This window comes from Lytechinus variegatus, chromosome 6 (genome assembly GCF_018143015.1).
Source record: "Lytechinus variegatus isolate NC3 chromosome 6, Lvar_3.0, whole genome shotgun sequence".
NCBI lineage: Eukaryota > Metazoa > Echinodermata > Echinoidea > Temnopleuroida > Toxopneustidae > Lytechinus > Lytechinus variegatus.
The window spans coordinates 17,657,564-17,729,652 of record NC_054745.1 but is presented as its reverse complement, the minus strand read 5'-3'; the positions used below and the strand labels follow the sequence as shown (position 1 = coordinate 17,729,652).

Genomic DNA, 72,089 nt, shown 5'->3' with positions numbered 1-72,089 from the left:
TAGTTGCCAGAGGTATTGGTATATTATATAAACTCAAATATTGTCTTTCCCAAAGATCACTATTCATGTTGTGCAATTCTTTTATTTTATCACACATTTCATATAGCAATATATTGTGGGGTAACAGCAATAAAACAAAAATAGATTCAATTCTGCGCCTCCAAAAAAAGGCACTCCGTATTTGCTCCCACTCGCAATATTTAGCTCACTCTGATCCCATTTTTCGGAAACTCAAAACGTTGAAAATAAACGATATCCATACTTTACAATCTGCCATTTTTATGTACAAATTCTCAATCAATGCTATACCTACATCCTTTCAAAACATTTTTACTTACAATAGGGACATTCATTCATATCCTACACGTCACTCATCAGACTTTCATTTGACAAACCCGAAAATAATTTTAGCACAGAAAACAATTAGACACCACGGCCCAGATATATGGAACAACATACCCAATCATATCAAACTCACTGCATCTGTCTTTTCTTTTAAAGCTTTATTCAAAAAATACCTTTTATCCAGATATTCATAAATCTCCCAACTGCACTTGCACCCACTAGCACACACTAGCACACACTTCATTTTTCAATTTCTACTTTTTTTCCCTTGGTTTGATGATTCGTGACATTAATTTTTTTTACAGACACAATTAATTTCTTAGGTTTCCATGTAGCCCTTCCCTTTTTTGGCTGCTATGCTTCAAGCCTGTATTTGCTTTTATAGTTTGCCTCTGCATTTTTTACTCATTATATATATATATATTTTTAATGTATTCATGTCTTCAGTCACTACATATAAGATTGTCACTTGGTTATGTACTTTATGCTATATTATGATTATGTTTCAAGCATTGTTAATTTGTTATGTATATTATTTCAATAAATGCAGAAAATCCTGCAAAAAAAAAAGTAAATTGTGAGTAAGCAATTGGCAGTGTTAAGAAGAGTTGCTTTTCCGTAACGAAAGAAGGACGTCGATACTCAAATAGAGGGAAGGGGGCAGGCTGAAATAAACATAGCGAAGTATACTTGAACAAAGAATAAGATGAATAAAATGGTACTAAAAATAAGATCGTGAATAAGTAAAAATATTGGTATTGATATAAATAGCAGGACAAGCACTGCATATTGAGTGATGGCGCACTCTAATTCAAGCACGAGCTGGACTACTGCCATTAAGAATAAATTATTAGATGATAATTGTTACGATACTGCAACAAATAACAAGTAGATTTTAAAATATAAAGTTTAAATTTTCCTTTTTTTTATTACAGGAAATTGATCATGTACTTAAACAAAATAAAACCAAATAATCTTACATTAATCTCTTGAAGTGTCTGATGTACAATCCAGGGTTATAGTTCACTGTTATAGTCCAATATATATATTCCAGGTAGGCTGGGAAGATTCCTTACGATGGCGATGATGAAACTGATGTTGAAGTCCGATGAATAATAAAAGTCACTGTAACGAGTTGAAATGTCCGTGAAGACGATGTTGATGATGATTAACAGTCAATTTCAGCAATCCATGGGTTGAAGCGTGTTCATTGAACAGGTTGATGATGTTGATGATCTCGATGAGAACTGATAATTTCTCTCTCAAAATAACTGCAAACAGTTCATTGATGGTGGGCATAAACTGCTCTGATCTGATCTGGTGAAGTGATCTCATATGATGTGATGTGATCTCCTGCTCTCATATGATGTGATGATGATCTTGAAAAATCTGCAGCTTTATACTAATTACAAGTGTTCTAGATCATTCTCAAATTTCAACTAATCTACAAGCTTCTAGAATTCACTCTTCTGGAAGCTTCTTTATTTCTAAAACATTCTTGAATGACCTCATTGAAATCAACATGTGTAAACAAAATACCTAAGCCTATTCATTTCCACTACCAATACAATTCTATTGTTTGGCTTTTCCCTATTCAACAATAAAACTCCTTGGCCTTTAAATAGGCAAGGCCTGCATAATAAAAAGACATTCTGGAAAGTTCTTTACAAACATGCTGTGGAATGTACTTGATCATTCTAGGCTATTCTTAAAGAGGAAATAACTAATAGATTAATGTAACTGCTTTCACAATTCTTCTACAATTATTCTTATATATAACATAATAACACGCATTATACACTGCAAAAGAAAAGAACGAAGTGCCAACCCGGCATCCACAGCGCCTGCATAACGACTGCACCGCGAGCGCCGATCCGCCAGCTCAGAAATTTAAAGGGAAACCAAACCATTGGAACGAGCCGGCCCGTGCCGAAAAGGAGAAATCAGAGAACGAGAACCAGGAAAGTGCGAGAAAAAGCGGAGGAGGAAGACGAGTGAATAAAATTAGATGAGAGGAAGACATGGAAATAAGAAGAATCTTTCATGTCACTATATCAAATTTTCGCTCGCGCTTACATTGCCTGTAAGTGTTCCAGGGGCGGATCCAGCCTATTGTGTTTGTTTAGGCCTCCATGCATTGGCATATTGTCATCATTTCCCAGCAGCAGACTTTTCCCTGGGTTAGCACATTCCATCCATTACCCTATCTAATCTGTTCACATGGTTACCCTCACCACCCTGTAGAGAGTTATACCCTGGACCCTGCGTGGTACCACATGTTTCATATGTAGGAAAAAAACACTTGTTTCTTGACCAGCAGAGAGAGCAGTGCCAGTCATGTGTGCAACAGTGTTATAGTAATGAACGCAAAACAGCCTTCGCCAATAGGGGGGGGGGAATCATTTTTCAGTCATATTTTCCCCGATCGGCCGCTCGAAGACGATTTGTGGTTTCTGTGGAGAGGGAGTCTTCTTAGCTTTATTCTTATAAATCAACATAAATATATAATATCATAATCCTTGTTTATATAATGTGAGCGCGATACGCGAGCTCATTTTTTGGAAATTTTATGTATTTTTTCCTAAAATGTTAACATTCTTTGCAATGTTTGTTTTCCTAAAAAAGATGTGCATGCAATTAATTAGTACGAACGTGAAGTGCGAGCAGAAATGAAATATAATAATGGTATTTTATTCAAAGACTGTTCGCAGCAAGAGCTGAATTGTACAGAACTTTTACATAAAAAACAGCATTAAACATAACAGTATCAAAATAGAATTATAAAAATACACAAAGCATAAAAAATCTACTATCATTAATACTTTGGGGTTAATATGAATCAACAGAATATTTTCAAATATAAGTAACTGCAGAGGTTTCAAATTTTGCTTAAGATATAGTACATGTATACGAGAAAGCGGATTGGAAGGATTTATGATGTAAGTTAATTGGATTGGATAAAATTGACTTGAGGATATCGAGATTTTGAATTAGTGACGTATTCAGAGTAATAGGAGAAATGGAAGTGGGTAACAATGGGTAAATAATTAGAATAAAATTTTATATACAGAGAGTTTTGTATACTTATTTCGTTTTACTGAATCATTACAGATTATTCGAATTCTACTGAAACATTACAGATTATTCGAATTCAATAATAATAATAATTATAAATCACATTGCATGGTGAGAGAAAGAAATTGAGAGAATGATGGAGGAGGGAAAGAGAGAGAGAGAGAGAGAGAAAGATAAAGAGATGGATGGGGAGATAGAAAAGGAAGAAAGAGAGAGAGAGAGGAGATATTAAAAGAAAAAAAAATTAGGAAGAGGTCATAATACAGATCATAACATATTGTCTTCTTTATCTAGGATTCATTCAATAAGCTAATTAGATATGGGATTGGACTTAGTTTGTACCTTTGTGTTCTGCATTTAATCTGATCGTAGGCGGCAATTCTTCGGAGTGATTTTGTGTTTAGTCTAGGATTAGGCAACCAGGATCTGAAGGTGGGTGAGTTTTGTATTGACTTGGCAAATTTGATACACAGGTCCTGTCGTCTTAATTCTAGTGATTTCAGGTTTGTGATTTGTAGGGCATTCTCATAGGTTATGTACATTGGGCCAAGAATGATTCGGAGAGATCGTTTCTGTATTCTTTCGATTCGTGCTCGCTGTTGGGTAGTCAGGCCTGGGTGCCAAACTGGCACAGCATACTCCACCAAAGGCCTCACGTAACCAGTATAAATGGTCAGTAGATCACCCTGTTGGAGTTTAAAAGGTCTGAGCTGCCTCAACATGTAAATTCGCCTGTTAGCCTTAGCTATCATTGAACTAATGTGGTCATTCCATTTCAGGTCTGATTGGACAGAGATACCAAGTATTTTCATCACATTTACTTCGTTCAGGGTCTGGTTGCCTATTTCAACAATCAGTGGTGGGAGTGGATTTTTCCCAAAGTCCACTCTCATCACTTGACATTTACTGGCATTCAAGTTCATTTTATTTGTATTACACCATACATTTAGCTCATCAAGAGTGTCTTGTACCTCACTGGCTGCACCCCTCGTTTTCACTTCACCTAGTGTCATATCATCTACATATTTCCACAACTCCATTTTGGATGATGCTAGAGCATCGTTGATAAGAACTAGGAAGAGCACCGGGCCAAGCCGTGTACCTTGTGGTACACCTGCGCTCATAGGAGTAATGTCTGACATGACACCTTGGTAGCGGACGCACTGGGTACGACCAGTGAGGAAGTCTATGATCCATGGGATGATACATGGACGACAGCAGAGATATATAAGCTTCGAAATGACAATAGAATGGTCTACTCGGTCAAAAGCCTTTGAAAAGTCGGTTGTGACTAGTGTAACAGAAGTTGATAACTTATCGGTATGTTTGGCTAGGAAGTTCAAAATGTCAACAAGACAGTGGGTTGTTGATCTTCCTGGCCTACTTCCAAACTGTTTCACATCAAGGACTTGTGATATATCAGTCATTAGCCACTTCGTGATGAACAATTCTGCAACCTTCGCGAAGTGGTCGGTGAGAGCTATGGGTCTCAGCTTGTCGATTCTGGCAGGTTGTTCTTTAGGAACTGGCACTACTATTGCCTGTTTCCATCTAGCAGGCACTACACCCTCCGCATACGAACTGTTCAAGATGCTGCATAATGGAGAACTGAGTTCACAGGCAAACATCTTGATCAATCTTGCAGGAATGCCATCTGGACCTGACGACTTTCCTGGTTTGATACATTGTATGTTTAAGTTCACGATACACTTCCCACGGTTGGACAACAGGGGGCGCCGTTTGTGATGGGAGGAAGGTTGGTATTTTCGAAAGATCCAGTTGAGGAATGTCAGCAGCAACTTGGGAAAAGTGCCTGTTGATGGCGTTAGCTACCTTTACAGTTTCCAGCTGATTGATCCCTGGAGCTTGAATTGTTTGACTGGACTTTTGTTGGGAGGTCATGACCTTGATATGCCTATACCAAGAAGCAGGGTCATCGGTCTTAAGTTGTGCAATACGATCATGGTAGAAACGAGCCTTTGCTGCTTTGATGGATCTTATGACTCTGTTTCTGCAGGCTTTCCAGTCTTTCTCCGGGCCACTAGCAAAAAGGTGCTGACGTCTTGTTATGAGGGATTTGATCTCGGGTGTAACCCAAGGTTTATCCCTGACATGAATCTTTACCGTCTTTGAGGGCATGTAAGCATCCATGGCTGAAAAGAGAGATGAATAAAAGGCCTCACATTTTCCTGATGTTGTCAAGGCGTCTGTAACACTTGACCAGTCATTCGACGATATCCACTGGCCAAAAGATCTCAGATCGGAGTCACGCATCGGTCTGACAACACGTGTGGACATTTTGTTTGGCCTATATTCACTTGTTGACGATGGTGTCCACATGATAGAATTATGGTCGCTCATGCCAACAGGTGAGGTAATCACTGGTGAATCGTAGAACTTCGTCATATTCGTCAGTATCTTGTCGAGTATAGCTTCATCCCTCGTTGGTGAATTAACAACCTGGACAAGACTCGTGTTGGAGCAGATCACATCCGTATTAAGTCGGTTGAAATCGCCCATGATAGCAAAACCGGCATCTGGATGATGAGATGTCAACTCGTCAATAGTGCTGATGATGTGATCAACGAGCTCTTGCTCTTTGTCATTGTTGGGGGGTGAATATACAGCAGCGAGATACACTTCAGAAACATCTCTTGGAAGCCGAAGAGGGCGGATTTTACACCACACAACCTCTAAGTCTTCTGGGACGGGCATGGAAACAGTTCTCGGCTGCATGCCGTCACTAATGTACAGAGACACACCCCCTCCTTTGCGATTAGTACGGCATTTTGAGAAATGTAAGAATCCATCCACATTGAAAGAGTTTGCTGTATCCGCTGTGAACCATGTCTCGGTAATGGCGCACACTTCCAGTTTGTTTATTTTGATCAAGGTTTCAAATTCGTCAAACTTGTTCGATAGAGACCTGAGATTAGACATGAAAATACGGGGAAACTCATAGTTTTTATGTTTCTTCTCTTTCTCATTTGTCACATGTAAGGGTGAGATGGATATCAAGTTCGATCGATCGATAGATGATCTCTTTTGGAAGGGATCTCTTAATCCATCGTTTCGACAATTTACGCGCACGGGTATTTTCCGCAGTTTACGAGAGCCCCCTCTTTTTTTGCTCCGCCAATGGGGGGGGGGGGAGCGGGCCCCTCGTCCCCCCCTGGACCCGCCTATGCATATGGATAGCAGTGGACATCGTTCTGTCGTTTAAATGGTTTATTTTCAAGTGGTCTAATGCCAAGGTTATAGTTATGCCAAGTGTTAATTGGGCGAAATTAAGGAAAATAAAAGTGATATTAGACCAACTAGTTATGAGACGAAATGGTCAAAGACGAACTGGTGATAAGACGAAGTGATGACTGGACCAAATGGTTATTGGACCATGGTTGTTAGGCGAAAAGTTAATGGACAGACTTGAATTATACTAAATGAATGTAGACCCTGTTGTGAGTGGACGAATTACCAGCAGGCGAGTTGGTTTCAACCCGGCGGCATACCGCCCAGGCAAGCAAAACAAATTCACGACGAAAATGGCGACGAAATTCACGACGTCGTGAATAATTGGCGACGAGATTGGCGACGAAATTCACGACGAAATTGGCGACCTCGTGAATTTCGTCGTGAATATTCGCGATTTGGTCTATATGCGATGTCCCTTCAGATCCACCTTATTTACGGCCCGGCCTATCTCTACACACAGACTTCGCACAGTTCGGTCAAGGCGGTACGCGTATCATTAATTGCCAAATATACGGAAATTGTGAGGAGCGCTTTTCCTATGAAAGGAATTGATATGAATATCACAATTAGATGGTCATTTTAACTTTTTTGTACTCGGTTTTGGAAAAAGTGGAGTGGGACCGGAGGCCCTCTCACCCCCCCCCCCCCCCGGTTCCGCAGCAGCAGCCCTACAAATTATGGAACCATGTTCGTATGTAGGAATTATATGTACACTGAAGAGTGAAATTGACAAATCAAATACCATTTGAAAGATAATAAGCTACAAACAGGGCAAACGATGCTTTCAGGCTGAGTAATTAGCCTGAGAATAGCCCCGACAATAGGACCTTTATTATGCTTAACACCAGCCTTGACGTCATTATGTGATTCCATTATGTTTGCCAAAAATAATGGATGATTAATATTTTTTTGCTTCACCGATTGCGCTTTTGATGTACCTCACTTCTATAGCATACATAACAAATACTAGATGAAACCTATACACAGCTTTAGACTAGAAATGCTTTCCATGCTTTGTATCGGGGGGGGGGTGCACTTCCCTCTCTAAATTCGGGCGATTATAATTGTAATCAAATAGATTAACTTTTTAATCCAGCTAAGATTGTGTTCCTCATACTACACTCGTTCTACTATACAATTAATTAATATTGCCGCATATATCGTACAGCAATATAGTTTGGGCAACGTGTGCAAAAACTAAAATTAATACAATATACTTATTACAGAAAAAAGCAATTCGAATTTGTACTAATTCGCAATATTTATCACACACAAATCCATTATTCCATAAACTAAAGACTCTAACTATTTTTGACATAAATTCATTTCAAAGCTTACTGCTTATGTCCAAATACGTAAATAAAATGCTCCCACCTTCATTTCACAATTGTTATACTATGAACACATCTATCCATTCATACCCTACGCGGAACTCTTCTAATTTCCATTTAATCAACCCCAAATTGCTTAATGCGCAGAGATCCATAAGACACCATGGTCCTGATTTGTGGAACTCTCTATCAGAATCTATAAAATGATCCACGTCTCTTTACTCATTTAAGGCAAACGTTAATTATGTTGATATCAGAATATTTGAAGTAAAATTTCTGTGTCGATGTGTCATCATTAAAGCATCATCACCATCATCATCCTCTCCGTCGCCTTCATCTTCACCATTTCACCATCATCTTCAACCTTATCATCTCCATCTTCATTGCTCAAATTACATTACTGCTGTTTTTCATTAAATGTACTGTATATCGATTCTGCTGTATTAATGTATTATATTAATCAATGAGTTTTTACCTGGGGTTGTCATTTTTTCAAGCAATCTGTTTATGATGACAATCATTCTCCTGCAAATTGTAAATGTTAACTAATTTGGTATAAGATAAGTTTTGTTTGTAATGATAATTTTAGTACATTTAGTTATGATTCATGCCAAAAAAGTTCTCAATATACTATGTTTGTTATGTTATGGAAAATGTATTATATACGAAAGATGTTATTGCAGAAGTAAACAATAAAATAAAATAAAATCAAAATTATGATGAAATACTAGTAAGTTGCGGTAATAAATAAATAATGCACTTAATTAGTTGTCAATCCAATTGTTTTAGTTCTTGGTACACTGGTAAAACTACTGGTGTTAAAACTGACACCAATTGGTGTTAATAGAGGACCACACCCTGAGGTGTTAAAATTACACCCTTAAGATTGAACACAACACCAAAGAGTGTAAATGTAGCACTCAAAGGTGTTGTAATAACACCTATAGGTGTAAAACTAACACCACCAATTTAACACCGGTGTATTAAAAATAACTGGTGTGGTCATCTATGTACACCGGTTAACACCGCAGTTTTTGCTGTGTAGACAAAACAGTTGAATAAACCTAATTTCATAAAATAAATACAAAATATGACATCATCAGCCCATCTAATGAATAATCATGAAAACATGCCTAGAATTGTTTCACCGGAATGGTGCAAATCTTTAGAATTCAATAACTTCGTTATTTGTTATCCGATTTTGATCGATTTTCCAGCATTTTGCTCTGCGAATTTAACTCTATTTATTGAGTTTTTATATGTCTTTTATCACTAATACGCGGCCCTAAATACCATCGTCAAATTAAGGTACAAAGTATACTGTAATTTACATCAAACAAAGTTTAAAAAATAACATAAAAATTTCTTGCCAACAAGTGAATAGATAAAATATGGATAAATTGTTTGACACCGTACTGTATTCATCAAGCTTGCTGCATGAATCTTAATCTTCCATTATAATGCAGTGATCAACAAACGTTGTCTTACGCATTCCTATAGGCTTTAACGATTGTTTTTCTTTCATAAAAAATAAACATTGATAGGTTTATTTTACATCCTACTCATAGAATATGCAGTGTCATACAACGGTGAATATCATCTTCTTCCATGAGAGTGAGGGGGCAAATTAGCACTGAACTATACCCCTATACCACTACATTGTAATAGGTCCATGGTGCCAATTACCTGCAATTCGGCAAAGGCAAATGATCAAGGCAAACATTCGTGTTGAACCTGAATACAGCTGCATTTGAACATGTTCTGCAGATATCTTCGATGCGGACTTTTACATTGCGCGCCCAGCTGATAATGTAAACACACGTAGACTCTTCACTAGTCGCTTTTTTGCTATTTTTGCGTAGAATGCCTTCGCCAGAGTGTAAAACGGAAACGCGCCTACCTGCCATATAGGAACTCTCCAAATACCCCGGCCTAGATAGGGTTAATTATAGTCATGTGCATAGGCGGAGGAGCAGAGGATTATCTTTTGTGTTGGGGGGGGGGGGGAAGCAACAATAGCCGTCCCCCCAAAACACAAAAGATAATCCTCTGCTCTGCCGCCAATAGTCATGTGTACTCAAATTCATAAATTCCAGAAATAAAAGCCATTTAAACAAAAACTTTCAGATTGTTGTATCAGACCAACAGACACCGTGATTAAGTCTCTGCTGAACTTTGTTCAGTTGAGACAAAAAGAGCAAAATAAATATGAAAATGAACGTTTAACCTTAATCAGACTGGAGTATTTTAGAGGACGGAAATACTGCTGGGGGGGGGGGGTTAAATGCCCTAAAGGTCCCCGCCCAACTCTCGATTTTGTTGATCGCACAATTGCAACAAAAATAGTCATGCACGTCATCCATGACTTAATCTACAAAACTGTATAGTATTTGATTGTTCTAAAATTATTCACATTAATTTGTTATTAATCATCCTAATTTATGCATGAAATTAGAATTTTACTATTTTAAATTATAAGGCCCTTGCACCACTAATCTTTTGTTTAGAGACTCCCTGGGAGATTAGAGATTCTGACCAAATGCACATAAAGAAATAATCAGTATCAAAGATTTTTAAGTATTTAATTGTTTTTGAAATTTCATATGTATTTCTTTGTTTTAGACTTTTTTTTGGATGGAAATTGTCGGCAATAATTTTATGATCTTAAACAACATACAATTAATTGATTTTAATCAGTAAAAGTAAAGAGAACGGTATGAATTTTGCCTACAAACAGAATTTGCATTTTGAGCAATTTTGGGACTTTTGGCACTTACATAAATATGCATAATTTCGGACTGCATACCCAGGCGTCGTAAATTTGGTCTCAAAAGTTGCATGAGATTTACGGACACAGATTTATTGCAAAAAAAATCAAGGGGGGCCTTTCACCCTCCCCCTCCCCAGTCTATTTAGGGTTAAATTTGTCTTTATTTTATGTCTTAATGAAAGAACCTGTAAATTCTGCTTGATTCTTTACCGTATGACTCATGAATAATAAATCACTCTCAGCAGTGTAATATAAAACTATATATCACCTTGTCTTTTAGTTATTTTTGTGAAAAATGTGTCTGCACATCCTCACAAGCAGACCAATATATGTGCCAAATTTCATGAATATTGGTTGGAAACTGAAGTAGTTCGATCCGCAAGATTTTTACCAAATTTTATGCCAATACATGCCGTTACCCCGAAAACGCACAGTTTCCAACACTTAAGCAAAAAATGTGTCTTGCACATCCTCACAACAAGTCTAATCTATGTGCCAATTTTCACGAGTATTGGTTGAAAAATGAGGAAGAAATTCGACCCGCAAGATTTGCAACGGACCGCCCGCCCGACTATACACTGATTACTATATACCCCCTTCAAACTTCGTTTGGCGGGGGTATGATAAACATTTCTTTTTAACCCTTAGGCTCACACCACAAGTACTCAACAAACTCATTTTGTCAGATAACTCAGATAATTTCATACAAGGGCTCATTGTCTGGCATAAAATAACCACTAATTTAGCTTTCACTCCAACCACTACTATCCCGATCGCTTCATTAAAGCTTGAAATAACAACCTTGTACTACTTCTTTGCTCTGCATAATAAATTAGAACTTCTTTCATAAATGGTCTGCACACAAGACTAGCTATATGAACAACAATTTCTCACTCAAAGTATATTTATACCATTTGGAATCTGTACAAAACATCTCTTATTTTCATATTTTATTATTTTCAGATTTATGTACAAAATCCGAAATAACAGCCTTGGAGAAAATATTTTCAGTCATGTTCATATAGACAGCAAAAGTGCTTATGAATTACAAAGGTAAGGTGAGAAGCGTGTTCCCAAAAGTCGCTTGGTTTTGTTGTCCAAGCTACTGCTGGGTTAACTTTAAATTTCGGATCGATAACGTCATACTTATTACAGAGGCTTTGGTATCATATGCCTGCATGACCCTGTACACTTCAGATGCCATGAACTCCCAGAAATTTTGAATTACTTCGGCAAAATGGACTCCAAATACATGATGAAACTTAAAAGGCCTGTCAGTGGCTTCCACCACATTCTGTCCCGCTTCAATCACTACCTTGTCTGCAATCAAGAAGATATATCTTTGGAGTACTAAACTTTTTTATCACAATATATGCCAAGGCACTTCCTTTGATCTCCTCTATGCTCTATGCACCTTTTATATCCCCATCAGTTCCCATTGTTCTGTTCTTATATTCATGGAAGTAATCCCTTCCTATACATGAACCTACTTACTTTCACTGCCACATCCTCCTTCTTTTACCTCAACTCTATTCTTACTATTGTTTTCAATTTCTTTTTTTTAAATACATGTACATAAGTTGTTGTATCTTGTTCTTATCTTCATTCTTTCTCCTGACGACGAGCTGCGCAGTTCAGCTCGGAATGTGGCGTTTCCAACTCTTACATGGTTGAACCGCAAACACCTTCCGAATGGATTTATATTTTACTCTACTTTTTCAAATCATTTGAATTTCAGCCTAGAGTCATTAAAAATGAAAATTTACTCACTGTTGTCACCTTCCTCAAACTGTTGAATCGATTCTTTTACTGCTGGATACCCGCTCAAACCTAATTTTATGATACGGTCTCGGTAGAACGACTCCCACTTTGAAATAAAATTGTCAGAAAGGTGCCCATGTTCTGTTTCAAAGTCCATGTTGATCTTTAAAAGCAAATATATTTTACCTCATAATCAAATATATTTTTGTAAACCTAACTTTCATGCTTGTAAGAGTAGAACATTGGGTCCATGATTCAATGCGTACATTTTGCCTAGTTCATTAAACATGGACATAACCCACATAAGGATAATTAAAGGAAAAAGAAACCCTAGAAACCAGTTGAATTCATATCAAAGTGAAAAATCAAAGAAACATATTGTTGAAAGTTTGAGCCAGATTGGATGAATAATAAGAAAGTTATGAGTATCTGAATATTCAGATCACTAATGCCATGTAGATCCTCCCATTGGCAATGCGACCAAGATCTGTGATGTCACAGACTTACACCCCAATTACTTTAATACTTGCTTAAATTCTCTCTTTTATAGAGTCTATTGCAAGATGAGGTGTTGTTTTATGAGAGGACAAGCACAGAGGTTTCACAGCATTATATCACGGATAATTTGTTTGTCATATCATAAGAATGAGCAAAATGAGACATTTTGGGGTATATTTACAGTGTCCAAAGGGAAGAGTTGCATGTCTGTGACATCACAGATATTGGTCGCATTGCCAATGGCAATGTCTCCATAGCATTAGTGATCTTGAAATTCAAATGCTCATAACTTTCTTATTACTTGCACAATCTTACTCAAACTTTGGTTAATTTGCATGCTGATAGTGTGCGATGTAATCTACAAGGCTGTATGGTAAAATTTTCCAAAATAATTAGATTTTATTTTATATAAGTAATTATGCTGATTTTTGCATAAATCATACTTTTTGCTCTAATTCACTAAGTAAAGCTCCTAGAATGCTTATTTTTTGGTAAAAATATTCTTTGTAGCATTCTTAACAGCAATCGAAAAAAAAACTTTGGTTTGGAAATCAATTTCTTATGTATTTTATTGTTTTATGAATTTCTTATGTATTTCTTTGTTTTTCAACCTTTTGTTTTTCTCACTTTAGACTGTGGAATGGACAAGGAAAATGTCTCTAGTTTTTCATATCCGTGGGGCGGCAAATACAACCACGGTTCTTGGACATGATAATATGTAAAATATTATGAGTGAATACATGCACAATGTTGCCATCGGTAAATTCTGCTCCTGACCTCAAAATTAAAATAATAATATGCAAAATCGTACCATTGACTCGACTGGAAATTCCGCCATTCACCCCGTGTGTTAAGGACTTCCGTGAACGCGCGCAAGCGTGCACAATGCATGTAACCTCGTTCGCGTTTTAATTTTTTTTATTCGCTGTACATGATATACGCTATATACAGAATATACGATGGTGGATAAGATGTCGTCGTCTTCGTCGTGTTTTGACAGCGAAAATGACGATTTATCACTAGAAAATATGTGCTACATGCACGTCTTACCCAAGGAAAGAGGGCCAGTAAATTCCTTTCAAGTAAAGAGCTCGAACAAATTTAAGCCTTTGCTGCATTTGTTGATGTAGACTACCTGGGACTTCAGAATAAAAATAGCTATTTGTGCAGCAGAGAAGTTTGCGATTGACTTGCATGCAACACGGCCCACAGTGCAGGGGGGGGGGGCAAGCTATCCCCCCTGGCGGAGTTCACCGGGAACTTAAAGGGGAAAAAAGAAAAGGGGGAGAATGAAAGGGAAAGGGGAAAAAGAGGAACTGGAAAAGGAAAGAAAGAAGAACAGATAGATTGTCATGAAAAGGTGATTTTATTTTTTTTAAATAAGCATGCAAAATCATAAACAAAATCTTGTTAACCGTGGCGTACAGACCAAGAAAAAAAAAGGAAAAGGAAAGAGAGAAGGGTGAAAAATATGTTATCTTTTTTAACATCATGTCAAAATCTGAAATTGGATTTTTGTAATAAAAATGTATAATTTTTTGCTCACTCGCATTGTTTTTTTTACCCGATACACCATATCGCCCCTCTAAATGTTGCCTCATGACGCTATTGCCTGCCCCCCCCCTTTTGAGAAGCAAAATACTAAAATTTGTAATGTAAATATGCCATTAAAACAAAGGTGTGCCCCCTCTTTTGAAATTGAAGACCCTTTTTTTCGTGTACGAAATATACTTCATTTGTGGGTGAAAACCTTTATTTTTATTTTTTTTTGCTTGCCAATTGGTCGAAAAACTTTTTTTTTTTTTGGGGGGGGGGCTGGTCGAAACTTTCCTCTGAAAAATTAGCCCCCTGTTGGAAAATCATGGATCTGCCCCTGATAAGACCGGATATTTTTTGCTCTTGCCCCTCCTGCATGGCCGCCGACCCGTTACGCTCCTGCCCAGCCCGACCAGAATTGCAGCATGATCCGAATGGATCAAACTAACGTTATAGATGTAACGCGTTACATCTTGCTCAGAGCCAGGTCAAACATCGTTCGTATCACCAGCATTCCAGCAATCAAGCTATCGGAGGTGAAAAAGATACAGAGAATGATTTTGAGATGGTGATCCTTGTTATAGCGATCTTTGTCCATGCCAAAATTGTTTCACTTTGTGCTTTTGCATTTCATTCTCTGCAAAAGTGAAGCAGTACAAGCTTTGATGATTTTTGTATAGGTCTAGATTTCTTAATTAAATCGATACATAATGTGACTCATGTCATGACTTACTTCACCGCCACATTTACAAGCCTATGAATAGAAGACGAAGTAAGTCATGAGTCACATTATTCATCGACTCAATTAAGAAATCTAGATGTAGACCTATACAAAAATCATCAAAGTTTGCACCGCTTCACTTTTGCAGAGAGTGAAATGCAAGAGCACAAAGTGAAAACAAATTACCTTCGATCGCTTGATTGCTCAATGCTGGTGATACGAACGATGTTTGACCTGGCTCTGGGCAAGATGTAAACGCGGTAGGCCTACATCGAACATCTATATTTATTTTGATCCATTCGGATCTTGCTGAAATGCTGGTCGGACGTCGGGCTGGTCTCCCGGGGCCAGGCTGCATGCAACTTGCAAGTCAATCGCAAACTTCTCTGCTGCACGAATAGCTATTTTTATTCTGAAGTCCCAGGTAGTCTACATCAACGAATGCAGCAAAGGCTTAAATTTGTTCTAGCTCTTTACTTGAAAGGAATTTACTGGCCCTCTTTCCTTGGGTAAGACGTGCATGTAGCATATATTTGCTAGTGATAAATCGTCATTTTCGCTGTCAAAACACGACGAAGACGACGACATCTTATCCGCCATCGTACAATCTGTATTATAACGTATATCATGTACAGCGAATAAAAAAAATAAAACGAGAACGAGGTTACATGCATTGTGCATGCTTGCGCGCGTTCACGGAAGTCCTTAACACACGGGGTGAATGGCGGAATTTCAAGTCGAATCAATGGTACGATTTTGCATATTATTATTTTAATTTTAAGGTCAGGAGCAAAATTTACCGATGGCAACATTGTGCATGTATTCACTCATAATATTTTACATATTATCATGTCCAAGAACCGTGGTTGTATTTGCCGCCCCACGGAGTCACAATTTTTGCGACCATCCCACAGTCTACTTATTGCACAAACTTTTTAAAGAATAATTACGCTAAAATCAATTGATTACAGCTATTTAAAATAAAAATAATCATATCTTTATGAATAAGATGAGAAAACTAAATTTGCATTGACTTTGTACACAAAATCACGTTTTGGAGCAGTTTTTGGTCCGACATGCACTTACAAAATGTTGCGTAATTTCGGAACCACGTACCCGGCGTCGCAAATTTGGTCTCAAAAGATGCGCCAGACTTAAAAGTATAAACTCTGCGAGTGGCGCGGTCAAAAAATTTCGCGCTACGGAATGATCGCAGAAAATGTTGAGGGTTGATTCAACCCCCCCCCCCCCCCGCCGGCCGCGCGTTTCCGTTTTACACCCTGGCGAAGGCATTTTCCGAACAAGTAGCCAAAAAGCGACTAGTGAAGAGTCTACACACGTCGCTGGTTGCATGCAGCGTGTGACACAGGCGAGTCCACCACCGCATGAATTTGCACAGTTACTGATCAGAGCACAGAGTTCCTCGGCACTTCATTTACAGAGAGAGCGGCAGTCAGGAGTGAAATCAATATACATCTCTATGAGTGAAATCCGAACATGCTTTTGCAGTCGCGTTGTTTATGATAGTTTTTTTTTCTAAAAATAAATTACAATGAATAGAATGACAGACAAAATCAAAATAAACAGATACTTATAATGGAAAGACAAATTGAAGTTTGATGGATTGATACACTTAGAAGCTGCCGAAAGATAGATATAGAAGACTGATAAATAGATAGAGACAAGATAGCCAGATAGATAGATAGATAGAGAGAGAGAGAGAGAGAGAGAGGTGGATAGGTAGATAGAAAGAGAGAGAGAGTGAGAGAGAGAGGATGAGAGAGGGGAGAGGGGGGGGAGAGAGTATGTGTGAGAGGAGGGGGATAGTGAGAATAGAAGGGGGGGTAGTGAGAGAGATAGAGAAGGGGGGGGCTAGCGAGAGAGTGTGTGAGAGAGGGAGAGAGAGGGATAGTGTAATACAGAGAAGGGGATAGTGAGAGGAAGAGAGAGATGGATAGTGTGAGATAGAGAGGGAGAGCGAGAGAGAGGGACTGATATTTCCATCTAAACATGATCAAATAAATCCCCCCTCCCTTCCCCCACAAGAAAAAACACCACCACCACATTTTATGCAGGCCTATAAGTATCCAAAAGGAGGGGGCAAGGCCCCCTTTCTTAACTTTAAAGTCATTTCTGTTGATGTTTTTTATCCACTGGCGACGCATTCCTTCATCACGCGGCCTGGAAACCTACGAAGGGAATACGGCTTCACACACAAACAGGCTTCATGAGTCCAAGGCGAGTGAATTTCACATTCACTTTGCTTCCAATCCTGAAGCTTTCTCCAATTGTTGTGGCAATTGAACACAGCACAGCTGCGACCTGAACTTCTCCGATTACTGCTCATTGTGAATCTTACAAGAAATCTGCTCAGTTGGTCCAAAATAAAAAAAAAATCGAACGAATGTACCAAATACCCTATTGACTTGTGTACTATAAAAGTTGATTCGCCCACCGCAGCATGGCGACCAGTCTGCTGCCCTCTCACGTTGTGAAATTGGTCTATACATAATCGGGTGTAAGCGGAGGTCGTAATACTTCCAACTGGATGAGCGATTTGAATAATCGTTGAAGACTTCATTGAGAAGGAATTAGCAGATTTGATAGAACAATAAACTATAGGTCACGACCCAACAGGGTCGGCTAGTTCTCAATATCCAAATTATTTGGAAAGCGAGAACCAAGCGACCATGATGGGTCATGACCCATAGTGAATGTATGAAGTACTGTGCGTAATAGGTTGCAATGATGCGAGGGATCGTATGGAGGCTACCCTCTATTATAAGGAGGATTAGAGTCTTCTGCGCATTGGGCTCGAAATCAATTCCTCATGATAGGAGCGTTTAGAAAGAATAGTTTCAAAAGGAAGGATCATAAAATAACCAGTGAATGTGAAATGTAATGGTGTTAATCTCTTGGACCCGTCCCTAATATATTGTAAAAAAAAAATCCTGAACGAATTCCAGATTGGTATGAGCCTGAGGGCAAAATATGTGGAAAGGAAAGAAGAGTTGATACAAATAATGTGAATACAGCAATGATACTTACTAAGAAATGATTTTTGACAAAATGTTTATTTTCTCGATATTCAAAATGGCCGCCATAATGAGTTTAGACAATATGTTGCACTTTACTCTTAAACATAGGCAATTTCAAGAGTCAAAGTAAATTTGTTTTAAAATTTTCTGTCCCCAGTAACTAATACCTTGGGGCATTGGCGGTCATTTTGAATTTCAAAGTAAGGCATTTATCACCTTCTCGACCAATATGACATGTATTTATTTAGAAATCACATTCAAGACTATATTTTACTTATACATTACAGTTACGTGCATTTTGGGTTCTCATTCTTGTGAAAATTAATTTACCTATCCGCTTAGTAGTCCATAATTTAGTTAGGGCTTGTAGCGGCCATTTTGAAAGTCAACGTGGGAGAGGAAATGATATATTTCATTAAAAAATCACGTTTTCAAATAATATTGGCATACAACAGAATTATATGGAGTCCATAGTCAGGCAAATCCGAATTTTTATAACATTGTCTGTCCCCACTTACATTGCAGATTGTGTATGGATTCCAAGCCTCGCAGCCATACTCTAGTTGGGGGCGCACTTCACATCTGTTGTACTTATAGGACAAACTCCTACGCAGGAGACCAAAAGTACGACTTGCTTTCTGCCGGACGAGTTGGCAATGTTTGTTCAATCGCAGATCAGAAGAAACGGTAACACCCAAGTACTTGTAGATGCTAACTCTTGGGATTACACTATTTGTGAGATGATACTGCTGGAAGTTGGGAGTGCGTTTGCGTGTAACAGTTTACACTACACACTTTTTGATGTTGAAATCCATCATCCATTTTGGAACGTCCAAAGTTTATAAAGAGTAGCGAGCGAGCAAATTTTTTTTTTGCATTTTAATTAAAACGATTCAATTTTGTGAAAGATTTTGACTTGATATTCAGAAGATATCATTTCCGAAAAACTTCCTGAAATTTCTCACTGCACTTTTTGAAGCAATCCTGGGAAAGAGCAAACTTCCTGGAATTTCAGGAAGAGTAGAATGGAAGTACTGCATTGATGTAACACTTGAAGTAGACATAAGGTTTCTCCTACAAAAACATGCATATTTTACTAACGGTATCATGTCAGGATTTTTTAAAATTATATTTTATTATTTTAAAACATTCAAAACAGTATAAATTTTTTTCCCTTTAATTGTAACATGGAAGTTTTATTTTGTTATTTGATTTTTTTTTTAGAAAAAGTATCAAAACATTGTATTTTTATATAAGCAAATGGAGTTAAAAGATTGACAGGCAAAATATTCACCAAGAAAAATTAAGATATTTATAATCGATTACAATGTGATCAGAAATAGCTACAACGGGTGTGATAAATGTTATGAGTATTGATATACTCAAGGTATAATAATAAAAAAAAAAATCTGCTTTCTCAGAAATTGACATTTCATTGATTTATTTTTAGCACGAACCAAAGCCGCTCGCCAAGGACATCACAAATCAAATACTTTTTTTATTCTTTGATGGAATTTTTTCAGACCTTAAGCATACTTTTTTTTTACTCTTTTCTGCTGTTTTTACAGTGAACTTATTGTCAGGTAGAACTTTCCCTTTAAGCCTGCGTTCAGAATCAGCTTCAGTAAATATATGTAAGTCTGCTACAATACAATACAAATAGATCTACTAAAGTATGGCTTTACAAAAGTAAAGTTATAAGCTCAGTCTCCCTCTCACGTCCTTGGTGGGTGTTTCATAAAGCTGTTCGTAAAGTTACGAACGACTTTATGCACGACTGGAACATGTTCTTAGGTCATAAATCAGTGCATACAGTCATTCGTATCTTACGAACAGCATCATGAAACACCCACCAGGGAGGTGTTTCACAAAGATTTAAGTATGACTCAACGAACGTAGAGGACAGCAACACACAAGCGTGTTGCTCTAAGGAAGGTAAACTCGATACGCGCATGCAGCTGAAGTGCGCGCATATTTTATTGTTCATGCCAGCGAAATCAAATGCCGATCAAATACAACAACAAATTAGTAGCATTCAAGAAACGAATATAAAAGAATATGACTACAACGATATCAAACATAACATTAAAAATATGTTGAAGAATATACATACATATAAGAACATACTTTGATATCTAAAACTGTACAAATATAAGTTTCAGGAAACTTAAATCATTACCAAATCGGTGATTGTTGTTATCAGCGATTTCACCAGACGGCTGTAATAGGTGATTTGCGCCGAGACGATTTTGTGACCACTCGCAAAGCATTTCGGGATTGAATACAACCACCTTATTTTCTATGAGCTCTTCGCTGAGCCCATCATCCCTCTATGCTTAAGCTACAATAGGCTCCGTCGTCTGCTTAGATCTCAACCCCTAGTCTAGCACTGGTACTTGTTCTAGGCGTCGATCAGCATTAATCTGCAGCCCAAAGGCCGTGACTTATTTATTTAGCAGAACCGGCAGCAATGCAAATGGGTATTAAAAAAACTTATTCACGTCCATCTATCAGTAGTATGTTATCATTTCTCTTCACCATTTTCCCCAAAACTTCATAAATTTAGAAATACATTCCAATCAGTAATAAGTGAACAGTCAGACTGCAGGTCCCAAGAAAGTGGGTTCTTTCATCCGAATGATATTCATGACTTGAGTTGTTTTGCATATTTAATGATCTTGATGCGGACCAAAACACCTCTTTTCATTCGGTCATTGCTGCTCAAATTGTGCATCATATTTGATGAATTTGGTACCATTGTAAAGAAGAAGAATCATTCTTTTAGGTCATGTGTTTGGATTTATTCAAAGATTTTGTAATATAGGTTAAAATGTTGATCTAAAATATGCTATAAAATAAATATTTTCACCTGACAAAAGTTGCTATTTTCACACTTTATTCATGTTTGAGCCCAAATGATTTTAATATCATGATAAAGCTGAATATGTATGCTTTGAAATGATATAGGTTTCAAAATAAGAATTGGTTTAATCGGGTCAAGATCACACTTTTCATTTGCCAAGTACATAAAGCAGTTTGAAAACAATAATACGGCACTCTGATTGGTCAAAGAGACCACTAAGTGGCAAATTCCAACGGTTCCAGTGCCTGGGTTCGCGGGAAGGTCACACTTCCCATGTGGTAATCTCCTCAAATACCCCGCGCCTGTTGTACTGTGAACCTTATCCAGCCAATCAGGACTATGGATTTCATGCAAGTACAAAATTTCAGAAATCTCTTGTACCTTGGTGGGAAAAGTGTGATCTTGACCCGATTAAAAGGTGCCGCATATCAAGAGTGGCATTGTGACAAAGTACAGAAGTTCAGCTTTATGGTGATATAGATATCATTGAGGCTCAAAATAAAAAGTTTTGCACAATTTGCAAAAGAAAACAGAGGAAGGAAATTCAGTTTTGAGGCACACTTTCAGGCCAGAAATTTACTTATTTAACAAAATATTGTTTACAAAATAAATGACCAATATAAAAGAGTAACTTTTACTCTATCTGATGGTGCAATATTTCATTTAACTTGAGGTTAAAACAGGTAAATTCTTAGAGAAAGAAAATCTCACGAATCACGAGATTTTGCAAGGAGGAGGATTCAGCCACGAGATGATTTGGATGAATCTGGCCTTTTTGCTCATTAGCATAGGGACCTGCGGTTTGACTGAAGTCTAAATTAGATCTTGATCGTGTTGATCGATAGACCAAAATCTTATAGCTTTATTAGAGTAAAATGTCAGAAATTGTTGAATAAATCCCAAGGAACGACGGTTAATCCTGTCTAGTTGATTGATAGACCAAAGTCTAAGACAGATCTAACTTTTCTAACTTTATTAGTCTAACTAGACAAATGCTTTGACCAGTCTCGATCGGTTTGATGAAGATGTTGTTCCACACTGGATATCTTACTAGATCTAGAATAGATCTAGGCCTAGCACGACTTGTTGGTATGAGATAGTCTATGCAAAAATAAAAAAAAAATAATAATAATAAACTCAAAACAGATGGATTCCACCGTCTATATTGAATAGGACGCCTAAACCTAGACCATTTTAGGGTTGGTCCATGCAAGCTAAGTTTGGTTCAATTAAGGCCAGACTGCATGGGCTAGCCGCTAGGTGGTTATGATTTTTTTTTTCGTCCGTTAAATGCCTAGGGCCTGCAGGGTAAATTCCTTGAGTCTAGATCTAGAAGATTATATGGTTGACAAGTTACCGTTAGGCCTTAGCGTTCGACATGAAATCCTTAAAATTCACTTCAGAAAATGCATAGAATCACGACGAGCTCAGTCCCTTTGCTCTTTCGCTTTCGAAATTTCTCGAACAGAAATTACGCGTTCTGCCGGCCAGTCAAAAACTCTGAAATGAATCTGAAATAAAAATTAAGCTTTGTGACATCGCCATCGTCATCAATTTTCCCTTTTTTTTGCACGTCAACGTTTTTGATACGATGTTTTGGTAGAGCACGGTTAAATACATCTACAAGTTCAATTTGGTGGAAATCGGTCCATGGGGGCCTTAGAGATGGCCTCATGAGTAGTCTACACAATTAGTCCCTGAAAATCAATGTATCATGGGCTTGGTCCTAAATATAATAAATCAGGCCAATAATACATTTACTCTGATCATGGGGCTAATTATGTATTCATGAGGTCATATCTAAGGCCCCATGGACAGATTCCTACCAAAAAGATGGTATTACTCTAGATATGGATATGCATCCTCCATGAGTGTAGTGTGGTGCTTATCAGGAAACGACCAAAATCACACATAATATTATACCACACTTTTATGGAATGCCAGTTGTCAACCTACATGTATTTACCAATTCAGATTTATTATCCTACTGCCAAAAAGGTTGTGAAAATTTAATTGTCTTGAAATAGGAAGAATAGGACAATACAAAAGTATCATAAATTTTAATGAATTGATACATTATAATTGCCCCCCAAATACTGAAAAATGTTATGAAAGTCCAGCATTCCATAGAAGTATGGATGAAATTCTAGTTTTGTCTAGGATTAGATATCAGAATGCTGCCAATTAGGGATAAGTTATCCTCACTTTTGCTGCATGTGATAGACTAACATCCCTTTGTTGCCGAGATTTATTCCGAGGATTTATAACTCTTCGAACTGGGTCACAATGTCAATGCCAGTGCTCTCCTAGTAGGTTTCACCACATGTTCCTCATACATTGATATATGCAGTGCAATTAACCAGTCGGAGACAGAATGTGGAAATTTGTGTTATAGCTAAGAGCATTCAGTCTTCAAAAGATTATATTGTCCCCACTTCTTAGTGATCGTCTGTATATGTAATACAGGTGCATCGTGAGATTGTCAATTTTATGAAATAAAAAGAAAGGGAGAGAATAAAAAAAAAGTTTTGGCTTTTAAGTTATAAGCAGCAAGTTATTAAGCCCCTTTCACAATTGGTGATGCGACTGCTTACAACCGTTGCGATTCTTGGCAACATATATTGTGACCAAATGATCGTACGAGCAATTGTGAAAGCCCCTTAAAGATATGAACTATTAACAATTTGTCCAAAATTCAATAGACATGCATGCTTCAGCTTCGTGTATGCTCTATGCACTCTACATAAAGCTAAAGGTATACAGATTGGAATGGGGGAGGGCTTGGACCACGCCCCCCAAAAAAAAGGAAGAAGAATAAAAAACATTGGCACCTAGAGCATACTGAGAGACCAAACAAATTTTTAATTGATCCACTTTGAAAATATTTGTCATTGCTGAAGAAAAAAAACAACAACAAAATAATGGCACGATTTTTGCCGCAATATGTATGAACGTTCCGTGTGCAAAAGGAAGAGCGCATCTTGAAGCGTGCTCATTCTTGCCAACAGTACTATTAGGTCACAATGAACAAACCCCTCATCAACGAAAAAACAGACTAAATCATACAGTGTAAACTAAACTTTGTAATTTTTAGTTTTCCATATTTTGAGTTTTAGATTATGGTCTAAGCTTGACTCGGGAATATGGGCTTGTGAGTTTAATACAGTGGATTGAGGTTCTACGTATTATAGTGGAAATTTCAGCTTTTTTGAAGCATGGTTTTCTGTATTCTTATTTTGCCAACTATAGTTCATTATCATCATGCATTCAGTATAATGGAAATGTCAGCTTGTTAAAGGCATGGGTGAGTAACAATTCTGTACATTGTTTTTATTAATATCATGCCAACTAGTTCATTATTCACATGTTATGTCTTCAATGTCATTTAATATAGTCTTTCATATGTATTTATATAAAGTTTATACATGTTTATTTACAGTTGTAATAGATTTGATAACATAAATATTTGTTCATCTATTTGTCATTAAAGTTTGTATCTTATTTCCTGGAGAAGAAAAAGAGAGGAAAGCAGACCATGAATGCAATTGGGAGAGAGGGAGAAGGAGGTAGAGAGGGGCTCGAGGGGGGGGGAGGGATAGAGAGAGATGGAGAGGAAAGAAAAGGAATTGAGAGAGGGAGATGGAGGCGCTGTTGGCTTTAGGGGCTGTGGCAAGATGAAAAACTCGATATGGCCTGAATTTAAAGAAGTTTGAAGAAAAACTGTTATGTATAAACTGAACGAACACAGATCGATATGTTTCCTGGGGGGGGGGGGGTCAAATATATTGCTATACACATGCATGACAAAGTGACCATGCTCGTTTAAAGGGGTGGGGGTTTTTGTTCAGTTTTTCACGCAGGCCACGCGTGCATTCGTTAACCCTAAATCTCCGGGGTATTTTGATTCTTGTCATTCCGGGGGGGGGGGCCATTATGCCCCCCCTTAAGATCTCGGCCGCCGATCGCGCGAGCGACGCAAAAATTTGCACGCTGGTAGTGTGCGATGTAATCTACAAGGCTGTATGGTAAAATTTTCCAAAATAATGAGATTTTATTTTATATGAATTAATTATGCTAATTTATGCATAAATCATACTTTTTGCTCTAATTCACTAAATAAAGCTCCTAGAATGCTAATTTTTGGTAAAAATTTTCTTTGTAGCATTCTTAACAATCGTAATTCAAAAAAACTTTGGTTTGGAAATAAATTTCTTATGTATTTTATTGTTTTATGAATTTCTTATGTATTTCTTTGTTTTTTATTGTTTTTTTCAATGGAAATTGTTCCAGACATAATTCTGATCATAAACAAGGCAAAATTAATTAAGTTTAATCAGTAAAAGTAGAAATAATGATACATTTATGAATTTTGGCTTAATACGCAATTTGCATTGGATTTGTACATGAAATCACGTTTATGAGCAATTTTGGGTCTGACATGCACTTGCATAATGTTGCGTAATGTCGTAACCGTGTACCCGGGCTTCACAACTTTGGTCTCAAAATTTGCGCGAGACTTGAATGTAAAAAGTCAGTGAGCTGCGAGGTGAAAAAATTTCGCGCAGCAGATATATCGCGAAAATTTTTGGGGGGCCATTATGGCCCCCGGGAGAATTAGGGTTAAGGGTATAAAAACACTTATTTTCAAGAAAAGGGGTGGTTTTGAAAGACTGGTCAATGGTCATTCGCGGGGGTCAATAGGGTATATTTTTTTTTTTGGGGGGGGGACTAGCCAAACGTGTTTCGGATGTTTTTCCCCAAGCTTTTCCACAGGGTCATATTCTGGCGACAACCTGTCTAGAGGCCATAATGTGTAAATAAAGCCCTTGAAAAACTTGTTTAAGGGTTATTTTGCACACAGAAAAAACTCATGTAGGGGGTGTTTGGAAAGAATTTGGTCACGCATGTGTACAGCAATGCAGTTAACTCCCACCCCGGGGTTTCCTTATTGATTTGGAGATGGCTTCTATCTGAAGAATACTGATCCGTCTGTGCTAAATCAAGTGAGTTTTAACTGCGACATATTAACATCTACAGAATGAGCAACATTTGGAAAAAAATGTCCGGTTCATTACAAGACGTACGGTGAGTTTTTTCCATTGTATCATAATGCATTAGCTTAAGAAATATTAATCATGCAACTCTTTATTTTGTTCGTATATTATTATCTTCAACAAAAAATTCCCCTTGACAGATAGTATTTCTAAATATTTATATTAATATATTATGGAAAAAAATGTTCCTAAAAGGAAATAATTATTACATCTAAAATAAGAATTGATATGAGACGATAAATGAAAATGATTAAAGACTCCCTACCTCTAGATCACCCTGACTATCATCAACTCATATTCCCACAGGCACGGGGAATGACCAATCTATACTGAGCTCATTCAGCAGCGGTGTGAGAGTTCAGACGGAGTTCAGATTTTTAGCTGATATCAGATTTTTTTCGTTTTGATTTCAGCTAAATTTCAGCTTATTTTTGTCTTTCCTCTGTATACAAAGTATGGGAGCTCTTTCTATATCAGACTTTTTTTTTACACTGTTCAGCCTTTTTCCAGATCTTTTCATTTGTGACCACTCACACCCCTGATCCAGGTAATAAGAGTAGCACTGGCATATATTTTTTGTGGGGGGGGGGGCAAGACTCCCTAAAAGAGATTTGCAACTCATCGGGTGATTTAAGGACAATCATAAATTAGGCCTCTTTATGTAGTTTTCTTTCTACTTTATTGTCTTCTCCTCTGTCACCATGGTTATTCATTTTGGACGTAATTAATGTGAAACATAGAGTGCAAGATCGCCGGGGAGGGGTCAGCTGTTTCGCTCCACGACTGTGAGTATAAGACTCATTTTAAACGGGTTGCCTATCAATACATTGCAACTCTGAGTAATTCCTTGTTTTCTTCTTTTGGACCGAATTTTAGAAATATTAACATGCAAACAAATGAATACACAGGCATATGGGCATTAGTCATCAACCTTATCCAAGATATTATTTTTTTTTAGATCAGACCAATAACTCAGATAAAGCATGACATCTCAATAATCTTTTTTTTTCAAGGCCCTTTTTCAATATCAATTATTGTAATAATTGTTATTCTTCATGTACTTAGTTTTTTTACCGAGAAGCAATGTAGTTTGCTCTTAACGAGTACGCGGTTACAATAGACGATGTTTATCGTTTCAGCATGCATACCGAATCCTTGTCTACATGGAGGCTCATGTGAGGAAACATTTGCTGATTTTGATTGTAACTATACTGCACTAAAAAAAAACAATACCTGTATTTGTTGTATTAATTAGGAACAATTAGTTTAAAACATGAGTATAGGCCCATATTGTTTCTTATAAAAAAAATGCATTTGCTTCTTAGTAGGAAAATTGAAAGAAAATACAAAAACTAATCGCAAAGCAAAGTATTACACATTGCCAATTTATAAAGCGAACTGAATTAAAAACAAATTTAAATATCCAAGTGTGTAGGATGGGTATTTCAACTGATTAACGTGAAATGTTTAAGGATCGTAACATCTGTGTTTCAAAAATGGTAAGAACTTAATAGGCAATAATGTCTCTGGTATCGAGAGCCGCATGGATGAAAATGAATGAAATCATTTACATTTTATACATATCATAACAAGTAACAACATATGAGCTGTGTGACAATTAGCTCTCTTTTTTCGGAGACATCAAACTTCTCGATATCAGATCGCCAAGGAATAGTCTCATTCTAGGCAATCGAAGAAGACTCTCCATGGCAGATCATGAACCTCTGGATCTGTGAACCTCTGTGACCTCTAACTTCGTATGTAAATATCTTAGCTCTCCTGGAGTATACTCAACCATAGATTGCGTTGTATTCAATAGTTTACCAGAGAGAGCCATCCTCTTTGCCAAGGTTATAATGTGTCCCGGTGATGCAATGCATATCATGAATGGTTGGCTTGATGATGATATTCCACTGGAGGGAACGGGAGTGGTGTTTTACGTTGCAAAGCATATTCATTGTCCACTCAAAACGACACTACACGTAATCAAGCAGGCGCTGCCTTTAGGCACTCTATGCACAACAATCCAAACATTTAATTCTGGACCATCACTTGAACAAATCTGAGAACGTTTCGTTCAAATTTCCCTTCAAAGCTTTCTTTTGATTTTACATGACTTGCTCGGATGGTAACCAGACTTGTTCGTATACTTAGACAAATATTTGGGTTCTGAAGAGTCGAATAAAACACAAAAACAAATAAAGGAGACAGAGAGAGGGAGGGAGATGGGTATATGGTAGTGTTTTTTTTTTCTTAATTTAAAAGCAAATAGAACTGACTTCTGTTAGTGAAGAAGATAAGAAAATGTATACTGATCAATTTTAAAACATCCCTTATCAGGTGGGATACGCATACACATTTCTTGCGATTTCATTCACAGATTATGAGTGTACCAGTCCAGGAATTCCTCTTGGCCTTCAAGTTGAAAATAGTGACGTCATAGATGCACAGATCACAGCATCCAGTGAGGATCAGACGTACAAGTCAGCCACTGCAAGATTACACGGACCACAGTACTGGCAACGTTTAATTCATGGCAAGGTGCAGTGGTTACAAATCGACTGATAAACATCCTCATCGTTACTGGTCTCTCCATGCAGGGGAGGGTTGATGAAGATTATTTTGCCACAGCTTTTAATTTAAATTACTTCCTTATAGGCCCAGTATGAAAGTCTCCAAAGATGAACTTGAACAAGTTAAGGTGATGTATTTATCTTCCTGCTCTTGTTTGTTTGTGATATTGAGATGGAGTAAAGCAGATGCTTTTATTGATACTACTTCAATGAAGGTTGAAAAAAAAGTAATCAGTACTCAATTCCATGCCCAAAGCAATACATTTGTGTGTATGGCTGTATTTATTATTGCCATTATTTAGATTAACTACTGGTTTCATACAAAATTCAGTATTCTAATTTGAGTCTGGCGACTGCTAATAAAGTTACTGTTCTGAATAGTCTGAAATACAGTGGCTACGACCTAGTTGGGTACACTTCTGTAGAATCGAATAGGTGCACATAGAAGTGCCATTCTCCTAATCCTATCTTTTGCTCTCTTTGATGTTTCCTATTATTTTCCAGGTAACGGTGATGGCTCCTGTAACGGCACATTTTGGTAAATTATTACCAAAATGTGGGAAGAGTGTTGGGGATCTTCATGTCTATGTTTCTAACAACATGACCGTCTTGACATCAGAGCATTTACTGTTTGCTAGGTCAATCAAGGTGATCGCTGCTGAGGTAAGTAATCTTGGAATAGAATTCGCTTAGATTGTGTTGTGAGCCTATTCATCCATGAAACACATCACACTCATTTAATTGCTTTAAACGCTGTTGCTCCCCTCGTCTTGTCATAAATTGACAGAACAAGGAAATATTAGACTGCAAAAGCACCGGTGTTGATTTCACACCAGCCCGGAATCTATACACAACAAAAAAAGTAAGTCCCCCTAAATAAAATTGCTGTAACTTTTGAACCGAATTAGTTTGAGATATGATATTTCATAGGTGGTTTTCTGCACTCATTAAACAACTCCTGGGGAAAAATGACATCGATCAGTGAAGTCATGCATGAGTGATTAAAGATTGAATTAAAAATGACCATTTTCAAGAGTCACAAGAGTCGTTTTTAGTTTGTTCAAATACAAAGTTGGGAAAGTTGTTTTCAGGTGAATTTTTTGGTGTTATGCTGTTTTACTGTCCATCATTCAATCACTTCAGACCAGATTTTGGTATTGTATGTTCATGGTTGAGTGAGCACAATGTATTGCAGGGGCTGCGGAAGCGGGGGGGGGGGGTGGGCATCAGCCCCAACTTTTTTCCAAAAGCATGTACAAAAATGTAAAAATGACCATACGGTTTTGATTTTTTGCATGATCAGCCCCCCCCCCCCTCCCACTATGAAAAACGTTCCGCGGCCCCTGAATTGTGACATATCATCAGAGGGGCTTATGGTAGTATCTACTACAACTTGTTAGATCATGTTAAAATTTGAAAATGTTAGTGGCTTTACCGATTATAGGCCCCTCCCTCATTTTAAAATTTTGGATTCTCCACTGATTTGTCCATACATTCAACTGATCCTGAGAAATTGTTAGGAAAAGAATACATTTATGCAGTATAAAGAGTATTCATTCCTAAGTTTTCGATTGTGCTCGCTCAACCATGAAAATGTTTAAAATTCGGAAAGTGTGTGGTGATAGAAATGATGGATGATAAAAACAACAGCAATTAAAGTCACATTTGAAACCGAATTTGCCCCCAATATTACACTACACCATTTTACTTTCGGTCTAACACCAAATAGGTGTTTATACAACACCAATTAGTATTAGAACTTCATGGGTTTGATTCCAAACTGGTGTTGTTTCAATACTTCTCTGGTGTGGACATTATTGATTCCGAGCTGGTGTTAAATCAACACCCGAGTTTTTGCAGTATCAAAATATCACAAAAACATGCTATGAACACAAGCATATCGAGTTGTATATAAATGCTTTTATTTCCAAATGTATTATAGCAGTTTATCATAGAGATACAGAGGTCAAGTTTTTCAAAGATGACAGGACATCAATCAATCACTAAAACGTACGACGTTAAAGCTTACATGATTGTTTTTGCCTCTATATTCTCAATATGTGAGTTTATGATCGAATTTCCAAATCTTGAAAAAAGGTTTTTGTTATACGTTCAGTCTCATAACTTTGTTGTTGACTTTGTTTGATCCTAAATGACTACTACACAAATATTCTTACTCCGTTAGCATCATAATTACACTAAGAAAAATACATGAACACAATTTTAAACTACTTCAAACACAAGTCAAACCAATCGTAAAAAATATTTTTCAAAAAGTAATCAGATATAAGCGTCTGACTCACCTCAAACTCATGTTACATACCCAAAATTATATGTATTGAAAAGATTTTCGAATCAATTTATATGTACTTGTAAATGATATGGATTGTCTTGATATGTAATTATTATCATTACGATACAGCTTTTACAGAAAATACAATTGAACCATCGTCGCAGAAGCTTTATCAACATAATAATAATTTTATATACGTAATGTAATGCATGGTTAATGCATAAGATATCATATCAACTGCAGTACACATTTCTACATAGCTTGTCTCTACAACTTCGCGAAGCATATATAACAAGGCAAATGACAAGCGTTGTTTCGCCTGCATAATGCAGTCATGAAGAGAATGTATGTCAAAACTATGCTATATGACTTCCGAGGCTGTCAGCAGTTTAGGGGGTGAATTGTGGTTCTGACAGTTTACATATGCAATAATGCTATAGGCCTACTTTATCCCTAGGAAATGAGATAACACTAAGAATGCTGTTAATACTATGAAGCTATAATGATTTCCATGGAAGTAAGGAAATGAATGTTAGTGAAAAAGAATGTAATTCATAATAATGAGAGTGAAAACTTTGACAGCTTTTCTATTGTACCTTTGGCAAATTTGTGTGAATATTATAAATGGTGCCAAGAACTATAGCTCATTAAATAAATAACAACAACAGCTTTTAAAGAATAAACAAGTAAAATACAAAATCTGGTTCAAGTATAGAGAGTACTGAGTTCTGAAGTAAAATGTTCATTGACCTTTGACCTTAATCAAATTCAACTCACATTCGAACTTGACCTGCACCTTCAAAAGATGGACCTCTTGTATGAATTTGGCAATCCTACCTCGAAGCTGTAGAAAGTTATTGGGTGTACAACACAGCACAATGCGAGTCATAGAAAGTTCATTTGACCTCATTCAAATTCGACTCATATTCGAACTTGACCTGCGCCTTCAGAAGATGGACCTCTGGTATGTATTTGGTGATCCCACCTCGAAGCTGTAGAAAGTTATTGGGTGTACAACACAGCACAGTGCCAGTCATGGAAAGTTCATTGACCTTTGACCTTTAACCTTATTCAAATTCGACTCATATTCGAACTTGACCTGTGCCTTCAGGAGATGGACCTCTGGTATGAATTTGGCGATCCCATCTCGAAGCTGTAGAAAGTTATTGGATGTACAGCACAGCACAGTGCCAGTCATGGAAAGTTCATTGACCTTTGACCTTATTCAAATTCGACTCATATTCGAACTTGACCTGTGCCTTCAGGAGATGGACCTCTGGTATGAATTTGGTGATCCCACCTCGAAGCTGTAGAAAGTTATTGGGTGTACAACATAGCACAGTGCCAGTCATGGAAAGTTCATTGACCTTTGACCTTATTCAAATTCATGGACCTCTGGTATGAATTTGGTGAATTTGGTGATCCCACCTCGAAGCTGTAGAAAGTTATTGGGTGTACAACATAGCACAGTGCCAGTCATGGAAAGTTCATTGACCTTTGACCTTATTCAAATTCAACTCATATTCGAACTTGACCTGTGCTTTCACGAGATGGACCTCTGGTATGAATTTGGTGATCCCACCTCGAAGCTGTAGAAAGTTATTGGGTGTACAACACAATTGTTGACGACGCCGACGCCACCGACGCCGCCGCCGACACCGGAAACAGTGATACCTATGTCTCGCTCCGCTACGCAGGCGAGACAAAAATACCTATATTATGTTCACAAGTAATTTTGGATACGCAACTGTATTTGATTTTGATTGTCGATCGACTGTCAATTTCCCTTTTTCCCCAAATATTAGATATACCTATGGGGTACTTTTCATGTAAACAAGGATAACCATAAAACACATTACGCTATACTTTTTTTTAATATGAGGTATGAATAAAAGAGAGCAAACAAATTGCATGCGACATCCTTTGTTTTGGAAATCCCCTCATTGTTTTGTCAGCTATTCTAGTTCATACTCTATGAACGTTGTTTGTCTTGTTTGGATGGTACAGAATAAAGACGCGTCTAGTGGATGTATATTTCTATGAAATGTTTTCATCACGTTCATAATGATTTTTTTTCTTGTCTTGTTGATATAAAATGACTCAGCAAGTGTGGAATGACCTGAAGATGAAAGGAAATAATCTTTGCTTATATCTTTCTGATAGGCTATCACTAGTAAGTCGTAAGAATATTTTATTTGACTTTGAAAACATGAATAACCAAGAGTGTGTGATAACTATTTACAAAAGCAGCATCGAAATATCTACAAAGAAACAATATAACCGTTTTTCTCTAAGGTTTGTATGCTCGCTTATAATTTTAGTCAAGTTCTAGTTCTAGTTTTACTTTTCATTTCCATTGTCAACATCATAAGGAAATACAAACCAATGCTATACAACTTTCTTAGATTTAGAAAGAGTTACCTTAATTATGAGCTCTGTATCTACTTTAGATGTAATACATTACGACTAGTAAGGTGTTGGATATACTATACACTTCATGATAAATAGTTGCATGCATACACAGGGGGCATTCAAACTTCCATACAAACATTCTCATAGTATTGGTCAATGTATAATACTCAACATGGTATGCAATTATTTTAATTTTCTGTCATTTCAAAATCAGTTATTTTTTTTGTTTACTTTATTATTTTATTGTCTTATATTGTAACCAGTATTACAGGTTGAACAAACCACTGATTTCCATTATTACTGTTATAATCATTCTTTTCATGTTATACGCATTGTTAAGCTACATGTATGCTTGTCCCCCTCTGATAAGCCCTCTGCTTTTTAGGGGCTCACATTTTATGGATAGATGCTTAATTAAATTGTGAAACCTAAACATGCATACACACACACACAAACACACATATACACACACACATGAAGGTGGACCAAATGAAATGAATAAATGTTGTAATTCTAACATTGTATGTACATATAATTCTCTGCATAATATGAGTTTTCCCATTTGGAGATTATGTCTGACAAAGATATCAATTTTGGCACAGAAAATACTATTCAACATCATATTAAATATTATTTATACTTGCAGCTACAAAATAATTCATTCACAACCTTTGCCAACCACAAGCGAATGATTGAATGAAGCTACTTGTTGCTATAACACTTTATAGAATATGTCAACGAAATTATTTGAGCCTATGGGGATCGACTACACTCTAACATGTCTAAGTGTTGTGAAATATGATTTCAGCTTCATTTCTTAACCCAACGGTCTCTAAAGCAAGTTGAAGTTTCTTAACCTGTTCACTAGGTCGGACGCTTTTTCTCCAGTCTTTAAGCATCTCTTTAAGACCTGCATTTGAGACAATACTTGCGGAAGAGTCTGCTCTGGAAAGGTACTTGATGACCATCGAGTGGGAGAAACCCAGCTGGTAACCAAGCTCACTTGCATCCTTCATTCCACTGACTAAATCAGTCAACACCTGTATCATGTTGTTCGAAACGAACCTCATTCGGCCTCTTCTGAATGTGGATTAAACAAAGTGCAGTCTGAGCTCAGTCAAGTTAGAGTAGACATTTCAAATAACTAATTTCATTAAAAATACTTTAAATTCAAGGTCAATTTTTCACATAATCATCAAAAATCTTGATCTGATACGTTCAGTTTAACATTTCAAACGAACGCAAAAGGTGAACACGCTGAGAATTGTCAACATATGATATATAGGCACATATGGGACTGTTTTTTTTTGTTTGGCGAAAAACATATTTAACCAGCAGCAGCAGCAATAAAATTCTTAATTTGGTAATTGGTAAGCAAAAACGCATTTACTACCAGAAGCATTTTGCGCAATTTTTGATCCGCACAATCTGCATCGTTATGTAAAATTTTGGAGCTACTATATAATTGAAATACGGACAAAATTCAACATCCGATTTTATTAAGGAAAAAGTAATCATAAAATCAATGGTACAAAATACCAATCCATGATTTCATGGAATCTGTTCATACTCTTTTTCATCAACTTGGCAATTTGTAACGAAATTATTTAGCATATATTTTCCATCTTAAAAAAAAGATTGAAAAAATATGTAGGTGATCATAAAATTACATTTGTGAAATTTCATGTTTTTTTTTAATTTTGAAGAACAATTTTTTTTGGCAGAGGTATTTATTGAAAAAAAGAACAAAACATTCTTAACTGCTAAAAGATGATTCATTGGTCACCCTTTTCCCCAAATTGTCTCCAACTATTTTCTTCTGATAACTTTGTAAAATTCTAACCTCATACGTGTTAAAAGATTTACATTCTCTTACCTTTGTGTTTTTTCGTAATCAGGTTCCACTGTTAAAGAAAAAAAGAAAGCAAACATAGTTCTTCTGGATTTAAGTACTCCACAAGCTTATAAATGCACCATAAAAAAATTAATTTATCTTAATTGAATGATGTATTCCAAAGTTGATTTCAGTATGGATTTTTTTTTTGTCAAGTCAAGAACATGATGCCTGATACATCATTAGCATTCCTTTTGACGTGATATCATGCAAATAAGGATGGAAATCAATATGATTGTTTCAGTACTCTTATATTTAAAGTGCAATTAGCAAAATTTCTTTCTTCCGAATACCTACATAATACTATATATATATATATAAATATATACATATATATCTATGTACATAAATATATACATGCATTATATATACACACACACACACACACATATATACAGTGCGTCCCAGAATAAACGAAACCGAGATTTAGCGTTCATTTATCATAACTTAATCATAAATAGAATAGACAAATGACCTACCAATTTAAAGCTTAGAATCTCCTCTTTCATCTGATATTACTTAGGTTATTTCTTATTCACGCATGAGCGAGCAAAAACAATTTGAAGAAAGGATACCGAAAACTCATTTGGCGGGGGTTATCTGGGTTTCAAAAAGAAAACCACATTTCTGAAAAGTTCAATATCTGCTCTTTAATTTGGTACCAAAATTACAAAAAATGGTCAAAAAATAAAAAAGTTCTGTTCATTTGAAATAAGGCTTGCATTTCCATAATTTCATGAGATAAACGTGTTTTCACCGGTTTCCCACAGAAGCTTTCGATGGTGAACAAAAGATTTAATGCATGGCTGATCGTCAACAAAACAGAGTGTCGAGAGAGTTTGAAAGCCATCCTGGAGAACCTCTTCATTTTATGAAATTATTGAAATTCAAGCCTTATTTCAAATGACCAGAACTTTGTTATTTCGTGACCATTTTCTGTAATTTAGGTATCAAATTAAAGAGGAGATATTGAACTTTTCAAAAATGTGGGTTTCTTTTTGAAACGCAGATACCCCCCACCAAATGAGATTTTGATATCCTTTCTTCAAATTGCATTTGCTCACTCATGCGTGAATGAGAAATAATCTAAATAATATCAGATGAAAGAGGAGATTCTAAGCTTTAAATTGGTAGGTCATTTGGCTATAATATTTATGATTAAGTAATGATAAATGATCGCTAAATCTCGGTTTCGTTTTTTCTGGGACGCACTGTATATATATATAATCTTTGCACGTAAACAAAAAAAGTAAGTCCCCCTAAATCAAACTGCTGTAACTTTTGAACCCAATTATTTTGAGATATGATATTTCATAGGTGGTTTTATACACTCATTCAGCAACTCCTGGGGAAAAATGAGATTGATCGGTTGAGTCATGCATGAGTAATTAAAGATTGAATTAAAAATGACCATTTTTGAAAGTCACAAGAGTCGTTTTACAGATTGTGCAAATACAAAGTTGAGCAAAAATTGTTTTTGGGTGAACTTTATAGTGTTATGCTGTTTTACTATCCATCATTTAACCATTTCAGACCAAATTTTGGTATCGTATGTTCATGGTTGAGTGAGCACGATGTAATGCAGGGGCCGCGGAAGCGGGGAGGGGGGGGGGGCTGGGAGGCTTTAGCCCCCCTACTTTTTATGTAATACGATTGTGATTTTTGGCATGGTCAGCCCCCCCCCCCCCCACTTTGAAAACTGCTCTGCGGCCCCTGTATTATGACGTGTCATCAAAGGGTTTTGGGGGTATTATCTTTTACAACTTGTTAGATCATGTTAAAATTTGAAAATGTTGATGGCTCCCCCGATTATAGGACCCCCACCCATTTAAAATTCTGGATCCACCACTGATCTGTCCATACATTCAACTGATCCTGAGAAATTGTTAGGAAAAGAATACAATTATGCAGTATAAAGAGTATTAATTCCTAAATTTTCGAATGTGCTCGCTCAACCATGAAATGGTTAAAGTTCGGAAAGTGTGTGGTGATAGAAATGGATGATAAAAACAACAGCAATTAAAGACACCTTTCAAACCAAATTTGCCCCCAATATTCACTTTATTACCCTTTAAAATGAGTCTGTGACATTGAAAATACAATTTTTCCCACTTTGATGCGTGCACACTCATCCATAAACAAACAAATCGATTTCATTTTTGCACAGAATTCTGGCCATAGGTTGATAAACATTACCGCCAAATGACATTGCTAAAGACAGTCTTGAAAAAAAGTTTCACCCTATTGAATAAGGGGTTTACATATGCTTAAACATATCCACCCATAATGTACACAAGTCTATGAGAGAGGAAGTCAAAATTTTAACAAATATGAAATGAGGGTTTGTTTCATGGACGGTTTTTATTACTTCTGCCAACAGTTATTTCATGAAACTTCGCACATGGCTTCAGATTAACACTATCCTAAATGTGCGCACACCAAAATAACCATTCGATTCGGTACAGAGTGGGGCCAAGGCCTTGAACTTTCTTCTCATTTGCATAATTTTCGAATATTGTGTGCTCACTGATGCATTAAACATCGGGATTTTCATAAAAATCAAATCAAATGAACTGTGCAAGGAGTTGTGTGACAGATATCCATAGTTACAAATTGCAGTTTTTCCAATAACGTAAAAAAGAGCTAATCACATTCCACATGTTCATTCAAGCGTAAATGTTTAATTTGACACCTTTGAATCATTGAAGCATGTTAATTGGTCATGAACATAACAAAAAAGTTGAGAAAAGATCATTTTCAGTTAGAAAAATGAAGCAATACTTGCCTACGATATTTGAAAATCGCATTTTTTGTTTCCAATAAATGTTCATTGAACCGTGAAACGGTGAATATTGTTGGAGATAGTCTTCCCCAAAATAACTGTCACCATATTCTAGCATTTTTTTATTGAAAGAAATGTGTAAAAATCCAATTAAAGCAAATTTGGACTTGAGTTTATTCAACCGTGAAATTTAGCTAAAAAAAGTTGTATCGTCTTTTAGAAAGTACCCTTTCCAAGCCTTCTGACTAGTTTTCATGATGAGAATGTGGTATTAGTTCCAATACAATGGAATCAAAGTCGTGATATTTTGCTTGTGACTTTTGAAAAGTGACATTTTTGCCTTCTGACGGTGCTCACTGAAGCATGACGTAAGATACATCCACAACATTTACTCATAGGGTAGCTTATAAAATTACCTACACGCTCATGTAAAAATATATTAAAAACTCGCATTGGTTCGGAAATTATTGATGCTTTTTTAGGGGGGACTTACTATTTTTGTTGTGTATATACTATATGAATATATATTAACTATATTAAGTTTAGAAGTCTGACTTTGAGGTTTTAGTATTAATGTGTGATTGATACCAATAAATATATCATTTAGTTATCTTTAAAATGATAATCTACATGATATGATTGTACATGTATTTCACATGGAGGTGCAGTGCCTTGGTTTCTTGGTTTCGATGGTTTTTGTCTCGCCCACCAGAGGTGAAGGCGAGACTTAGGGATCCAAATGTCGTCCGTCGTCCGTCCGTCACAAACCTGTAATGACACAACCCTCCACAACCATAAGTCGCTTTTCAACCAAACTTGGATGGGGGATGGACTTGGAGGCTGCATGTTATGCTGCAGTCTGAGGTCACATGGTAAGGTCAATCGTCATTTTCAGGTCAACGTTAAAGTTTACATGCAATATTCTCTTATGACACCTAACTCCACAACTGTAAGTCGCTTTTCAACCAAACTTGGATGGTAGATGGACTTGGGGGACCTGCACGTTATGCTGAAGTCTGAGGTCATACGGTAAGGTCAAACGTCATTTTCTGGTCAACGTTAAAGTTTACATGCAAGACTCTCTTATGACACCTAACTCCACAACGGTATGTCATTTTTCAACCAAAGTTAGATGTTAAATGGACTTGGGGGACGTGCATGTTATGCTGCAGTCTGAGGTCACATGATAAAGTCAAAGGTCATTTTCAGGTCAATGTTAAAGTTTACATGCAATGACACCTAACTCCACAACTGTAAGTAGCTTTTCAACCAAAATTGGATGGTAGATGGACTCGGGGACCTGCATGTTATGCTGCAGTCTGAGGTCATATTGTAAGGTCAAACGTCATTTTTAGATCAACGTTAAAGTTTACATGCAAGACTCTCTTATGACACCTAACTCCACAACGGTATGTCATTTTTCAACCAAACTTAGATGTTAGATGGACTTGGGGGACGTGCATGTTATGCTGCAGTCTGAGGTCATATGGTAAGGTCAAAGGTTATTTTTAGATCAACATTAAAGTTTACATGCAAGACTGTCTTATGACACCTAACTCAACAACCGTATGTCGTTTTTAAACCAAACTTAGATGTTAGATGGACTTGGGGGACGTGCATGTTATGCTGCAGTCGGAGGTCACATGGTAAGGTCAAAGGTCATTTTCAGGTCAACGTTAAAGTTTACATGCAAGACTCTTAACTCCGCAACCGTAAGTCGCTTTTCAACCAAACTTGGATGGTAGATGGACTTGGGGGACCTGCATGTTATGCTGCAGTCGGAGGTCACATGATAAAGTCAAAGGTCATTTTCAGGTCAATGTTAAAGTTTACATGCAATGACACCTAACTCCACAACTGTAAGTAGCTTTTCAACCAAAATTGGATGGTAGATGGACTCGGGGACCTGCATGTTATGCTCGTCTGAGGTCATATGGTAAGTTTAAACGTCATTTTTAGATCAACGTTAAAGTTTACATGCAAGACTCTCTTATGACACCTAACTCCACAACCGTATGTCGTTTTTCAACCAAACTTAGATGTTAGATGGACTTGGGGGACCTGCATGTTATGCTGCAGTCGGAGGTCACATGGTAAGGTCAAAGGTCATTTTCAGGTCAACGTTAAAGTTTACATGCAAGACTCTTAACTCCGCAACCGTAAGTCGCTTTTCAACCAAACTTGGATGGTAGATGGACTTGGGGGACCTGCATGTTATGCTGCAGTCGGAGGTCACATGGTAAGGTCAAAGGTCATTTTCAGGTCAACGTTAAAGTTTACATGCAATGACACCTAACTCCACAACTGTAAGTCGCTTTTCAACCAAACTTGGATGGTAGATGGACTTGGGGACCTGCATGTTATGCTGCAGTCTGATGTCATATGGTAAGGTCAAAGGTCATTTTCAGGTCAACGTTAAAGTTTACATGCAAGACTTTAACACCGCAACCGTAAGTCGCTTTTCAACCAAACTTAGATGGTAGATGGACTTGGGGGACCTGCATGTTATGCTGCAGTCGGAGGTCACATGGTAATGTCAAAGGTCATTTTCAGGTCAATGTTAAAGTTTGCATGCATGACTCTTAACCCTAAAAAGACTGGGGGCTGATTCAGCCCCCCCCCCCCCTCGACATTTTTCGCGATAAATCCGCCGCGCAAAATTCTTTTACCGCGTCGCTCGCGGACTTTTTATTTTCAAGCCTCGCGCAACTTTTGAGACCAAAATTGTTACCCCCGGGTACGCGGTTTCAAAATAACGCAACATTTCGTAAGTGCATGCAGACCCAAAATTACTCAAAAACGTGAATTTGTGTACAAATCCAATGCACATAGTGTTCTTAGCCAAAATTCATAAATGTATCATTATTTTTACTTTTAATGCTTAAAATCAATTAATTTTATCTTGTTTACGGTCAAAATAAAGTCCCCGAAAATTTCCATTGAAAAAACAATAGAAAACAAAAAGTCGAAAAAAGAAATACATAAGAAATTTAGAAAACAATAGAATATATAAGAAAATAAATGTGATTTTGTTTTTTTTAAATCAATTTGATAAGATGCCTATCTAGAGTATGTGAAACAAAAATTAGCATTTCAGGGGCATTAATTTATTAATTAGAGCAAACTTATGATTTTACGCTTAAATTAGCATAATTAATGACATGAGATTTTTTGCAGAATTTGAAGTTATATTTTTATAGATAATGCCATGGGTAATGCGTGTGCTAATTTTCGTCGCTATCGCGCGATCGACAACCGAGATCATAAGGGGGGGGGCTGAATCAGCCTTCCCCCCCCCCCCCCCAGTCTTCTTAGGCGTCGAAATAGCCCAGTCTATTTAGGGTTAACTCCGCAACCGTAGGTCGCTTTTCAACCAAACTTGGATGGTAGATGTACTTTGGCGACCTACATGTCATGCTGCAGTCGGAGGTCACATGGTAAGGTCAAAGGTCATTTTCAGGTCAACATTAAAGTTTACGTGCAAGGCTATAATGACAAGTGTTATTCCATCCTAGCCATTTCACAATAAAGTTTCGATATAATCCTCTTGCGTGCCCTCACAAATCATGATATTTCTGTTTATTTTCATAAGTGGGCGAGACACAAAATTGCTTATACCTTGTTATATCTTGAAAATCATCCGTCTTCATTCACATATGATCTTTCTTTTTTTTCACATACCTTCTTTACGGATATTAATTTCTTGTTCTGCAAGTGTGACCAGGCCTTGCTCAATGGAAACACGAACAATCTTATCATCGGTTGAGGACGGTAGATTGATGTTGATAGTATTACAACCTCCAGATAGTAGGGAACACGCATGAACCTTTATGAGTAAAGAGATTGACAATGGAATATGATAATTGACATGATCTGCTTTTAATATAAGGCATTGTTTACAATCATCATTTTATCTTTGTCGAACATTTTTGGCTCGTGATTTTTTTTTCTGCATCATTCTGTAGAGACCACATTATATACTTTCCTTAAAAAATGGAACAAGTTTTTAGAAGATAATAGTGATTATTAACAAGCGATTCTAGGGTGGATAGTAAGAACATTTTCTTAGTAATAATAGATGGGATTTATAAAGCGTCAATTCCACTCTGCAGCAGAGTGTTCTAGGTGCCTATTAAATTTAGGCGCTAAGTGCTTAGTAAAGTTTCTTCAGAGTAATATAGATATAGATGTGCTACCAGAAATCAAAGAGGGGGTGACAGAAAAACTCTTCAGATGCTTACAGTTTCCTGGGTCTTCTCTGAGCCAGTTAGACATGAAATCTTGATGTCATCTTCAGCAGATTCCAGATTGAATTCGATAACAGTCGTGATTTCATAGAATGGTTCCGACAATCTGCAATTCTGTCCTCTTACACCCTGGAAACAAACGTTAAAAATCTAGATATCATGTGTAATTCACTGTTTTGATAAAATTTATGCATTTTCTGTATCAAGTAATTATTGATTAATTCTTTATCAATGATTATTATTGTACAGTGCGTATCAAAAAAAGTTTACACTTTGAAAAAGCCCTGGGAATTAAAAAATATAAAACATGTGGGTGATTTTTTCACATATTATCTTGGGTTTGGGTCTCATCTAACCAATGAAAGTAAAAGTTTTGACAGAATATTACACTTGAGTGAGCACTTTCCATTTTTGTAAAGCCCGGAGAAATCTGTTTGCGCAGAAGTGCTCGTTTTCACGTTGTGTCAAGGGGAGAGGGCGAAATCAAACTTACCCTGCGAAACATTTCTCATACATTTCCCTTGCACTTTTAATCAATTGAAATAAAATGGATACATTCAGGCATTTTGGAACAATTTTGCCAACCAAATTGATATCCCAACACTTAGTAAGCACAACCTTTACCCTTTATTTGCCAGGTGGATCTGAGGACATAACTGAATCTGGAAAAAAAAGTTTATAACGGACATCTCCAGCATTTTTTCACTAAGTGTTTATCATGTAAAGCCGGTTTACATTTTATTCTTCATTTTATACTTGTTTCTCCACACTTTTCCCAAGCTTGACAATGATTAACAAAATGGAAATCAGGCCTAAGCCGTTTCATGTAAATCACAGCTCATTGTAAAACAAATATCGTCACAATGGCATCAGTGTGTGTGTGTGGGGGGGGTGGGGTGGGGCGCAATGCACTCTTCAAAATGTTTTGGGCAAGGAAACAAGTTAAAAAAGGTAAAAGATATCTTCAAATCAATTTTACTAGCTAAATTCCACGTGTTCTTCATGATTAAGGTCTACTTTTATTCACATAACTATTTCAAAGTTCTGCGCAAATTATTTTTCACTAACTTTTCAAAAGCAAGTGGTGCTCACTCAAGAGGAAATATTTTTCGACAGTTATATCATCATTTGCTTAAATGGATCCGTACCGATGTTAAAATGTGGAAAAATCTTCAGAATATTATGAATGTATAATTTTACAGGAATTTTTCTAAGTGTAAACTTTTTTTTTGATACGCACTGTATAATCAATAAAGAAACACAGGCAAACGCAACCATCTCTCACACACGCACACGCTCACTCACTCACACATACACACACCCTCATATATATTACTGCTTCACGATCAAATTTTCATGTACTTGAGAGCATCCCTTAAAGATGCGACAAGTTTTGCTTCTTTTATATGTTTAAAACACGTAAAAGGTCAGATTTTGCTATTGTAATTTTTCATGCATTGAATGCAACTCTTGATAATCAACTTAGGGTCTGTACATACTGTAGTATTGCAAGGATGCGCTATGTAGATTCGAAGATTGGGATGCTGGAAGTTGCTCATGAACAGAGGCTGTGATACTTCACAGATGAACTGAACTCCATGAATATCATTTGAAGACAGAGCAAAGTATTGAAGATGACGTGTCGAGAAGGTGACCCTGTCTTCTGAGATATCAAAACCCTTCGACGATTCAGGAAGCAAAGTCCTGTAACCAAATTCTCCTAGAATTTTTAATGATAGACGAGAAAATACTTGGCGTTCAAGCCAGTGTACCGTGTTGGAAACAACATTAACTAATACATTAACGTTATTTACCTCATACATTATTTTAAGTTGCTATACATTTCATCATCTGTTTTGGCGTATCGGGTGTACAAAAAAGAGAAAATGCGGCTAAATATACATTTGAAAAATTACATATCAACGCCACGAAGCCCACAAAGCACACAAGAGAACCAAATTCATATTACATATACTATTTCCTATATTACCTGGTTCTATTTTGCTATAAAGCTTCACACGCAAGTCTTGCTTCTTCTGCTGGTATTGATCTGGAGCAATGTAGTGTGGAAGCACTATAGTGGCAGGTTTGAGAAGATGATGGTTGAAGGAACATCGGATGGGTGGTGTTACAAGAACCTCCTCAGGATCCAGAGGAAACTTAGATGGACTTCGACTGAGGATAGTGAGAGTAACAAGTGATTTCATTCCTTTGGGGATCGCTCCTGAAGGGATGGATACCCTAATATCAGGTTCGTCTATCCTCAGCTCTCCTCCCTCGTGATCAATGAGGCCATGTGTGAACAGATCTAAGAAACCACGGTGATGTGGCATTGCTGTCATTGGAAAGTAAAAATAAATTCGATCAGGGAATAATAATAAATATAATAATAATGGACATTTGTATAATGCCATCTATCTAGAAACAATCTATTCCAAGACGCAATGTTATTATTACTATTACCCCGGCTTTAGCTCGAGCTGCCTTTCAGCGCTCGTGCATTCAAGGAATTAATCCTGGCAGGTACCCATTCACCTCACCTGGGTTGGGTGCAGCACAATGTGGTTAAACTTCTTGCTGAGGGAAAACACGCTATGGCTGGGATTCGAACCCACGACCCTCTGTTTGAAAGGCGAGAGTCATAACCACGACACGCCCACTATAGAAATATATTTTTTTTAAAAGATAGTTCAGTGTGTTTTTTATTCAATAATAAAAAAAGATTTGGCTCGGAAAGATCTTTCATTGTGTCTCCTTTTATTTAATTATTAAATCTATGTATAAAAAAAGAAAGTGAGATGTGGCTAGGATAAGACGAAACATTGTGTCTCCTTTGTTTTATTGCACAAATAGAAGCATCATATACCTTCGGCAAAATTATTAACTTTGAAATATAAGAAATAATAGGAAGAAAGCCACATGTTCGTTTGGCCTTCGAGGTTTATTGTTAGATTTATTGTACAAGGATGGATACTACATAATACCAGGAGTTGTGAAAATCTTCACTTCCTACAGCTCTCCTTAAAGGACAAGTCCACCCCAACAAAAACTAGATTTGGATAAAGAGAGAAAAATTCAACAAGCATAACACTGAAAATTTCATCAAAATCGGATGTAAAAATAATAAAGTTATGGCAGTTTTAAGTTTTGCTTATTTTCAACAAAGTAGTTATATGAACGAGCCAGTTACATCCAAAATGAGAGAGTTGATGACATCACTCACTATTTCTTTTGTATTTTATTATATGAAATATTTTTATTTTCTCGTATTGTCATGTGAAATTAAATTCCATTCCTCCCTGAACACGTGGAATTCCATTATTTTAACATTTTGTGCTTCAGGCAAGGAGGTCCTAATCGTCAAATTCGTAAAAATTGAAATATTGTATAATTCAAACAATAAAAAAACAAAAAAAAAAATAGTGAGTGACATTATCGACTCTCTCATTTGGATGTAACTGGCTCGTTCATATAACTATTTTGTTGAAAATAAGCGAAACTTTGAAATGTCATAACTTTCTTATTTTACGTCCGATTTTGATGAAATGTTCAGCATTGTGCTTGTCTGATTTTGGTCTCACCTGCATAGTAGAGTGAGACTAAAGGCGCCGCTTTTCCGACGGCGCACAGTGGGCCAGGAGAGAGCAAAAGTGCGCCAAAACTGTTTTTTGGTCATGAAACATTTTTTTTTCATGTTCTAAGAAAAGATAAGAACCTGTAGGATGTCTCCATACAGTATTTCTCCATGAAATTGATTATTAGTTGCCCATTTATTCAATATTACCGGAAAATGACCTTTTACGGCTACCGCATATAACAATGACACGTTTTAGATATTTCAGTGTTTTAACAAAACGGATTGTTTTATTTATTTCTAATTCACGGTAATCATTGATAAATGATTGTTTTAAGTTATCGAAAATTTTCAAAATAAAATGATAATCCCTTCAGAGGTAATTTTGGACGAAACCATTTGACAATGGGGGGTTTTAGCAATTTTTTTTCATGAGCATTTCTTTTACAAATTGCTGTCGATTGCTGCGCTGTAAATACCATGACGGTCTTTGTTATAGTTCATGCTTTACAATGATACCAAATTTAGCTGCATATACGTGCATTTTCTGGAGATATAACCAATTTTCCAACCACATGTTCGCCGTATTTATCACAAAAATCGTTCCAAGTTAGTGTCCCATTATGCTCGTGCCGAACGTTGCGGGTGACATTAAACAAACTCCCCGCTCCCTCCGGGACCGTATCTGTCATGTCTGTGAAACTCATCGTCGCGTGGTGGGAGAGAGGGGGGGGGGATGTCTGGCTCAAGTGTCTGGTTCTTTTGACTGGTATCTTCCTGAAATAATTTCGTTAAACATGCGTAAAAAACAAGCTTCCATTTCCACTTCCACTAACTATATAATAATACTAGTAAAACATTTTCATTTTAATGTCAAACTGTTCCATCCCGTGTTGCATATCTGATATGCTGTCATTCTGAGAAGATAAATTCAATTCCCGTAAATTTGATTGGTCTCACTCAGTTTTCTGCCAAAATATGAAAATGTGTAAAGGACAGATACGTGGGATCTATACATGTATAAGTTGCATTATCATTATTAGTATTTATCCCCCCCCAAAAAAAAATGAAGGGTTTGTAACTTCACATACACGTATGAATTCGTTTATATCTTGGCTCATTCTAAATTTGCTATAGATTATTGTTAAAATCAATCAAGAAGGAAGTGCATATTATCATTTCAAGGATTGTTTGGTTTATGACTCTTATTGACTTTATATGTATTCCACAGACTAACTAGTGACATTGTGATTAGTAGCAAATTTTTAAAGTACAACAAGCACAGCCTCTTCCCCCTGATGTTCAAAGTATGCTAAAAGATCCTCTCACCAAAGACATAATGGTTGGTGAGATAGCAGAGAAAGACTCTGTTTCGGAATAACTTTGTATACGCCGTTCTTGGTGAATTAGGAAGGCCTTGTAGGGCCTTTTACGGTACCAATTAACCTGCAGAGGACCCGGCCTCTATTATTTATCATTGGAATAATTATTTTAAAGATTTCACTGTCCACTTCTGGAGTCAATCCATTTTAATTCATGTAGGTGTGGTTAATCATTGTACCCAGGGAATGAAAATACTCCTTTGCATTTTTTTTTACAATTTCACTTTGAATTTTACAATTCCGGATTCATGGTAGAGCGCCCTCTTTAAGCGATACTCAAGTCACAAATTGAATTGTTTGCACCCCGAGCACAGACTTTTTTTTGTTTGTTTGCCTGTCTATGTGTTTGCTGTTTGCTAATATGCTTCCTTATTGCTGGAATTTCTCTAAAACTAGTTTCTGAAAATTAAAAACTTGTAATTTCTTCTCAAATGTGAACAGCCAATCAGAAAACAGTATTTCAACGACGCCATCAATATTTGAAAATACTTTTATTGAATTCTACGGGTGAAATTACCCCTATCTACCAAATTTAATTGTACAAATGTGTGAAATAAGGGTTTTGGCGCACTTTGGGTTCATTCTGGCCCACTGTGCGGCGGTGGCGACGTCGTCAACATCAAACCTTAATCTAAGGTTAAGTTTTTGAAATGACATCATAACTTAAAAAAACATATTGACTTAGTTCATGAAACTTGGCCATAAGGTTAATCAAGTATTACTGAACATCCTATTAGAGTTTCATGTCACATGACCAAGGTCAAAGGTCATTTAGGGTCAATGAACTTAGACCATGTTGGGGTAATCAACATCAAAATCTTAACCTGAGGTTAAGTTTTTGAAATGTCATCATAACTTAGAAAATATATAGACCTAGTTCATTAAACTTGAACATAAGGTTAATCAAGTATCACTGACCATCCTGTGCAAGTTTCAGGTCACATGATCAAGGTCAAAGGTCATTTAGGGTCAATGAACTTTGGCCGAATTGGGGGTATTTGTTGAATTACCATCATAACTTTAAAAGTATGTTGGTCTAGTTCATAAAACTTGGACATAAGAATAATCAAGTATCACTGAACATCCTGTATGAATTTTAAGTCACATGACTAAGGTCAAAGGTCAATGAACTTTGGCAATAATGGGGGTATCTGTTGAATTACCATCATAACTTTGCAAGTTTATTGATCTGACTTTTGAAACTTGGATATAGGAGTGATCAAGTATCACTGAATATCCTGTGCAAGTTTCAGGTCACATGATCAAGGTCAAAGGTCATGTGAGGTAAATGGACTTTGGCCGAATTGGGGGTATTTGTTGAATTACCATCCTATCTCTGTAAAGTGTATTGGTCTAGTTCATAATACATGGAAATAAGAGAAACCAAGTATCACTGAACATCTTGTGCGAGTTATAGCAGTTTTCAAAGTCAGCACTGCTGCTATGTTGAATCGTGTGATGCAGGTGAGACGGCCAGGGCATTCAACTTGTTCTCTAACGATTCAAATCAACATCTTTCTGAGGTGGACTTGACCTTTAAACCATTTCTTGAAGAGCGATTTATCACTCGCCTCAGCAATTGTTGAACAAGAGTGTCGAGTGTCAGTCGTTGATCAAACTGTTAGAGCCAGCCTCATTCTCTTTCAAGGTTTTGTAAATAACTCATAATTATATTGTAAGCAATAAAATACTTGCAAGAGTGACATTAAAAAGTTCAGTGAGATAAATATTGCATAGATCTAAATCTGATTGTTAGTCTCCTTTGGCTGTGGGTTGTAACGTAGTGAACGTTCCTCCATCCATTTTGAAATCGGACAATAGAGCTCCCTCTGTATGTCAAAGACTTTTTTGTAGTTCTCCTCTAATGCTCCTGTTAAAAGATTAAGACAGCTGTTCATTGCTTCCTCATAATTAAACAAGTGGAATGCCTCTGGCCATCTCAACTGCATCACGCGGTTCAATATAGCAGCAGTGCTGACTTTGAAAACTACTCTAACTCGCACAAGATGTTCAGTGATACATGGTTACTCTTATGTCCACTTTTTATGAACTATATGTAGACCAATGAACTTACAGAGATATGATGGTTATTCAACAAAAAGAACCAACATGGTCAGAGTTCATTGACCTTACATGACCTTTGACCTTAATCATGCGACTTGAAACTCGCACAGGATGTTCAGTGATACTTGATTACTCTTATGTCCAAGATTCATGAATCAGATCCATAAACTTTCAAAGTTATGATGGTAATTCAACAGATACACCCAATTCTGCTAAAGTTCATTGACCTTTGACCTTGGTCATGTGACCTGAAATGCGCACAGGATGTTTAGTGATACTTGATTACTCTAATGTCCAAGTTTAATGAAGTAGACCAATAAACTTTCTAAGTCATGGTAATTCAACAGATACCCCAATTTGACCAAAGTTCACTGACCCTAAATGACCTTAATCATGAGAGCTGAAACTTGCACAAAATGTTCAGTGATGCTTGATTACTATTACATCCATGTTTCATGAATCAGATCCATAAACTGTCAAAGTTATGATGGGAATTCAACAGATACCCCCAATTCGGCCAAAGTTCATTGACCCTAAATGACCTTTACCCTTGGTCATGTGACATAAAACTCACGCAGGATGTTTAGTGATAATTGATTAACCTTATGTCCACGTTTCGTGAACTAGGTCCATATATTTTCTGTTATGATGACATTTCAAAAACTTAACCTCAGGTTAAGATTTCAATGTTGATTCCTCCAACATGGTCTAAGTTCATTGACCCTAAATGACCTTTGACCTTGGTCATGTGACATGAAACTCTGATAGGATGTTTAGTAATACTTGATTGACCTTATGGTCAAGTTTCATGAACTAGGTCCATATACTTTCTAAGTTATGATGTCATTTCAAAAACTTAACCTCAGGTTAAGATTTGATGTTGACGCCGCTGCCACCGTCGGAAAAGCGGCGCCTACAGTCTCACTCTGCTATGCAGGGGCCCATTTCATAAAGGTACAGCGTCAAGTCCCAAAACAGTGTCAAATTTTTACTTGCAGCGTCAAATTTAATATTTGACGCTGCAGCGCATTTCATAAAAAGTTGACGCTCCGGTAGTAGCGTCAACTTTTTATTGGAGCGTTAAGTATGGTTACTGGAGCGTAAAATAGGGTTAAATATTTGACGCTGGTATTGGGGGAGCGTCAAGTTGACACTGTAAAGGGTTTATCAATGTCAAGTTCATCGTTAAGAATGGCGTACGTTGTGCTCACGCATGCCCAAAGGGCTCTTACAAGAGAACGGATATTTAGAGCAATGTCTGTGATAATAACGCTAATAAACAATATATATAATTGAAGTAATGCTTTCTAGTAGAAATTATGTTTTTTTTCCTATCTACCCCCCCCCCGAAAAAAAGTTAAAAAGTTCCTCCGAAACAACGAATTTTCCAGTTTATCCCAGGGCAGGCCAAGGATAAAAAAGGGAGGTTGTAGACAGACTTAAAAAAAAGAAAATTGGAGAGGATTTTTTTTTCTTGTGGGGAAAAAAAAGAGGAAGGTAGATCTATTATGTGGAAGTGTTAAATTTAAGGCCTAAATTTATAAAGCCCTAGGCCCTAAAACATGATAAATTGCTCTTTTTTCTGTTTCTGACTTTCTTAAAAAAAAGTTGTGGCCATTGTTGAATCCATTATTAAGTGGATGGTTATTCACTCTAGGCGACAACGCAATACTTACCCGTGTTAAGAAACTGGGACTCCACTCACGCGCATTTGGGCCGCCCTAGCTTAGAACTAAGCTTTGTTTCACGAAAAATTGAATATTCTTATAATTCAATACATGTAACTAATTAGATTTGTACTGTTAAATCGGTACTCACCGGTTCTTTTCTTGAATTTTCTTGAAAATTCCCACGCTTCTGGCTTCAATTCTGCTATAAATTCTGTCGCCATAGACAGCTACACATGCAACTTTATTTATAAATGGAGCGCCCCTTACGAGAGTCGCTAATGCCGCGGAAAAATTGTTAGGCATTTTGGCCTGTGGTCAAGGCGTTCTTCTGTTCTATTTTTTTTTATAGGTATGAGATCGAAATCACAGCGACTATTCACACTGTTCCATAATGATTCCGAAAGGAGGTGCAACACCCCCACCCACATGGGCGCAAATCCCAGGGGGACACTTCCCCCTAACCCAAAATAGTAGGGGCACATTATCAAATGTCCCCCTACTATTTTTGTTCTTTTATGTATGATGGAAAGAAATAGGCCTACATCATTTAAATCGAAGTAAAACATGTATTTTGGACGAGACGACCTTCTTTTGGTGGTGATAAACCTTCCTTTTTGTTTTTTTTTTTGTTAGTTTGTTTTTGTTTTTTTTTGCCTGTTTTCCAGCCCCTGGTCCCCTACCTTAGATTTCCACCCTTGCCTCCCACTACTCTTGATATTGTTTGCGAATCTGTTTTGTAAATTAAAGGGGAATTTCACCCTGATAAAAAGATGATGAAAATATGAGAAAAATCATTTCAAAATATCGATGAAGGTGTTATTTGACAAAAAATGGAGTTGATAGAATTTAGAATGCTTGATTTATTGTGACGTCTATAACGAGCAGTTGCTCTATCCTAAATATAAAATGCCCAAATTTCCCATTTTTAATGGTCCGTAACGACCCACTTTTTTCTTTTTGATAACAAGTATGAATTGATATACTAAATGTACCATAAAAATCATTATCATGTATTTCTTGACATTTCATTTACTTTTTTACCATAATAATAGCTGCTTGCAAAGGCCTACGCCGTCACAAAAAACCCGGGGGGCCACTTACATTGACGAGTGGATACCATGCGCGACCAAAAAAACGTAAAAAGGATGTCCTTTTCACGATAGGGCACGTTACCTACGTAACGTGATAAGGGTGTCAAAAACACAAAAATAACGAAAAAAGGGTATCTATTAATTCGCTAGGAAAACCGTCGTGTTTAGGGTCTAATTTGCGGGGATGATAAAACAAAATCAAAATGTTTTATAAAGGATGTCCTTTTTGCTCCAACACTTCGTGTTTAGAGTCCGATTTGCGCGAGGTGTAGAAGGTGGGGTCGTACTAAACCAAATAAGGTAAAGCCGACGACCAAAGGACCCGTAACAATAAAACATTCCTGTACTTGTTTAGGGGTTCATTTCAGGGAATATTTGCCAAGAGTATCGTTTTGTTTCCAATACTTGTTAAGGGTAGGGTTTCACACGCCAATACTTGTTAAGGGGTGCATTTTCAGAATATGGAAATTACGTGTTTAGGGTGCTTTTCGAGACCCCATGGTCGCGCATGGTATCCACTCGTGAATGGAAGTGCCCCCCCCCCCCCCGGGCAAAAAAAATCTTACCTTTGAAAAAGATTGGTGGGGGATGGATTTTCCTCGAACGCATACCAATTTTTTTTTTCTGCTATTTTCATAATAAACTTTAAATGAATTCAACTTTGCACTACTTAATTTTTTCAAAGACAAAATAACAAAATTACTCGTCATCATCATCATCACCACTATCATTAGCATCACCATCATCATCACCACAACCGTCACCACAACCATCATCATCACCAAGATAATTTTCATCATCATCATTGCCATCATCATCTTTTTTTTTCTTTATTTTTTCCCCATCCCTTCTTTTTTTTTCTTCCAATATTCCTCCTTTTTTTTTTGAGCGGCACACCGTCATGCTCCCTCACTGATTATCCGCCTCTATATGCTTGGTGTTGTATAAATTGGCGGATACCTCATAAAATGAAATACTGAAGAGAAAATAAGGAAAGGGAAAAAGTAAGAAGAAAAAGAAGATGAGGAGAAGACAAAAAGAAAGCCAAACAAATGAAACAAAACAATGTCAAAATTTCGTAATAAAGTCTTCTACGTCAGTTTAATAATGATGTTTTCATTGAAATGAGAACAAAAAAAGAATTGAAACCATAGGCGGATGAAGCGGGGACGTTCCCCCCTAAATTTGTTGTTGACCTTTTTTTTTTTGCTTGTCAATTTATTTTCCTACGTCCCCCCCTAAAATGTTTGGGTTGAGAGCCTTTTTTTTGCTTGTCAAAATTTTTTAGGTTGTCCCCTCCTAAAATTTGGGGCTTCCGCCGCCAATGATTGAAACAATGAGGTAAAAAGGACTACATTATATAGTGTAAAGAAATAGAGGGAAGCTCCGAGACAATAAAAAGGTTGAAAAAGAAAAAAATGTGAAAACACAAAGCTCTCACAACATGAGCATAATAACAAATAATAACAAATAAGCGAGGACAAGTAGCTGAGGGACCCCCCCCCCCAACTCTCTCTCTCTAGTTATCTATCTATCTATCCGACTCGATTATATAAGAGAAGAATTTACTAATCAAAATATTATGAGCAAAAAGCACGAGCTGATATTTTGTATGAATATTCAAAACTGATAGAGAGACGCAATCGAATTATTCGATTGCGACAGAATTGATGATCTGAGAATTTATTGTTTTTAGGAATTCATTAAAAGCATAAAGTTGATCAGCATTAAAATATGGCAGGCGCAACGCATGAGCTAAAGCTTTATAGGCATACACCGATAAAAAATTTTAAGTATTTTTGGTTATCATGAAAAAAATTGATATTTCATGAAAGAAAGCTCAAATCCCGAGGAGGAATATTCTTATGAATTGACTTTAAAAAAAACTGTGGTAAGCCCCATTTAATATTTGATTATAAGTCGAATAAAACAGTAAAAGCTGAAAAACGTTCGCGTGATATTTGGCAACCTCCCCCCAAAAAAAATAATAATTAAACTTAAAAAATAAAAAAAAGGTTTTAACTATAATAATGATCGAAAGTAATTTTGTCTCGCGTAGAACTGGACAAATGAAAAAAAGATTGTCACTAAAAAAATGAAGGTAATTTTGGCCCACGTAAAATTTGGCGAGCCCCCCCCCCCAAAAAAAAAGGAAAAAAGGTTTTAACAAGCAAAAAAAGGCTAAAAAGAGAAAGAAGAGACAAGAATATGAACGAAATATCCCCATTACAAATAATGCTGTGATCATCATAAGGGAGGGGTCGCATAACTAGTATGAACAACGTATTTAATTCCAAAATATTTACTACAAATCTCAATAGGGGGATCGGGCAGAAATGCTCACCCCCACCCCCCCCCCCCCCGATCCGTCACTGATTCCAATCAATAATGACATTTATCTGCAATACTGATACTTTGGAATCAAGATACTGAAGATTGATACGCTTTACATAAATTATGAACGTCTGACAAAAAGATAATCTACCGATCACCTGACCGATCAGCTGACCAGTTCGCGTATCACTTCGGAGTTGATCACTCGTCGCAGCTGTGTGGAACGCTCACCGAAAATCAACAAAAAGGGCCTGAAATGTAAGTTTATTGTAATTCATTTTAATTTCAACTCATTTTTGGAAGTATTTAAAGGCCTCCCACCAAATGAAAGTCATATCGCATAACTCCAATTTGTATTAAGGCGTACATTTACCAAAGTCTTGGGTTTGAAATCAGAACTGAATTGTCTAACCCATAATTTTGGGTAATGTCGCCTATGAGGTCCATACATGTTAATGTTTGGACCTCATTGGTACTAGGAGTGTGGTTATTCGCCATTGAATACGATGACTTAAAAATCATTTCAAACTAAGCAAAAATAATCTTTTACGGTCATTTTCAATTTTTCATGTATAATTAGAGCCTATGTATTTACTTGCTTCAGGATGATTTTTAACAGCACTTCTCCAGCAGTGGCCTGCGCCTCGCGCCTGCCGTGTTGTTGATACAAACTTGCATTACCAACACAAAAAGTCAAGGGTGGGACTTGGATTAAAATTGTGTGGTAGAAAATTTGTTGAAGGTGAAATTTCGAACGGCGTTAATGATGCATTTTCATATTTATGAAAATAATTTTTTTACCTGGCATAGGGCTAAAATGCCTAAATTATCTGAAAACTTACACAATAGAGAAAGAATCCTCTGAAAAATGAATAATTTCTTCTTACTCTCTTCCCGAGTCAGGATTATTGCAAGCCATCAGTCACTCTGCTTCAGTGGCTATGGCTAGTCTTATGCTGCGCTGCAGACCCTGTTTGCAGCTGCAAATTAATAATTTCGCTCCCGAAAAAATTAACAAGCAAAAAAAATACATTAGTATTCACTTTCAATTTTTTCTTATAACTTTACCTCTCAAATGTGGGGGAGAGGGCATGGGCTTGCTGTGCATGATCCACCAGTGCTTTCTAGCTTAATTTGTGACTCGAATTGAAAACAAAGGGGAGAGGAAGGGGATTTCCCCCTAATCAGCCTCGTACATGACTATTCAAATAATTCGCTGGAAAGTCAAGCTGACTTTCCAGCGAATGTGCGTTTATGAAATGCAAAGTTGCTAGCATAGCAAGTTGCTAGTATAGTAAGTAAAAGTTGCTTTTCTACCAGAGTTGCTATGATAGCAACTTACTATGATAGCAACTCTTTATAAAATGGGCCCAAGGTGAGACAAAAACCGAGTCCATGTAATACGCAGAATAAATAAGCATAAATTATGATAGGTCTACGCGACAAAAAGCACACACATTAAAAAAAAAAGAAAATACACTTGATTTAATTATGTCCAATGAATATACCAGCCTACCTCTGGCTATATGCTCTGCAGCATCATTGAAATTAAACGCTTGAACAATTTCAAGCAACCTCAGTCTTGTTCCTCCTTGTTTGACCCATCTCTGAAGCATTTGTAGAATCACTTGACGTATGAAGGCAGGTTCAAAGGTAAAAGATGAAGCCATCAACTGACAAAATTCAGAGGCTGGTAAATCTAGCCGTTGGGAGAGGTCAATAAGGTCTGCAGATGTACGAATCTTGACAGAGATTTCATCAATACCTTTATTTTGGAGGACATAATCACACCAAAATTACAGTGAATCAGGACGGTGACACAACATTTTCCCAGCGACAATTGCTCCGGGCTTTATTTCGTCTAAGATAGTGGGTTAGGGTTGCAATGGTGTTTTATGTTAGTTTAGGGCTAGGTATAGGATAGGGTGTAGTGTGAAAATCCAGGGTTGAAGTTGGCCATTCCATTAGTTTGTGGAATTTATAGTGGAGCAATTAGCAATTGTAATGGAACCATGATGACACATGTGTCCCTTTTGTCAATATATAAACTGGGTTAAGAACCTTATCAAACTTCACAAGCGCACTACATCAATTCCACCCGGTCAGAATGAACAAAATTTTGACAAAAGATAGCTTCAATAATCTTTAATAAGCACATGTCAATAATTAATCAATTGGTTCTGGAACCCAAAGTCACAAAATGGCAACTTGAGAAAGACCAATGAAAATGAAATGGGATTAAACAAACTTACCAGTTTATTAAAGTTCATGTCATTACCATCGGCATATTTAACTGATTGCCTCAGTAACTAAGCAGTTACAGGATGTTAGGATGAAAATTTAAACACACCTATTGAGATTATAGAAGCATAATGCATGAATGGACTCAACAGCAGTCAAACAAACAATGAACATTTCGTTAAGACTGAAATTGAGACTTTTGTGACTTTGGATTCCGGAACCAATTTGCTTTGAGGGACTACAACTTCTTTGTTATTAAACTAATCTCTCAATTTTTGAGATGTGGTTACTGAAGATTATTGAAGCTAGCCTGTGTCAAATTTTGTTCATTTTGACTGATAGAGTAGAATTTGTGCGGTGCGCTTGTGAATTTTGATTAGTTTATTTTAGAACCCAGTTTATATACAAAAACATTTTTTGGGGTTGATATTTTATCAAAGTGTCCTTTTTCATTCCAACATATTTGTTTATAAAACTTGTTTTACACAATACCAAGTGCGATTAAAAAAAATCAAGTTGTGATTAAACCTGGTTGAGTGTCTTCGATGTTGTATCCTAGAAGAAGGGTAGTCATCTTCTCTTCCTTCTGTCTTCCTAGACGTCTACACCATTGATGCAGGAGTTTCCACGCTAATCTCTCCATTAATGCAGGGTCGTGCGGAGCAATGAGAGATATAATGTCATTCACGTCCAAGCGAAGAGCGTTAGCTACTTGTAAGGCCAACGTAACGTTTGCCACTGGACGAACAACTGCACAAAGTTCTGAATTCCCAGGTGAACCTCCATACTCGTCGAAGTCTCCAACAATGTCATCTTTGTCTACGATTTAATAATATATGGTTGGTTGAATGTTAATAGAAATTTCAATCATGGGTGTCGATCGGTATTCTTGGTTGGGGGGGATGATTGACACAAATGTTCTTGTGGATGGGGATATTTCCACATTACCCCCACTAAAATCACAAGTTAGGACATTTGGGAGTGGTTGATATGCATGGTGTTCTTGGAAATTCCTTCATTGTTGTAGTGTACTATACTTGTATAATTTTTTTTGAAAATTCAATTTGTGTTACAAGTAAGCCTATTCTAAACTCATACCAAGAAAAAAATGGCAAATATTGACTGGATCATGTACATAGTGATCTGTTTATTGAGCATGATGTATACACAGGGGCGTCGATCCATTTTTCAGATGGGGGGGAGGGCCAAATTATGAATCAACGTTCCAAAGGCGCTCGATCACAATATATATATATATATATGAGAAAGAGACACGTACCTCACCTTCACCAACAATGCGAGCGCGAAGCGCGAGCAAAATTTTTTTAGTACGTCATGAAAACAGGAAAAATGTACCTGTTTAGGTTTGTTTGTAGTAACTCATGAGGAGGGTCGATGCATGTATCTCACTAGAGAGCGAGCTGAAATGTCTTTATATTCTGACCTGAAAGCTTGATATTTTAAGCATTTTTGGTACCAATGATTAAGATGGGTATCTAGAAGAACAATAGATGCGAGCGCGAGCTGAAAATTTTGATATTTTGATCTGGAAAAAAGGACACTTTAATGGAAGATATATATCCAACAAAAGATTATTGCAAAATCAAAGTTCTTTTGAGGTTTAGAATTGAAAACGGGACATTATATTCACCTATATAATCATGAAAAGTATGGGTTTTTGGTACATGATGCGAGCGCGAAGCGCGAGCTGAAAATTTTTATATTCCAATCTTAAAAGCAGACATTTTGAGCACGATTTTAAATCAAAATCGAGCTGGTATCTCAATCTCGCTTGCTGATTTCAGTGTAGCATTACAATCCTATTTTATTTTTTAGTTGCACATGCGGAATTATGGGGGGGGGGGCAAAACGATATGTTTGCCCCCCAATATTTTCATTGGTGGGGCGATCACCCCCTGCCCCCCCCCACCCAGGATCGACGCCTATGTGTATACAACTTCTCTCTTAAATCTAACCTGACTGGCAATATCTTTATTCTTCTTAATGCATGATGATAAAATGCAGATTCGGACCAATTAAAACTAGCACAAATTACAACATGTGTGGCTTCTCGTGCGCCATCGGGCTTACCGTCATTCCTTTATTTATCTTGCCACCCTTTTACTCCCGCTTATTTTTCCACCCTTTTGAGTTAATGATTTATTTAAATTAATTTATTCACCACTGTTGGGATGGAACACCCTATCAACAAAAGTTGATTTTCGTTGGGGTCCTTTTATGTCATGTGTTAAAAAATATCAGATATATAAACATTTCATTCTTTTTCATCTTGAACCTCCACCCATCTGTTTAATAGTCCTGAAAAAGAATGTTTTTATTTAATAACAATATACACAAATTGCGTGGGAAACAAACTGATTGATGGTATACTATAATCATCATGATCAAACTTTTCATTTTTCATCATCATTATTATAATTTTTCTACCCTAAATTATTGGGGGGGATGATAATACAGGCCATCCCCCCACTTGAAATATTGGGGGGGATATATCCCCCCCATCCCCCCCGTGATCGACACCCATGATTTCAATTAAGGTACAACGTGCACGGTGCAATTTTTGTCTCTTGGTTTTGGTTTTTATCGAAAACGCGTCTGATACATATATACCTTTTGATTCATTAAAATGGCTTCTTTCCTCTTTTTTTTCTTTTAGCCCCTCCCCCCTCTATCTCTCCATCCCTCTCCATTCACACCCTCGCTTATTATTCGTTCCTACCTGACTCTGAGTATTCGATGATCTTCCAGTCTTCATTCTCTTCATCTTCATCCTCTTTTGGTTCTCGGGGTGATGGGTCAGAATTCACATCCGGATCAAGAGGAGTCACATCATCACTCTGCTCATCATCTGCATGATATGATATATAGCCAGAGGGTTTTGTTGCATTTTTTTTTAAATCTTACCTGATAATAACCATTGAAAACTCACCACTTGTGCCGTAAGAAAGTTACTATTACTGTTATAGTTCGGTGTGTTTACGCAACCCCTCCCTAAAGATTAAAATGTCATCACATGTGCAGGTAATATAATTTTTTTTTTATAACCCTAATTTTTGACCAGGCCAATCTTTACCAGTTCTACCTCTTTGGTCAACCATTCCTGTCAACGAGAACTATATGACAAGTTGACATGAAAAGAAAATTCCAAACCAACCTTCAAAGTTTATAGGGCTTGCCTTTCAATTATGATGCGTGTTATTTTTCCTAAAAAGCACCAAGCAACATTTAAATCTATAAATTAGGATGTTATTTTACTCATTATGCTGTAAACAAGGGATCGTATAATGAACCTTTTTTTAAGTTCTAGTTTAGTAGTCGATTCCAGTTCAGTAACGTATCAAAATGCGTTACTAAACTGAAATCTACATCTAAACTAGAACTTGTCGCCACCTTTTTCATTTTGTGTGCATTTCCTTTTCTTAAATAATTTTGAATACCATTCATGTCCGTCACGTTTGAAGCCTCATTTAAGGATTCCCAGACCATCTTCAGTTTTTCATCCGGTTTATCTGATGATAATTGAGATGCTTTCCACATCGAGAGCATTTGGATATTAGCATCCTTCCTATTGTACAGGGAACGACGCTCGATGTGATGTAACTCTATGTCATCAAATCCCAGTTGCTTGCCAATCTTATAGAATTTCTCTTTGTTAATGTGACGGGAGAATTGTATTAGCATACAGTCGGGAATCTCTCTGTATCATTTGATTGAAATCATGAAATTCACTATCAGTAATTGTTACCATCATGACATACATTAACTTAAAAAATAAACAAAATATTAAGAAATGTGACAAGTTTGCGTATTGTAATTTAAATAACAAATTAAAGTTTTAACTAATTTATAATAATCTTTAGTGTTTTTAGTAAAGCAGAATGTCACACATATCACTTTTGAAGTTGTTGCTTTTTTCATTTGGCTATAATAAAACGCACTGCATACTAAAAAAAAAACTTACTCAGTTGGGTCAATATCTTGATGGACGTAGCCGAATCCGAGATGGGAGCAATGTTAAGAGAAGAGAAAAATCAATTCATGAAAGAAAATTTACTGATAAAATTAAAGGTCAAATCCAACTCAGAAAAATGTTGATTTGAATCAATAGACATGATAGAGAAAAATCAGACAAGCACAATGCTGAAAATTTTATCAAAATCGGATGTAAAATAAGAAAGTTACGACATTTCAAAGTTTCGCTTATTTTCAACAAAATAGTTATATGAACGAGCCAGTTACATCCAAATGAGAGAGTCGATGATGTCACTCACTATTTCTTTTGTTTTTTTATTGTTTGAATTATACAATATTTCAATTTTTACGAATTTGACGATTAGGACCTCCTTGCCCGAAGCACAAAATGTTAAAATAATGGAATTCCACGTGTTCAGGGAGGAATGAAACTTCATTTCACATGAAAATGACGAGAAAATCAAAATATTTCATATTTCATATAATAAAATACAAAAGAAATAGTGAGGGATGTCATCAACTCTCTCATTTGGATGTAACTGGCTCGTTCATAAAACTATTTTGTTGAAAATAAGCGAAACTTTAAAATGCCATAACTTTCTTATTTTACATCCGATTTTGATGAAATTGTCAGTGTTATGCTTGTTGAATTTTTCTCTTTTTATTCAAATCAAGTTTTTGTTGGGGTGGACTTATCCTTTAATTATTAGTACGCTGCCTAGATGTTAGCTAGTATGTCGTTCCTGATGCAAATTTATACAATCTTCAAATAGAAACGAGATGAAGAATTTTGGCAAGTAATTTATACAAGAGTTATGGTAGAACCACTTGAGAAAAATTGACAAAAACCCGTACTGTCAATTTTTCTAACATTATTTTACCCCCAAAAAATGCAGTTACACCGTGAATCTAGAAGCATTTTTCTGAAACTAGTAAAAAATAATTACTCAACCCTTTACGGACAATGAAAAACTAGACGAAATCCATAGTTTAATCCACAAGCGAAAATAAAGGATAGGCCTAACGCTATTCAATTTGCATGTTATTATCAACTATTTTTTGTGATAATGAGAAAATAAATTAATGCTTGCAAAATAAATTTACTGTTATTGTAAGATATTGTCAGATATCCGTACTCTCCATTTTATAGCAATATTTCCGATTTCTTACAAACGAAGATGCAGTTACATCATGCAGCTAAAAGTAATTATTCTGAAACTAGTAACACAAATGATTCTTATCAATGTCTTTAGATACAGCAGTTATTATAAAAACGAAGACTGAAACCAAAGTAAAATCAACAAACACAAACTCAAACCTGGTAAAGTTGTATCATTTGAAGATGAGTTGAATGATTCTATAATTGTGATGAGGGTATTCTTTGCTGCTTGGGTAGATGCTTGTCTCCCTCTCCATACCACAAGCATGTCATATGTAGCTTGCTGCCTATCTCGGGATCTTTTATACTCTACCCGATCCAACTCAGCTATGGTGAAGCCAAGAGCAATGCCCAAATCATAGAACTGATTTACGTCCATTGTCTGGGCTATTGTTAGAATGTCTATGTCAGATTGAAGGTCACTGTTCTTTACTTCTTCTAGCGTCCTAGAAGATGGATTAAAAGGCATGGCTGAAATATCAAAGAACTGCTATTTAATATTAATTAATCTAAATTAGTATATTTTAAAATTGTTTTCACTTGCTATATCACATATACATCCACGGCGTGGCACTGTATTTTAAAACCCTTCGTTCAAACGTTGCCGTTTTGAGAACCTGACTGAAAGTTCACGATCATAATTATTATTGATGTCTTTATCCGTCTAATCGAGTCAACAAGCATATTACCTGAAATTAAATAAATCTTTTTTTTTCTAAACAAATATTTGAGTTTCCTCGAAAAGGAAGAGAAAAAGAAAAACACGTTAATGGATGGAAACCTACCTAGTGAGATCTGTCTGTTCGGAGGGAAATTCGCACACAGGTCCATCTAACACAGAGAGAAAATGAAGAGACATAAAACGAACATTCCACTGTGTTTTCTGTTTACAATGATAATACTTCTCTTTATTTCATTATCTAAAAATATGCTTTTTTGTTGTCAGCGATAGTGTCAAAGGATTATGTAGGGGAAGGCGGGGTAAGTTGTGACAGTTTATGCTTTTTGCATGTTTAAATTGATATGATTAATAATCTTGTCGAAATAAGTACCTTGCCTTGAAATTTAATTCTTTTGAAATATTTTTTTACCTATATATAACTTTCTATCCCCACACTGAAAGTCATCGTGACCTTTGAAAAACACGATGTCAAATGGCTCAACTTGCCCCATATATGGGGTAAGTTTGAGCCACCTTCTGGGGTAAGTTGAGCCACAAAAACTATGTACAAAATGTATGGGGGAGGACCAGCATGTCAATTTTTTGTTTAAAGTCTTTTCACTTGCTAATTCTCTATAAATACTAACATCATTTAAAAGGAAAAGAGCATTCATGTAAATTTGCTCCTTTCAGCCAGCATTTCCATCGATTTTTATGGTTTGTTTGTTTTTTAAGATACATTACCATAGGAATTACCATGGCTCAACTTGCCCCATGCTGTTTGGCTCAACTTACCCCAGTCCGAACTTAGTGCGATAATTTTGTATCCACACATTTATTATGCATCCATCATATAAAAGACTATGACAGGAATGAAGATCCATACCTGGACTAATAATGTTGTTATCATGTCTTTATTATATTTAAAGACGTGTGTGTTTATAAAGCACTTATCTATTTCACACTCTTTTTTACTTTTTTGGCTGAAATTCATATTTTCCCTCTTACCCCGCCTTCTCCTACACCTTGTTATGAAAAATGGTTTAATACCGTTCATTAATTAGTTCATGGAGCTGAATAACATGGCGGGTAATTTTTGAATCCATACCCTTATCCAACTCTTTGGTGATTAAAATAAGAAACATAACATTTTATCATTGAATTATCAAGCATGAAATTCTACCTGTATATCTGATGACAAAGGCAATAGATCGTGATATTCCAAGCTTCCCAGCCTGTGTAATCGTTATGGTAATCACTGCAAAGTTTAGATCGTCCTCACTGGGTGGAACGTATATTGATATACATTGGTTTATCTTGGCTAGAAGGTCCCTAAGAGAAACGATCTGTTGGGAAAAAATACAGCTGCAGAATAGAAATGCATAAACCACCAAGATCGAGGCTGTGCCGTTTGGACAGGCTTTAATCCACCACCCCAAAAAAGGATTATTTAAACCGGGGGGGGGGGGGGAGATAGCCAGGAGGCTCCTAGAGAGTAGAAATAATTTACTAACGTATGCTTACTCTCCACGGAGCCAGGAATTACTTCTTATTCATGTACGTGTACCGCCAAAAAAAATCAGAAACTTTCGCCCCCGAGATTTTTAACTTAAAAGAACTAGCCCTTAAACATATAAGTGGGATATAACTTAATTTCCGACATTCCTACGCTATCGATTTCATTTTTAAACAAGAATTCATTTAAAAAACGAGAAAAATATTATGAAAAGACGGGGGGGGGGACTTGACGCTGTCATCTTGTTTCTCATTGTTCTTTGCCAACGTTACGGACGCATGCATCCGTAACGTTATGTTAATGAATTCTTGTTTATACATGAAATGTTTTACTTTAAGTTATAGGTAAATATCATTAATTGTACATGCCTCAATTTATTTTGTCTGTATAAGTTCATTGTAATTATTTCGATACATTACTTTGTTCTGTTGAAAATGAAATAAATTGAAATTGAATTGAAATCGATAACGTAGAAATGTCGGATATAAAGTTGCATCCCATTTAAATGATTTAGGGCCAGATCTTTAAGGAAAGTAGAAATCTCGGGGGGCAGATAAATGAAAGGAATCCCTGTCTCCGTGGAAAGTAAGCATACGTTAGTAAATGATTTCTACTCTCTAGGAGCCCCCTGGCAAGGGGATACTTAGAATTGGTTAGGACGGGGGTGTGCGGGTGAAGGTTCAAAACCCATACCCATATTTACGGGTCATTTTGGCTAAAAGGGTACCCATTATAAGGGATTTATTAAAATTTGACAAGCAAGAAATAAAAATAAATAATAATAATAATAATAATAGCTGGATTTATAAAGCGCTTTTTGCCAGAGGATACAAAGCGCTGCTATTATTACCCCGGCTTTAGCTCGAGCTACATGTACCATCACCGGCGCTCAGTGCATGCAAGGAATTACTCCTGCCGGGTACCCATTCACCTCACCTGGGTCGAGTGCAGCACAGTGTGGATGAATTTCTTGCTGAAGGAAAACACGCCATGGCTACGATTCGAAGAAGTTATCACTAAAGGAGGAGAATATGGACCCATGTTTAAGCCCAGTATTTTAAAATAGGGGCCATGGACCCATGTTCAAGGCCAGTATCTAAAAATTGGGGCAATGTTTAGGGAATTTCCAGCATAAAACCATACCGCATGTTAAGGGGGGGGGGGTCCAAAAAAGCGACCCATTCTAGCGGCACATCCCCGTATGCCTTATTTTGTGAGTACTTTAAATCGCTTTAGGATCAGTTTCATGCTAACAAGGAGCCTGATTGCTAAGAGCACCTTATTTGTTTTACGATTATCAAATAAGTTCCTGAAGCTTAATTACCTGGCTCTCAATTTCTCCTCCCTCACGATGGCACGTGATTGTGACGTCACCAGCCTTTGTTTCAACATTGAAAGGGACCGAGCGATGACATCTGTGGTAAGATTGTTGTCTCGACTCCTCTTGTGTTGCCTACAAAGATGATTACGATTGTATTTTATTTCAATTATTAAAAAATTAGAAAAAATATCAAAATCCATATTTTATAATTCTAACTAGAAATCTGAAGTACAAAAACTCCGAAGACTAATTTTGCCTGCCCAATTGACCTTCGGCGCGGCAGCGCTATATATTTGTCTGACGCGGCCGGAGCTCCCGACTTCGGACTCTCTACCAGCTGAGCCAACACAACCGTTGAAATGATTGATATGGTGTATTGATGTTATAACCAACATGCAATTACAGATGTGAAAAGTTTACTTTACTTGAGGTAATTGTAAAAAAATCCTGGTTTTTATTTACAACGGTGCTAATATCTTTAAGCAGAATTATCTTAAATAATTGTGATGATAAGAGCAATACTGATTATGACAGTGATAATTATATTAAAAATGATGATAACAATAATAATAATACTATCATTAATGGTGAAATGGTTCAGAGCGCTTCAATCATCACGTCAACCTATAGCATTCAAGTAATTTTGTTCTACCCGCAAACATTCACCTCATATGGCTGGAGGGTGGAAAATTATCAATCAACAATTTCTCAAATGATAAAGGTCTTCGGGTTTTCAGAGCTGTATTTATTTGGCGAATGAATGATAATTCTGAACTTATATGGAGCGACGATGTTTAATACTGACCGCTTCGTTTCCAGGTAGGTCGTTACACAACTGAAGATTAACTGCAAGCTCTTGTCCTCTTTCGATCCTGTCTGGGACGTATGGAGTACACATTATCCGCTGTCGAATCACCTGTTGTTCGAGTGGAATCAGAACCCACCACTCTGCACAGTGGCTGATGTACAGCTCAAGATGTCTTTCGTAAAGTCTGCAGTATGGTGGTGTGTCTGGTGAGTTGGATGATTGCTTCCTTAGAGTTTTCGGTAGATCTTGTTTTACCAATATTGAAGAGAGAAAAGATCAATGAAATTCACCTCATCACGACTTTCAGAAAGTCATAATGGTTATAAATTGTATAAATATCAGGAACGGTATTATAAGTGACATAATTACCTGCTTTAGGAAGCTGATATATTGAATGATGACAATGCGCTGTTAATTTGTTTCTATAACAAACACGTGAACACATTATCAATAATGCACAAAGCATTTTCATTCCTTTGATCCAAGATAAAAAAAAAGAAATGCATGGAAATACGGCTTTGTCAATTAAGGGCCGTGCCAGGAATCGAACCCCGGACTTTCAAGTAGTCGGGCGGCTTAGACCACTCGGCCGGCACCACACCGTTGATAGTGCGAATGATTACGAACGCTGCCACTTATAATTTTACTGATTGTAGTGATGATCTTAAAAATGTCAAATTTGATATATGGTTTATATATATAGGTTAGCGTCAAAGTCATTTTAAGAAAAAAAACCTAAATGATTTACTGTACAGTTACCAATAATACGTATATTGTTTTACTCCAATATCAATCTTCATGGACTTACCCTTGATAGAGTCCCACACACGACAAACGATGTCTGGTTTTACTTGCTCTGGATGGACGACCAAGGAAGAGTGTGGTATAGTGATCTTAACAGGTTGGTTGAAGATCAAGGGTTGAGGGTCACACCTGATCCCATAGCAGACCATTGATTCACCTTCAGTGATATCTACACAGGTATTTTCTCTACAGATGGTTAGGGTGATCTGACAAGAAACATCAGGTGGAACCGCTCCAGGAGGAAGGTACATTGATATTCCATGGTCTTCTAGATTGATTTCTTGACTGGAATTTCTGTTGACTTTGACAGAGGCAGCGTTAGAGTTCGATGGCCGATCTGTGATATATGCACGTATACAAGGTGAACAAAAAGGTCACGGTACACAAAATGTAGAGGAACAAACCTGCATTTCAGCCAATGAAATGGAATAATAATCAAACAATTTTACAATGTATATAATCCTATCAAAAGCTAACTAACCCTTGTGTTGTGATCTCGGTTATTCAAATTCTGTTCAAAATGGTTTGTTTTTAGATTAAAGAATCAATCGAGGCATAAAGACGAATGACAAACGTTTTGACATCAATAAGGCATAGAATATTGTAAAGTAAAACCCAACACAAAAGCAACGATTATCACATAGCATAAGATGAACGATTACAGAACATTGACCATACGACACGAGGTCATCGACCACAATCAAAGAAAAAAGCATTTAAAAATTCGCTAATATATAAACGATAAAGTTTTAAAATCAATATGATTCATAAGTAGTCAGATACATGAATTATGCAAAAAAAATCAGAACACTGATTTCCAGATCGTAAAAAAGCATTAAGAATAGGAATGAATAGGAATGAGAGACAGAAGGCGGAGTTGGTAGGAATATGGGGAAAAGATAAAGGAAATGCATTGAGAGATTTGATATAAAATGACAAAGAGGTAAAGAATTATGATTAATGTATAGGTAGAATAACGAGAGCGAGAAGAATAAGAACAAAAAGAGAAGAAGTGGAAGGGTAAGAAGAATAAAAGGTGGAAGAACAATACCATAATAAACGAGAGGAAAAGAGAGCTATAATGGGGGAAAAAATAAATACAAAATAAATATACATAATTAGAGTAAAAACAGCAACCCTCTTGTTCCTAAAGTAGACAAATGGAATGTTTTTCCATGAACGATCAGTCGGTCAACAAGATATATATTAACGTGCAGTCTGCGACGAATTCGGTGACGATTTCTTGTTTCATATTTCAGAGATGCTCTTACCTCTAGTAGACTGTGCACCATCCAAGGCAGGTGATCTGCAGTAAGCAATTAATACAAAATCATTCAACTTCTAATATCTTGAACCATATTTACTACATAAACTGCATTAAAATCATTTAGAACATTCAAAAGAAAACCGTTTGTTTTCGATGGACTTCTGATAATAATACATCAGTGAAAAGTATTCACTTATAATGTGCCATTTTAAATTGCAAACTTTGTTTTTTTAGAGCTACACGAACTAATTAAACCCATAGAATATTGAAAGGACTATTCCATCTCAACAGAAAATCGGTTTGAATGATAAGATAAACTCCACACTATTAAACACTGAATATTTAATCAAAATTGGTTTGAAATAAGGTTTTATCTATTAAAGTTTCGTTCGATTAAAAAATAGCATTTGTACACTATGCACATTCTGGTCGGCATGCAAAAGAGGGGACTGGTGATGTCACCCCTTGCTATTTCCTCTGTATATCATTATATAAAATATTCTAGATTTTCTCTTCATTCTCATATGAAGCAAGGTTTCATTCCACCCTGAGCGTGTGGTATTACCATTGCTTTAACGATTTTATGGTTCAGTCAAGATGGTCCTCTTTGTTAAATCTGTAAAATTGAAATATTACATATTTCAAAGAATAGAAATATAAAAGGAAGAGTTAGGAACATCGACTCTTTCATCTACATGTCACTGATATGTGCATGTAGATTTTTTTAATGAAAAATAAGCAAAACTTAAAAAATATAATATAATTTTACATTCGATTGTGATGAAATTTCCAATGTTGTGCTTGCTTGATTTTCCTCTGATTTGTTTTTTTTCTGGAGTGGACTTGATCTTTGACTTGAAAATACATGTATATCAGAATCCGTTTGTACTGGAAATTTAGTTTAAAGAAAGTAATTGTTCACCTTGCCAATATCATCTGTCTGATCATTTCATCATTTGCATAGTGGATTGGTAGGCAACCTGCTTCATCCTTGATATCAATCCTGGCTCTATTTTCTAAGAGATAGAGCACCAATGCCTTTTCAGGAGATAACCTGCCACTGTAGTATTCTTCTGATACCTGCAAAGGATAATTAACTAATTTATGGGGTAAGTATGTATACAGCATTCAAATTCCCCGTCCTTGTTTTGTTATTTAAGTACAAATTATAGAATTTAAACCTTATTAGTTCATAAAGTGTTTGATGTCATTAATATTTCTGATAGGATCAATGATAAAAGAAATTAAGGTATGAATAAAATATTAACTTCTCACAAATTTAATTAAGTGTAAAATAGTCATATGATTTTTCGTTATATATTTGTAAGTTTGTATCGTATTGCAATTAGCAGCGGATGCCGGAAATGCCATGATGATTGTACTCAGTTGACTTAAATGTTATAAAATCCAAGTGTATACTGAAACTGAGGCAAATGTCTTTTTCAAGACTAACCTTTCTGAGTGTTTCGGTGTCTTCAACATTCCTTTTCCTTTGGTAGCATAATTTGATAGCTTTATGAAGACATGTCTGACCGTCATTAGACTGTACATTGAGATCAGATCCTTTAGCAATCATCCTCTCAATGATGGATGTATGTCCGTGCATCACAGCTAGATGGATGGCCACTGAATCACTCTGGATTGACAGAATTATGTAAACGTAGTTAGAAAAATAAGCATTCTTGTATATTGTAGGGAAATCAGCATTTATTTTATCTATGCCATACAGTTTATTTTACAGAAATCAGTTCATTTGGTAAAATCTTCCTTGAATACCAAACTGAAATTATTAACTTTTATTTTTGTAATGGTAATCAAAGTACTCTTTTTTCTGTTGTACCGTTTTCCGAATTTTGCGGAACATGCATGTTTGCAAATTACATCAATATTCTATACAGTTTAAAAGATTCATTCATTGGCAATTAGTTGCAGAATGACCAAACGGCACCATTTCAGCTATTTATAACTCCATGAAAGAACATTATAAGATGTATGTATCGCCTACCTTAGCATCCCTGTTGTCAACTAGAACATCAACAATATCTCTGTACCCGAGGCTTATGGTTTGGTGTAAGGGTGTCTGGCCGTGAATGTCTTCTGTATCACATCGCGCTCCACCCGTAAGTAGGACTTTAACAACCTCAGTGTAACCATTCTGAACGGCGATATGTAAGGCAGTTGTCCCTTCCTTGTCACCCTTATTGACATCACATCGTTGACTGATCAAATGTTTGACGACGTGAATATTACCATTCTTAGCAGCACGGTGTAATGCAGTCCCACCATCATTATCCTCCTTATTTACCTCAGCTCCTTGACTAATCAGATATTTGATGACGTCAATAAGATCATTGTTAACAGCATGGTGTAATGCAGTCAAACCATCATTATCCACCTTATTGACCTCAGCTCCCTCACTGATCAGATATATGATGATGTCAATATGACCAGTGTTAGCAGCATGGTGTAATGCAGTCAAACCATCATTATCCACCTTATTGACCTCAGCTCCCTCACTGATCAGATATTTGATGACGTCAATATGACCATTGTTAGCAGCACGGTGTAATGCAGTCAAACCATCGTTATCCTCCTTATTGACCTCAGCTCCCTCACTGATCAGATATTTGATGACGTCAATATGACCATTGTTAGCAGCACGGTGTAATGCAGTCCGACCATCATTATCCTCCTTATTGACCTCAGCTCCCTCACTGATCAGATATTTGATGACGTCAATATGACCATTGTTAGCAGCACGGTGTAATGCAGTCCGACCATTATTATCCTCCTTATTGACCTCAGCTCCCTCACTGATCAGATATTTGATGACGTCAATATGACCATTAATAGCAGCACGGTGTAATGCTGTCAAACCATCGTTATTCTCCTTATTGACCTCAGCTCCCTCATTGATCAGAGATTTGATGACGTCAATATGACCAAGGTAAGCAGCACGGTGTAATGGAGCCCAAGCCATACCTGTAGCTCCGACAAAAAACAATGTTTAATTCTAGAACAATTGTAAATTATTTGTTTTTCGTTGGATGGATGAGTTACCTTCAGAAAGGAATAATCTCAGATATACATGAACATCACAATAATACATTATTCTTAAAGGAACTATTAGATACTACCAGTGTTGTAGTCAAGGCTCAAACTTCCAAGGCCAAGGCTTTAATACCCAAGGCCAAGGCTTCAATAACCAAGGCCAAGGCATGGAAACACAGGGCCAAGTTCAAGGCCTGAAAACCTCAAGGCCAAGGCATTTTCAAACTTTCAATACATGGAACAATGAGGCAACATATTCATTAGATGGGCTGATGATTTCACACTTTCCATTTTCTTACGTTATTACATAAAATAACATGTCTCCCTTATAATAAAATAAGTTGCAGCAATAAACATCTAATGCACTAAATCGGTTGTCAATCCAATTTGTCTAGTTCTTGGAGAAAAAAATGAATAAACCTCATTTCATGATAAAATACAAAAGAACAAGTGGGGATGTGACATCATTAGCACACCTAATGAATATTCATGATGACTGTTTTCACAAAATATTGCTAAACTTTAAAATTCAATTACTTTGGTATTTGTCATCCAATTTTGATGAAATTTTCTGCATTTTGCTCAGTGAATTCTACTCTACTTGTTAAACTATAAATACTTTTAGTCTGAACCATCCCTTTAAGGCCTAAACCATTCTTGTTGGTCAAAGACAATAATACAAGGAAAACCCTAATGGAATAGAAATCA

General features: G+C 36.7%; 1 protein-coding gene across 1 annotated transcript; it reads right to left on the bottom strand.

Moving 5' to 3' along the window:
• Positions 1-34,304: 34,304 nt before the first annotated feature.
• On the bottom strand, positions 34,305-71,111 carry LOC121417600. Its single transcript, XM_041611337.1, has 22 exons — positions 71,101-71,111; positions 70,336-70,846; positions 69,784-69,966; positions 69,253-69,410; positions 68,335-68,369; positions 67,068-67,400; positions 66,257-66,504; positions 65,455-65,583; positions 63,798-63,960; positions 62,739-62,784; positions 62,113-62,399; positions 60,784-60,799; positions 60,260-60,519; positions 59,542-59,670; positions 57,330-57,620; positions 56,077-56,325; positions 44,436-44,780; positions 43,945-44,165; positions 42,440-42,574; positions 41,880-42,024; positions 35,399-35,426; positions 34,305-34,602 (listed from the first exon to the last, which is right to left on the bottom strand). Exons 1-22 carry the CDS (start codon positions 71,109-71,111, stop codon positions 34,305-34,307), a joined length of 4,221 nt encoding a protein of 1,406 aa, XP_041467271.1.
• Between the last annotated feature and the right edge of the window lie 978 nt (positions 71,112-72,089).

Coding starts and splice junctions, on each gene's coding strand:
- LOC121417600 (XM_041611337.1), bottom strand. Junction 69,411..69,783: donor ACACCGAAACACTCAGAAAG/GTTAGTCTTGAA, acceptor TATCCTTTGCAG/GTATCAGAAGAATACTACAG. Junction 66,505..67,067: donor TGTGTGGGACTCTATCAAGG/GTAAGTCCATGA, acceptor TGGTAAAACAAG/ATCTACCGAAAACTCTAAGG.